The following is a 71758-nucleotide window of genomic DNA, read 5'->3' on the forward strand; positions in this document are numbered from 1 at the left end:
GGCTCTTACAAAGTTTTTAAATGAGAGTGACACATAACCTGTCCTCACACTCACCAACATAATGGTAGTGAAGAGAGACAACACATAACATAGTTAACACTGGTTTATTTTTAATGGCTCATGCTAATGTCTCTGTTTGATTTTGGTACGATGCTTTTAGCACGACAATTTAGCTTATAAATAGTATGCTTACCAAAATCTTGAAATACAAGTCTCTTTTAAAGGTTTTGTTTAATGAAGCTCCAGATTATAAGTTTATGAAAGTGTTTGGGTGTGAATGTTATATATATTTGAGAGTCTATATAAAATATAAGTTGCAATTCAAATTTGATTGTTGTGTTTTCTTGGATTATGCTTCCCAACATAAAGATTATTATTGTCTTGACCCTCAAATCTAAGAATATCGTGTTTGAAGAAAAGGCATTTCCTTTTAAAAATCATCACATCACTTCCCTTCAGCCTAAGTCTTCGAGTTCCTTAAAGGATCTCATGTAGAGCCACCAACTATTCTTCTTTTTGCAATCAATTTATCACCGACAAGCCTTCGTGATCATGAACCTATAATAATTGAGTTTTTAGACCATGAGTCCCGAAGTCATCCTAAGTGGAAAGAGGCCATCAGGTGCAGTCACATTGCGCACTAGTCTCAGCCTTTCCTTCCTCTACAATCTCCTATATTTGGATACCAACATTTTTGGATATGAGATCTTGATTAAAAATCCTGGAGTTATTTTCGTTAAGATCATGATTATCTTTTTCCTTTTTTTGTTAGGCCAACGGAGAACAACTGCAAATTAGCTGGCCTCTGGTTGGTAAAACCCTTGTGGTCCCTTATCTTGCCCATTGGGGAAGACACCCAACTTCAACCTTGCAACAAAAGATGCCCCATTTGGGTTTGAAACTCACGACGTTCCTGTCAACTTGGTGATGTTCACAAGTCACCCCAACCATGAACGGAGCCCTCGTGGGCAAAATCTTTGTATTGCTTGCCTCTTTTATTTCCTTTTGTCCTCTTTAGAGGGTGTTTTCTCACCACCCTTTTTATTTCTATTATGTTTTATTTTGCCTATATATTACTAATTCTTTTGTTATAAAAAATAGATATGGTTGAGATGGTGGGGATGATTGGCAAGGGAGTGGTAGCTGAAGTTGGTGGAAACGAGTCATAAAAGATGAGGTTTTTGTAGTAAGAGGTTCATGTTGTAAATGGCAAAAGAGCAAACACTTACACAATAACCAAATTGACCTGGTGACTCAGTTGAACTCGACTTTAACAAAACTTGGTCGAGTCATGCATATATATATATATATATATATATATATATATATAATATTAAATATAATATAAATATAATGTATATTATATATAAAAATATAATTATATATGTAAATATATTATAAAAAATATCATATAATGTATATTATATATAATATATTGGTAAAATACTATAAAATATAGATAATAATCATAATATATACATATATTTATATATTTTATATACAATATAAAGTTAACATGACCCAGCCGAGTCATGAGTCACTCAAGGACGAGCCTAGTGACAAGTCCTCGGGTTTTAAAACATTGTTTGGGACAGATTTAATCTCCAAGATTAATTTTTTCTGTCATTATATCTTTTTGGACTTTTTTGAACTTTGACCTGGATCCGTTTGGACCATTCTGAATGTCCTTGCATGGGCATTTATGGTCCAGGGGTCACCCTTTGTTTTGATTGTTGATCTTTTGTCTCATTCTTGAACATTCTTAACCTTGTTAGGATCATTTTAGACCTAGACTGTCTTTTTTAGGTGCCCTCCTTAAGCTAGCTGTTTGAGAGCGTTTGGCTGGCCAAAGCCCATACCGTTTAGGCCCCATTTAAGGCTTTTGTGAGCCTTTATGGGGGGGTTGGGGCTTATATAAACCCCAACCCTCTCCCATTCTACTCACCACTAACACACTCCTCTCCTATCTCCTTGTCTCTCTCTCTCTCTCAAAGCTTGCTTGATCACCTCTCTCTTTTGCTCTCTAACTGTAGTCCTGCCTCTAGTAGGCCTAGACCTTGACTTGGTTAAGGTTTCACCTAAGACAAGCTTAGGGTCCTTACTTAATTTACATCTAAGGTCCATACCCAACTTGACCAACCTGTTCAAGAGACAAAATGTATCCAACCAACAACTGACCCTTAACAATTTGATCTTGAACAAAATGAATATCAATTTCAATATGTTAACTTCGACTATGAAAAATTGGGTGAGCAACAAAAATATTAGTTAAACAAGAATATATCAAAATAAAAATGTGCAATGAAAATATTCAAAATTTAAAGGATATGTTTTTTTCTTTAAATTCTGATATGTTCTAAAAAATGTCGCAATCTTTCAGACGGCTCTTTTTTATTTTAGGATAATAATCGCTCTTGAAAGCATTAACGATAAAATCGTGATATGCTGAAAATATAGCTTTCTACTTGTTAGGTAGCAGAAAATTGGTGTGTCCAATATGGAATTAAACTTTTTAGAAATCAGAGTTAATTAATATGCATCAAGTAATGTGCATCATTTTAGGCTAATTAATTGTTGTTTTAATATGATTGGTACTAAATAAATTCGCTGCTTCATTAAGTCAGAGATGGTTTTCCATAAAACAAACGTTGGAAAGACTCATTAACAAAAGAAAAAACGTTCAAAATTCGAAGCCTTGGGAAGTGGAACTTAATTACTTTGATTGAGAGTTTTCAAGTAAAGCCTTTAATATTGTATATAGCTAGGTTTTTTCTTTTTCAATTTCGCCTTATATGTTTTAAGTATTAGTTTAATTACTGCTGCTGGTGATTTTGACTAAAAGAACCTGAGATTAATAAAATTATTCAAAATTCACCAGAAAAACACGTGCAATAATTTCTCGTTTTAAACTTTTGTTACTATGATGTACACCTAAATTTATTTCTAGAATAATTTCAATTTTTTGTTATGATCAAAGTTTAAATTCCAACCCCGTTTATCGAAAGCCTAGCCATATGATTATGGACGAGCCATTGTCTACTTATGATGATTAGGCTTCAAGTGTTTCTTTTCTTCCCAATCGGGTCAGGTGTCCGATCGACCTGAATCCTTTTAATTAGTTTTGGTAGGAAGTTTTGAGATCCGATTCTCGTAAGCAGGTACATCTGTGCTGCATGGGACTTGTCACTTTTTTCCAAACGAGTTCTTGAGAATTGTGGTGAAAAATAAAGGCCGTGATGGGTTTCCAACAATAATAAATTTTCAAACATGGGAATTGGTAACGGGGACATCCATATATGCCATACTTTTTTAATGAAAAAAAAAATCCAGGAAACTGCATGGATAAGGGGGCGCTGCGTATGTTTGAAACGTGTGATAGTTGATATATTTCATTATTTAAAAACAAAAACGTCAAACTATACACTTTTAACGGACATTGATCCGGTCCGATTGTTTTATTCGGATTTTGGGTTGGACTGGAATATCTTTTTTGCCAACTGATCCAGATTCATTAAAAGACTTCCAGGTTCAACTCTGAATTCCAATTCATTTTTTTTCATATAACTGGTTATATAACTGATATCCGATTCAATTGGAAGGTGATAACAGGAGAGAAATAATTCTAGTAGAGAGACATGCCACTGCAAGAAAAGCGTGGATTAGTGACAGACGCTATCCGATGCTAATCCATCGCTAAACAGTTTAGCGACGAATTGGTGATGGGTTAGCATCGGATAGCATTCATCATAATTTTCTGGTTGCTAATTAGCGACAGAAATGATCTGTCGCTACTTTCATCGTTAATTTGCGACGACCATGATTCGTCGTAATTTCGATGCTAAATAAACATGGATTTGGTTTTGCGATAAATACATATCCGTCGCTATTTTAGCGACAGATTAGCAATGAATTATATTTCATCGCAAAGCTAAATATTAGCGACAGATAATATCCGTCGCTAATCCATCACAAAATTTAAAAAAATTGTTTGAAATATAAATATTGAGAAAAAAATTCTTGTTATACAATCTATATAAGTTGTCACCACAACAAAAAACGTAAATTATCAAAAGGTGAATTGAATTTTGGTGAGGCAAATCAGTGTTTATAAACCTAAGCAAGATAACTAAGCATCCAGTACAATATGCATATATGGTGAGCAAAGCCAAGTAAACTCACCAAGAGAATTGGTTTGCTCTTGCTTCTTTGTGGCAAAGCTTAGCATACATATTCCTGATCTAATCTCCTCAAAGTGGTCTTGGGACACATGTACAAGCATATTTGACATTAAAACACAAAACAAAAAGATAGCCTATCAAGGAATGCACTCAAGAGATGTAAAATTGAGATAATCCTAGAAAGACAAAAACAATGGAGTAAAAAAAATGTAATGGAGCACAAACTTAAACCTTTACTTTCTTCCCTCCTTCCATGGTATATGTTTTTTCTATGCCTGTCTGCCCATAAGCGAAAATTGTGCAATTATATCCCTCCAAAACCTCATTTACAATAGGAAAGATGGCTTGATTATACAAATCCTTTTGTTAAGATGTTGGGCTAAAGACTTGGTGTAAGCATAAAAGTTATTAACTGAAAGCATGTCTAATATGGTAGGACCAACAACCTCAAAAGCAATAGGTCTAGAAAGCATCAATGAAATCCAAACTTTGTCAAATGCAAATGCCCGATCAATCTGCTTGTTAGCTATGGTTTGGGAAGCAGAAATTTCTCGTTTATGATCATTACAAGAGATTATTGTTGGGGTCTTCACCCTTAACTCCTCCTCACTTAGAGGCCTAATAAAAAACTAAAGAAAGAATAAATTTTAATCTGAGAAAACATAGCAACAATAGCATTTTCTAAAATTCTCTGTAGAATTGTGGTTATATTAGAAAACTTGCATACGACATATACCATATTGAAAATTCAAAAAATGAAAAAGACAAAAGTATTGAAAATAAAATCTGCAATGCAAGGAACAAATAACTGAAACAAAATCTGCAATACAAGCAACATTTCTAAAAGCTTGAGAAATTAAGAGAAGAAAAAGATAATTTAAAACTGATTTCAAAATTCTCAATTTGTATAAATCCAATAAGAAAAGATAAACAAAGTGAGAAAAAAGGATGCCAATGTATGTGCATGAGCCTTAATTAATAAGCAACTTAAATGACAAAGGAATACAACTATGGAGAAGCAATTCAATATGGACCAAAATCTGACAGCAAAAACAAAGAAAATTGTCAAATTCACAAAACATGTTCCGAATCCAGAAAAAAAAAAAAAACTATAGAAGTGGAAGTAGAAGATCATCATATTTTAGATATTATAGTAAAACAATCAAAGATTGCAGCAAAGATAGTGCATTTCATTACTCAAAATAACATAAATATAAAAATAAAATAAACTCGAATTTAGTAATCAAAATGTATAATAAAAAAAAAGAAATTACAGAAAACCGTAACGAGAAATAGATGGGAAGATCAGAAGCAAAAAATGAAAATGACCTAGATAAATTATTACTGACCAACGAATAATGTATTGATCCAAAGTCTAAGAGTTTCAATCACAAACTACAAGGAAAAAGAAAGCAAATCGCATAAAATAAAAAAAATCTAAATTAACATCCAAAAATCCAGGAAGCAGGGATATTTAAAAACATTTAACTACAAATGCCAAAAATTTCACAACATCATTAGTCAAACAGAAGATTAAAATGAAGGAAAAAACTTGTAGATTCTCAAAATCCAGAAAAACAGAAAAAAAAAATTGCAACAAAAAAAAAAATAAAGTTGTACATTGAAAAGAACTTCAATGATACTTAGTCCAAAATAACAAAGATAATAGAACAAAGGAAGAAGAGTGAACATGAACACCTTTGTGATGATTTAGTACTAGTGTTGATGGTAGAGTAGTAGGATGTCAATGGTGAGAAGCAGAGGACGGCTTGCTGCCATCGTCCTCGTGCTCCTCCTCGCCCTGGATTCGTGCCAAAATCCAGAAATTGACGAACCCGCCAATCACGAATCTGGTGAGCGTTGCCACCTGGGTCTCCGATAAAATTTGGGCACGGACCGAAGGCAAGCTACTGGACTGAAGGGGTCCCCTTTGAACGAACAAGCTGGTGTTCTGGCTGGTCGGCATGGGCATCGACGACAGGAACTACAACAACGAGCTAAGGAATCTGGCAGCGCCGCCACCACCATCCGCAACTGTAGCATTCCAGGAAACCAGCCTCTGGAACCTGCCCAGCTCCGCCTGCTGCTACTCCCAATCCCTAGCAAAGAACATGCCATGCTGCTCGCCGCCAGGAGCAATGTCGCCGAAGAATATCTGGGCATGGAGAGTAGGGTGGTTTTGGCTTTGGTTGCTGTGCTGCTGGTATTGGAAGGATTGGAGCGAGAGAAGGAGCTCTCGAATGATGGACGATTGAGGAATCAGAGGTTGACGTTGTTGTTGGGGGTAATGAGAGAGAGAGGGAGAATTTCGCACCCTGGATGGGTCGGTTTAAATAAAAAATTAATGACGGAATTAGCGATGAAAAATTCCATCGCTAATCTGTGGTTAAGTTGTGACAGAATCTTTCTATAGTGAATTTGTCGCTAATTAAAGACAAAATTTGAGACAAAATTTTTTCATCGCTAATTTCAATTTTACGGACGACTAGTTTTCTCTAGCTAATCCGTCATGAATTTTCGTCGCTAATTAACATTTTTCTTGTAGTGTGCCTAATATGCATTGTCATATAACTGGTTTAGGAAGTTGGAATCGCTAGATTCGTGAAAGTAGAAAATCCATGTTTGCCATTTCCTCATTTTTTTGTACTTTGATTAACATTCAATAGTGACACTACAAGAAAAATATTAATTAGCGATAGAAGTTTGCGACAGAAATAATCCATCGCAAATTTGCGATGAATTAGCTAGAAAAAATGAGTCGCCCCTAAAATTGGATTTAGTCATGGAATTAACGACATAAAATTTTCGTCTCAAACTCTGTCGCTAATTTGCGACGAAAAAATTCTGTCTCAAACTCCGTCGCAACTTTATGACGAATGAGCGATCGAATTTTGTTGTCGCTACTTCGTCGCTAATTGGCGGCGGATTTGAGACATAATTTTTCCGTCGCTAATTTCTCCCATAAAACCCTAATATGAGTCCTCTTCTTTTCCTTTCTGTTTCATCCCTCGCCCGTTGGCCGATTACTCTCCAGCACCTCCTCCTTCTTCCTTGACTCCGTCTCTCTTGTCGTCGTGTGCCACCGCTGACCACTGTCTCTCTCAACACTATGAAAGTTTTTTTACTACCTTAGAACACATATATGCATGATTGAATCACTATGAAAGTTTTTTTACTGCTTTATAACACATATATGCATGATTGTGATACATAACACATTTATTTGACAACCTTATGAACCATATATGCATGCTTGAATCACTATGACATTTTTTTAACAACCTTAGAACACATATTTGCATGATTGAATCACTATGAATTTTTTTGTCAGTCTTATAACACATATATGAATTCTATTAATGTTCTTCACTTTATTGCTAGTCTATATGTCATTGAGATATGTTACTTTGATTTCCTTAGATTAGGTGCATTGCATATAATTTATTTAATTATATTTTGTTTATCAATACTAATATTTTGGTTCTCTTGTAGGATGCTGGAGATGATCGGTGTAGAGGAGCTGATGAAGGCATGGATGAAGGGGCAGATCGAGACAATGAAGAAGATGATGCTTCAAATCTTGGCGATGATTAGATTCATGTATTGAATTTGTTTCACGTACTTGTTATTTCAAATGAAACTCTTTGTATATGTTCACCTGTAACTAATTTGAACTTGACAATGACTATAGTGGGTTGTTAAATTTGTTTCACTTACAAGTTGTACTAAATTTGTTTCACCTGCTTTGTATATGTGTTTTTTATATGTACTTTATTTTTTATACATAAGTTATATAAACTGTATTACGAAATTTTTTTTTTGATATTTATATTTCAAATATTTTTTTTAAAATTTTGCTACGGATTGGCGATGGATATTATCTATCGCTAATATCCATCATGAATGTAGCGACAAATATTAATCTATCTCAAAAACTGAATAAGCGGTTGTTTTGCAACAGAACGTAATCCGCCGTTAAATTGGCAATGAATCTTAGCGGCTGAAACGTATCCATCATGAAATTTTAGTGACGGATTATCGACAAATATGTATCTATTGCAAAACCAAATCAATTCTTATTTAGCAATAAATCATGACATTCATTAATCCATCACGAATTAGCGACAGAAGTAGCGATATATCAGTTTTGTTGCTGATTAGCCACATTCATCGTTAAACGAATTAGCGACGAATTACCGTCGAATAACGTCCATCGCTAATTCACATTTTTCTTATAGTGTGAGGTATTTGCCAAACGAGTGGGCTCTTTGAAAGCAGAAAAATAATGAGAAGAGTAAAAAGCTGGCAAGAAAGAATTACTACTTTTCTATCCTTAAACGAGAGAAAATTTTTGAAAGAAAAAAAAACCCTGAAGATTTATTGTTTTTTTTTTAAAGTCTGGCTCGTGGCTCCTAATAAACGGCGAAACCACTTGTAATAAGACCAGAAGAGGCAACCAGGTACCGACAAAGCAATAAGACGCAGCACCTCTTCACTTGGGCAGCTTTCGATATGGGCATTTGCTAAAACTGCAAGGACTCCACCTCTACCGCCCATGGGTTCCACCATTTCTATGTAGCTTCAGGTGCCTTGGGCGACGGCAATTACGTAGCTTCAGATGCGTTCATGGTCGGCGGGCATGCGTGGGAGGTCCGCTTCTATCCGTTCGGGAAAACCCGCATGTACAATTCAGAAGGCTTTTATATCTACGTCGCCCTCTCTAGCGAGGGAACCAACGTTAAGGCTCTCTGCGGATTGAGCTTCATGGATCAGAGCGGGAAATATGAGCACAAGGCCCACGCCAAGCTCGATAGTAGCTTGGGGGTACACACCTTCAAATGTCGGGGAGAAGCGTCGTATGACTCATTGGCTCTTTAATCTGTTTCTGTTTTTTGCTTATCTGCAAATTCTGAATGGGTTTCTTGATGATGGGTGTCATGAAAGATCTCCTATACGTTTAATTTTTAGTGCTATTATATTTGATTTTATGCTAGTTTTTTCTTTTTCCTTTTTTTGGGTGGAGGGGATTGCCAAACCATGTTTTCAAATAAAACGTGTTTTGTGAAAAGTCTGCTCGAAGCAGATCCAGTTTATCCCGGGGCCGTGAAGGGGGCGCTGCCCTCTCCCTACCCTTTCTGGCCAGTAGATGACCGGAGAATCCCAATTGATTGTTTCTTTTTTTATATGTTTGTCCATTTTAAGGGCCACCCACGGTCGGCTAACTCAGATGATATTATGTCAATTATGTTTAGTCGTTTGCTGGCTGAAAAACAGCTCCACACTGATTCTTTTTAAAAAAAAAATTTCTGACAAATTCTTGGAAAAACTAAATTCTTGGTCAGCCAAACACCTGATTTTAGGCAAGGCATGGTTTCTTAAAAATCATGTTCTGCCCCTTCATCCAAACTGGAATGTATCACACAGTGTCGAGAGTACCACAAAACACCTTATTTTCCATAAGAGTGAGCACAAGAACTTTATGAAACTCTACTACGCTCTCCGTTTTGATTTGTTAATAATTTCCATTTAATGCAAACCTAAGTCTCTCCCATAATGGCTTTGATATCATCTTAATATTGATAGGGTTATGAAGGAGAAAGCATGAGTAACAATGTCTATTTGGGGTTCCTCCAAAAGTATAATCTCTTAAAAAAAGACCTATTAGATGCTAATTTGTGTATTATCATTCAGCAAAATAAATTATGCATGAGTCCTAGCAAATTTGCTATAGCTAACACATCTGTATATGGTTGGGTTTGCAAAAATAGTGGTGAAAATGCCCATATTTCTAGTTCTTGTATTACAGTTTTCATATTTTAGTGTATATGTTCTGAGTAGAAGTAAACCTAGAGATGATGTTCTATATTCCAGAGTGAACACCTTAAACGGTGTTCGCCCTTATAAGAGGGGCAGTACACTGGAATGCCTCTCTTTAATAGCCAACCCCTCCCCTTTTATTGGGGGCCAGCCACGTTGGGCAGAACACGTATACAAGTGTTCTTCCCATAACTCTGAATTTGCTTCCCTCCTATATTATTGAGAAATGTGCCCACTGTTTTCCAAATTTTATTTTAATTGCATGACACATTTGGAGATTACCAATTGGATCAATATATTGCTGCCTTGCTTTGACCATTGGACATGTTCTCATCTTTTTGTTTGTTTGAAGCTGGGTCTTTGTATTTATGACTAAATAGTGTCTCTTACCGATGTGAGATTTATTTCCCTTTAGTTTTTATTATATTTCCTGGATTTTGTTTTTTTATTGCCATTTTTTCTTTTCTTTTGGCAATAAGTGTCTCTTGTTTGTCGGCGAGTTGTTCTTGTTACTGGGGTCTCAGGGAAATTGCTAATTACTTGCTTGTAATATACGTGAAAAAAGATCACATGTTTTTTTTTGTAAAAAAACAGTCATGATGAACATTCTTGTTAGTACAGGTGTATTGCTTGGAGGAAATCTGCTTCAGAATTGTCATTCTACCTAAAAGATGATTCACTTGCAATTTGCTGTAGTATTTGCATTCTCCAATCACACACAGCAGAATCAAAGTTTTGTACCATTTCAGTACCACCTTCTAACATAGGTCACGTTCACCTCTGCCTCCAACCGGGGCGCTCCTCTCAGTCTATCATCATCCATTAGAAAGATTGGGGATAGGGTGGGGCAGAGCAAGGCAGAGATCAGGATGGGGACTAAGAAAAGCGTAAATCCATCTCCGCCTCCATCCTCGCACGGGGATGAATTTAACCTTCATCCCTGCCTCCATCCCCGTTTCATGCTCTTCATCCCTGGTCCAAACAGCGCGAGGTAGGGCAGGCCGGGCCTCGTTTTCCCCCGATCTACTGCCATCCCTGGGAAGAACATAACGCACACTACATGGGGTAGAATTCAAAGCAACAAATAGTTCATTTTGTTCCATTTTAACCATGGCTTGTTTGACAAAGTTCCTCTTAACACAATGTCATATAACGTGTAAAACTATTTTTATTTTTTTCAAATTTGTTTGTCCAACAATTTTTATTTTAGCTTTAATGAACTTTTGTGAACTGGTGTACCCAGTTAGTCACATGCACGCCACAACCAAAAAAATATCACTAAGAGATGTAGGGATGGCAGTGGACCGGGGGAAAGCGGGCCCCGTCTCGCCCCGTTTGGACTGAGCATCGATGAAGGGTATGAAACGGGGATGGAGGCGGGGACAAAGGTTAAAACCCATCCCTGTTTGGGGATGGACGTACACTTTTCCCCGCCCCGCCCCATCCCCGCCACAATCCTCACCTCATCCCCGTCCCTGCGACTTTTCCACGCAATATCCCCGCCTCATCCCCGTTTGAACCGGGGATGGAGGACGTGAAACGGGATGAAGGCAGGGGTGGAGGTTAAAATCCATCCCTGTGCGGGGATGGAGGTTCTAATCTTGAGGCAGGGCGGGGGTGGAGGCCTTGTCCCCCACCCGGCCCCACTGCCATCCCTAAAGAGGTGTGCAGAAAAGAAAAAATCTCTAAAAAAAGATAGAAAACCCCAAATTTGTGAACACTTTTTTTCGACACAATTCTATGAACACTTTAAAATGGTTTTTTTCTTTACGTGCATTGACAGCTAAACCAGTTGTGTTTCCAGCACCAATCTGTAGAACACATGAGCCCAGTTGATGGAACCACATGGTTGACGTATGAATCATAATAAAGCACTAACAAGCCACCCAAGAATGTTCACTTGCACTCGGAGGGATGCTACATAACTCCCTATTTCACAGAAAAGCTCATCTATCCTCCATCTGGTTGCCAAAGGAACAAGGCTCCACAAGGCTCAGTTTGAGGCTGAGTGAGAGAGAGAGAGAGAGAGAGAGAGAGAGAGAGAGAGAGAGAGAGAGAGAGAGAGAGAGAGAGAGAGAGTCATTTAAGAAAGTAAATCCAATATTAAATGCTCAGTTTTTCTTTTAATGAGAATTTTATGGGCATGCAGTTAAGTAGGGTTATCCAAGCATATCCATAGTTTATGGAAGGCTGTATAAGATAGAGGCTAAGGGAATAAGAAAGATGACTTGGTTGAAAGAATCTAGAAGATAGAATCTAAGGCAAGATCTTCCATTTAAAAAAAGTTAGTCTATGAAAATCTAAGATTTTGGCAAGTCATGGGTTTACAAAATCCGTCTCTAATGGTCAATTTGGTTATGGCCAACAGAAATATTAGTTAAACAATAATTTTCAAAATAAAAATGTGCAATCAAAATATTCAAATTTTAAAGGATGTGTTTTTTTGTTTAAATTGTGAAATGTTCTGAAAAATGCCTCAATCTGTTTTTTAGGATAATAAAGGCTCTTTTTTTAAGGATAATAATCTCTTGAAAGCATTAACGATAAAATCGTGATATGCTGAAAATTTAGCTTTCTACTTGTTATGTAGCAGAAAATTGGTGTGTCCAATATGGAAATAAACTTTTTAGAAATCAGAGTTAATTAATATGCATTAAGTAATGTGCATCATTTTAGGCTAATTAATTGTTGGTTTAATATGATTGGTACTAAATAAATTCGTTGCTTCATTAAGCCAGAGATGGTTTTCCATAAAACAAACTTCGGAAAGTAGTAACTCATTAGGAAAAGAAAAAACGTTCAAAATTCGTAGCCTTGGGAAGTGGAACTTAATTACTTTGATTGAGAGTTTTCAAGTAAAGCCTTTAATATTGTATATAGCTAGGTTTTTTCTTTTCCAATTTAGCTTTATATGTTTTAAGTTTTAGTTTAATTACTGCTGCTGGTAATTTTGACTAAAATAACGTGAGATTAAAAAAATTATTCAAAATTCACCAAAAAAAAGTGAAAAACAAGTGCAATAATTTGTCGTTTTAAACTTTTGTCACTATGATGTACACCTAAATTTATTTCTTGATTAATTTTATTTTTTTGTTATGATCAAAGTTTAAATACCAACCTAGTTTATCCAAAGACCTGCCATATGATTACGGATTGGGTTTGGTTCAGACCCATGCCTGATTTGAGATGATTATACCAGGTCTGGATCCGGCTTCAATTGAATTACATGAACCAGACCCCAACCATACCTGGTAAAATATGTTATTATCTTTTTTAGGTTGAAAACTTCGGATCTTAGTTGGAACTCAGGTCGGGCATGGGTTTTAGTATGAAATTTCACAAACGATATCCGGATCCGTATACTAATCTGACCCCTCAGGTCCGACCCAGATTCTAATCGGTCCTTCTCATTTATTACCAAACCCTCATCCTATAGTGTTTGATACGGGTCGGGTCCGAGTAAAACCCGACTCATTGACTGCCCTAACTATAAGTAATAGCAAAAAACTGGAAACCCCTTTTTAATTCTTGTAGAGAAACGTGGGCAGCTTTTTGATATGGACTCCTCACCTACAGTCACCACCTCCACCTCTACCCCCTTTACCGCCTATGGGGTCCACCATTTCAAGTTCAAGGACTACTCCCTCTGCAAGTTCTTGTGCGGAGGCGATTACGTAGCTTCAGATGCGTTCATGGTTGGTGGGCATGCGTTCGAGGTCCGCTTCTATCCGCTCGGGTTATCCCGCAAGCACAATTCAGAAGGTTTCTACGTCGCCCTCGCTAGCGAGGGAACCGACGTTAAGGCTCTCTTCGGATTTAGACTCATGGATCAGAGCGGGAAATATGAGCACACGGACCATGCCAGGTTCGAACTAGGCTTGCCGGTAGCCACCTTCAAATGTCGGGGAGACTTATCGTATGGCTCATTGGATCTTTATTATGTTTCTGTTTCTTGCTTATCTGCAAATTCTGAATGGGTTTCTTTATGATGGATGCCATGAAAGATCTCCTATAAGTTTAATTTTTAGTTCTATTCTATTTGATTTTTATGCTGTTTTTTTCTTTTTTTTGGGTATTGTGGGGGGTTGTGAATACTATTCATAAAGATGGTATAAACCTTTGATAATTCTGAACTCTTGAAATGTTGGCTCAAATACCTTGAAATCTTGTTTCTAAATTAGGGACCGTTTGGATGACACCCAAAACCAGGCATTTAACTCTGGTTTTCGCTGAAAATCCGGTTTTGAAATCAAAACAGTGTTTGGGGACTGTTTGAATGCCAAAATACGGGGGTTGACAAACCATGTTCTCAAAGAACGTGTGTTTTGTGAAAAATCAGATCCAGTTTATCCGGGGGCAGGGAGGGGGGCGTTGCACTCTCCCTACCCTTTCTAGCTACTAGATGGCCGGAGAATCCCAATTGATTGTTTCTTTTTTTATATGTTTGTCCATTTTAATTGCCACCCACTGATGATATGGTGTCAATGTTAAGAAACGCATACCAGAGAATGTGTGCCTACAATGCACGGAGAAGAGGACACCAAATGGGTTCTTGGCATCCTCGTTCCACATTTGGCGTGATGCTTATCGAAAAAGGAAGACTTCCATAGGCAAGAGGATGCTTCACTCCAAATGTGGAACGGCTGCCAAGAACCTGATAAACATCAGTATTAACATTCTCCCCCTCAAGTTGGTGTGCAGATGTCAATCAAACCTAACTTGTGATTAGGGATGGCAGTGGACCGGTGCGGGGGACAAGGTCTCCATCCCCGCCCTGTCTCTAAAATGTAACATAACATGTACGGCGGAATGAAAGACTTTTGTCCACAGATTAATGGGAAGATTACTATCATGGAGCATACTCATGGCACTTTCAACGATGTGCCTGTGTTTTTGCTTAGCAATCTCATTTTGCTGTGGCGTGTGTAGGCAGGACACCCTTCTTCCTATCCCATTATTTTGAAGAAAAGAAATAAAGTCACTAGATGAGAACTCCCCACCTCCATCACATTGAAAGAATTAGATAGACTCAGAGAATTCATTTTTTACTAAGGAAAGGAAATTTTGAAACAAAAGGAAAACTTCTGACTTATTTTTTATGAAATATATCTAGGTGTATCGAGAGTAGCTATCAACAAAGATTAGGTAGTATCTGCTCCCAGACCTAGAGGCAACTGGTGCAGGTCCTCAAACATCAGAACATATCGTCTCAAAAGGCTTTGAAGCTCTCTTATTAATAGAATGGAAAGGCAATGATTGACTTTTGCATAAAGAACAACTGGAACATTTCTGGCTTTTCTCATCCACATTGAGACTTTCTTTCGGAATGAGATTATTAGAAACAAGTTTCTCAATAAAATGACTCCCACAATGTCCTAATCGACTATGCCATAAGAAAGACTTATTACATAAGAAATACTAAAAACATTTGTTGAAGGGAAGAAACACAACTCTAATGAAGACTTCGAATCCAGATGAATAGGGCGGACGGGATGACATGGAGCTTCTTCAAAGACATACATATTGCCTCGTCTTTTTCCTTCAGCAAATGTTTCCCTCTTGCGCAGGTCCTTGACCTGCACAGAGAAGAGAGTGAATTCGACTGAAGCATTATCATCAACAAGCTTGGAAACAGAGACAATATTTTTCTTGATATTTGGAGCATGAAGTACATCCGTAAGTTCAAGAGTAGAGTGTGACATGGGAATGACAGATTTTCCAACATGAGAAACAAGATGATAGGATCCATCTCAAGTGACAATGTTACTTTTGCCAAAATAAGGGATAGGTTTAGAAAGTTTACTTGCATCACCAGTCACGTGAGTTGTTGCCCCTGAGTCGTCAAACCATGTGCCTTGATCGTTCTGTTTTAACTTCAATTCTGAGAGGGCAGATATTAACAGATCTCTAATCTCTCCATTGTCTCTGATATTAGTGGGCTTTGCTTTCTGTTCTGTCTGTGGAGCCTTTCCTTTATTTTCAGGGTTGTGCCAACAATTCGCCTTGATATGCCTCCTTTTCTTGTAGAGGAAGCAAGTGGGGATTGACCTTTGTCCCTGAGTATGAGTTAAGATATTTGGAGTGGGAAGCAATCCACGTCCTCCGTGTCCATTTCGCCCTTGTCCTCCTCGCCCTCGTCCTCGACCATAAGTCACTCCTATGGCAAAGACTTCTTGAGAATTTGTATGAGCATGTGTTTCTTGAAAAAATTCCTTCAGAGTCATCTTATACTGAATCAGTTTGGCTCTCAACTCATCAAATGTAGGAAGAGCAGGCAGACATAATAGTGAAGTAACGATCATATTATAGTCAGGTCTCAATCTACTCAGAGTTTGCTGCACCATATCACTGTCACTCACGACACATCCTATAACTGCAAGTTGGTCTGTGATAGTCTTCATCTTGTTGAGATATTCCATGATGGTCATGGAATCTTTTCTCAGTAGCTGAAATTCCCTCTTGAGAAAAACCATCCTCGCCTGTGAAACTTGTGAATACGTCTGAACCAATTTCTCTCAAAGTTGCAGGGCTGTACAATTATCGGGGATCGCAACAAGAACCTCTTGAGACAAGGTAGAAGTGATGTATGCAACTACTAATTGATCTTTCCTTTTCCGGTTGAGATATTCTGCATTTTTGACATACACAATTGAACTTGCCCCTTTATCATCTTCCATTTCTCTCGTAACAAATTCTAAGGGAACTGGAGTGGTTCCATTCAAGTGACCTAAGAGACCTTGGCTCCTTATGAAAGGTATGATTTGTCTCTTCCAAATCAAGAAGTTTGAGGTGTTTTAACTTTTTGGAAACGAGTTGATTAAGAAAACTTGAAGAGAGACTCTATAGAGAAGAATAAGAATCCATGGAGAAAGGAAAGGTAACAAGAGTGTTCACAAAATGCTCAATCTTGTGCCTGTAAGATTTGTTGATTGGCCTTTTTTTTTGGCTATGTAAACCTTAAAACTGACGATCAAAGACTGACAAGTTTAAAGGGAATCAGAAATAAGTTTATCCTTACACTTTTATAAGATTGGAGATTAACGTAATGTAAGTTGAAAATTTTCACACATGGAACAAAAAATTAATCTGAATGTACTAAGTGTTTTTCAGATAAAAACAATGTGGGTACCACCTGTGATAGTGAGAGAAGACTTATTTTAAAGATGAGACACTTAAAAAGAGAGGTGAGAATCAGATTAAAAACAAACTATTGTCACTCAGCAAATACGAACAACAAAGAGGGTTTAATTTCTCAAATCTGAATACGCAGAGTAGATGCGTAGAGGGGAATGCGCAAGAAGTGAAACAAATCTGGTGCACCAGGTTTGAAAAAAACAGGCGAAAAGAAGAAAGGCTGAATCGTGGGTGAAAAGGTGGGTCGATTCACGTGAACGATTGAATCAACTTCAGCGATTTACGTCGTTACGTGAATCAACTTTAGTAGAATTTTCCTTTTGCGACACTCAGGGTCTGCGTGAACAAGGGTTCATGTGAATATCAGACCCTCGTGGGACGTGAATTTACCAGCAAGAGAATAGAAAGGGGGTGGAAGGGGGTGGAGGAACGAGAAAAAGAACTGAAGAAGAGTACAAGGGAGGAGACAGTGGAGACCTCAAACCTTTCGTCAATCGGTTGCACCTTCGGAAGCCTCTTCAACCCTCGATGGACCTTGGCTTTGATACCATGTTAGAATCTTCACATAAATTGCGTTGAGAAAGAGAAAAGGAATAGAAGAAGAAAGGGGTTGCGGCGGTCACGATTTCAATATGTGAAATCGTGACCTAAAGAGGGTATATTAATATGTTTTGAGTGTACAATATGGGTCCGGGTCTGGTATAATATCTAGACTCAGAATGAAATAAAACATATAAAGTTGTACATAAAGGCTATACATCCAGACCCAAAACACCACTTTATCACATAGTTGATCTTCCAGGCATAAAACCAAATTGATTCTCCGATATCATGACAACCTTCCTCAACCTATACTCAATCACCCTCTCCCAAAGTTTCATAGTATGACTCATGAGTTTTATACCACGATAGTTTGTGCAATCTTGTATATTACCCTTATTCTTATATAGAGACATCAAAGTACTCTTCCTCCACTCATTAGGCATCTTATTTGTCCGCCAAATCTTGTTAAAAAGATTTGTCAACCATTCTAAACTTTTCTCTCCCAAGTATTTCCAAGCCTTGATAGGTATACCATCTGAGCCAACTGTCCTTGATTTCATTTCCTTCAAAGCCTCTGCAATTTCTTTCTTTTGAATCTTGCGCATGAAGTCACAATTCATCTCATGAAAAGGAATGGAGAAGTTTCCAAGATCCTGAGCATGACTTCCATTAAAAAGCTTATCAAAATAATCTTTCCATCTCTCCTTAATCTCCTCATTTTTTGACTAAAACCCTTTGCGTTTCATCTTTGATACATCTAACCATACCCAGATCCCCCGATTTTCTATCTCTCATCTTTGCAAGCCTATAAATATCTTTCTTGCCCTCTTTGGTATCCAACTTGTCATAAACCTCCTTATATACCTTATCCCTCGCGTTTCGAACTATTTTTTTTAGCTTCCTTCTTTGCTATCGTATACTTCTCCAAATTCTCGTTATCACGACTCTTACTTAGATTTCTATAACACTCTCTTTTAACCTTAATAGCTAATTTGACATCCTCGTTCCACCATGATGTATCCTTACCTAGCGGTGCACCGCCTTTAGACTCACCCAATATCTCCTTAGCCACCTTTTTCATGCCACCCGCTATCTTATTCCACATTGATTCTGAATCCTCTTCGAGACACCAATCAACTTCCTTAACTACTTGCTCTACAAACTTTCCTTGTTTAGCTCCTTTCAGTGCCCACCACTTAATTCTAGGATCTATCCTATGTCTATCCCTTTTGCGGCATTGTCTAATTCTAAGATCTAAAATTAAGACTCTATGTTTTGTAGCTACGCTTTCTCCCGGTATAACCTTACAATCGATGCAACAACCCCTATCTCTCTTTCTAAGTAGGAAAAAATTTATCTGACTTGTATTAACGAAACTTTTAAATGTTACTAGGTGAGACTCTTTCTTCCTAAACCAAGTGTTTGCTAAGATCATATCATAGGACAAACCAAAATCTAAAATCCTTTCTTCACTTTTGTTTCTTTCTCCTATACCATAGCCTCCATAGATACTCTCAGATCCATCCCTTACTAATGCCTACATGACCATTAAGGTCACCGTTGATGAAAAACTTTTCTCCATAAGATATCTCTTGTACTACTCCATCTAAATCTTCCCAAAATTGACGCTTAATGGAATCATCTAAACCTATGTCACAGGGATTCGGCTAGCAGGGTGCCGCACCCGCGTCGACGCGACTCGACGCGGGTGCGGTCAACCAGCTGTATATAAAATGAAATTTGAAAAACCCGCCCCTCGACCCCTTATATATATATATATTTACATTTTTGCCCCTGCCGCACCCCCGCACCTGGGTTTTTTGGAAGTGCCGAATCCCCGCACCCGCACCCGCGCCCGCACCCGCACCCGCACCCATGTGACATAGATCTAAACCTACTTGAGGTGCATAAACATTAATAATATTAATAATAGTTGTACCTAATACTAATTTAATAAGTAAAATCTTATCACCCTTCCTATGGACCTCAACTACATTTTCTATAAATTCACGACTCATAAGAATCCCTACTTCATTCCTATTCCTATTTATTCTTGTATATCAAATCTTATATCCCAAAGGTTCTATCACTTTTGCTTTGTCACGTACCCATTTGGTCTCTTGTAGACATAAAATATCAATCTTTCTCCTACACATAACATCTACTAATTCTACCAACTTACCAGTTAAAGACCCTATGTTCCAAGAGGCTAACCTAATTTTATGGTCTTGGACTAACTTCTTTACCCCCACCCGTCCAACAAAGTGAGGGAACCCTTGCCTATTTGATACCACACCTGGGCACCGATGTGACGCGTCGCTTCTGGGCGACGACCTAGCAACCCTTGCCCATTTATCATTGCCTTCGGGCCTATAGAGTACAACGCGTCGCTCAGTAGGGAACGCCCCAACGAAATTCTCATATTGGTTCATATTCATAGGGTATGACTGAGTTTTTATGCTGGCTGTCACTAGCCTACCGCAACCCTCATCCTTTATTCGGGCTTGAGACCGGCAGTGTATAACTAAACAATTATACACAGGCGGAGTTGAATTAAAAAAATTCTACAACAACAACAACAACAACTACGCCTTCATCCCAAAACAATTGGGGTCAGCGATTGTTTTGGGATGAAGGCGTAGTTGTTGTTGTTGTTGTTGTAGAATTTTTTTAATTCAACTCCGCTTGTGTGAATTAAAAAAATTCTATTTAATAAAAATAACGAAAAACACAGGGCCGAATCGAAAAATATGATTTTTCTCAAAAATTCAATTTTGAAGTGGATTATAAAAAAAAACAATAAATATGGATTTTTAATGCGATTTTGTCATGGATCATGCATAAATTTGGATGAATAAATATGGAAAACGTATGCATGATCACTAATATGACTACTTTCTTGAACAAGGTTGGGCATAAATGTAGGCTGATTTGGATTGTGACTAGACTTAGGATCAACACCTAATGGATTAGTCTTAGGGTCAATAACAAAAGGACTTGCTTCAGGGGCAGGAGTGTTAACTTGAAAAAATGGTTCCGGATATTCAAAAATAGGTAAAATGGGACTTGGACCTGGACTTGGTATAGGTAAAATGGGACCTAGACCTAGTATAGGCTCAACCTAATTCTCCCCTTGAAAGTAAGATTCATTTTCAAAAAATCTCACATCTCTTGATACATAGAGTTTCTTTCCAATAGGATCAAAACATTTGAAACCCTTTTTTGAAGATGAATATCCAATGAAAACACACTTGACGACTCTTTTTTCAAGCTTGTTTCGAAAGTTGGTTTGAATATGCATAAAGCATTTGTAACTCTTTTTTCAAGCTTGTTTCAAATGCTGAATTGACACTTTATGACCCTTTAACTTTTCCATTGGAATACTGTTTTCCAAACTCTAACTTGGAATGCGATTTATGATGTAACATGCAGTGGCTACGATATCTGCCCAATATGGTTGAGTCAGTTCATATGAAACATGAGAGAACAAGAAATATTGAGAAAGTGTTTGTTCTTCCTTTTAGTGACCCCGTTTTGTTGGGGAGTCCCCTGTACACGTGTTTTAGGGCATTATGCCACGTTTCTTCAAAAAATCATCAAAGACTTATCGGACCTCAGGTTTTTGATCTTGTGTTTATTTTGCGTGAGCACAAGGTTATAAAAGGTTTTAAAAACCGTGGCCACTTTTTTCTGTTTCAGAAAATACACCCAAGTAGTTTGAGATTTATTTTCAATAAAAGTAACATAATATTTAAGGCCAAAACATGAGTCTACGGGGGTTGGACCCCACATATTATAATGCACTAATTTAAACAAATTGTTACTTCTAGTTAACGATTTTGAAAAGTCTAGAGGTCTTAGCAAATTCACAAGCATCACAAGCCAAGTTGTGATTCCTTACTTTTGGCAACAACGTCTTGATGATTTTGGCCGTGTCTTGTCTGAGACGATAGTGCCCAAAGGCTATAGGCATTATTTGATTGAGAGCAACTGAACAAGGCCTGCAAAGGTTGACTAAAAATGTATAATCCATCATGTTCTATGCCTCTACCAATCATATTCTTCATTTCATGTCCTGAAACTTCACACCCTTTGAAGAGAAAACAGTCATAAGTTTTGGTGATCTTACTTATGGATATGAGATTAGCACTAAACTTAGGAACAACGAGAACTTCAGAATCGTGATCTTGATTAATGAGATTCATATTTTTTATGCTCGATTGTGACTAGACTCAGGATCAACACCAAATGGATTAGTCTCAGGGTCGATAACAAAAGGACTTGCTTCAGGGGTAGGAGTGTTATCTTGAAAAAATTGTTCCGGATCTTCAAAAATAGGTAAAATGGGACCTAAGTCTCACCCATAGTGTCTCTGATATCATCTTAATATTGATAGAGTTATGAAGGAGAAAGCATGAGTAACAATGTCTATTTTTGTTTCCTCCAAAAGTATAATCTCCTAAAAAATGCCCATATTTCTAGTTCTTGTATTACAGTTGGGCAGAACACGTATACAAGTGTTCTTCCCAGAACACTGAATTTGCTTCCCTCCTATATTATTGAGAACTGTGCCCACTGTTTTCCTAGTGAATTTGTATTTGCATGCCACGTTTGTTTGAAGCTGGGTCTTTGTATTTATGACTAAAGTGATGTGAGATTTATTTCCTTTTAGTTTTTGTTATATTTCCTGGATTTTGTTTTTTTGTTGCCATTTTTTTTCTGGCAATAGGTGTTTATTGTTTGTTGGCGAGTTCTTGTTACTGGTGTCTCAGGGAAATTGCTAATCACTTGCTTGTAATATACCTGAAAAAAGCTCACATATTTTTTTGTAAACAACCAGTCATGATGAGCATTCTTGTTAATACAGGTTCTATGTTTGGAGGCAATCTACTTCAGAAATGTCATATTACGTAAAAGATGATTCACTTGCAATTTGCTGTAGTATTGCCATTTTCCAATCACACACAGAAACGAAGTTTTGTACCGCTTCAGTACCACCTTCTAACATACGTCAACATTTTGGACAACTCATGGAGAGCGGAAAAGGTGCAGATGTAAGCTTTGTGGTTGAGGGACAGACATTCCCTGCACACAAGTTGATACTTGCTGCACGTTCACCTGTATTTCAAGCTCAGTTTTTTGGACCAATGAAAGATCATAATACAAGTAATATACAGGTTGAAGACATGCAAGCTTCAATTTTCAAGGTTTGCTATTGTCGTTTTGGAATCATATTTTTTATGCTTTTACTAGTCAGGCAGCCACAAATATGGCAAATATTCTGAAAATAGCTGAATATTTACAAGCAACTCTGGGTAGCCAGTATTAAAGGGAAAATATCGGCCATAATATACGTCACATTTTTTTCTTTATATTTTCATCTTACTAAATTGTTAACACAATTTTTATTCGTTTGCTTTTAAAATATTTATAAAACATTTGTGGATTTTCCATGCCAAACCAAAAAAGCCTTTATGGAAACACCTCATCGAGGTATATATCAAGAGATGACAATATCATCTACATATAACTGGGTATTGGATTGAGTTATTCATGAAAAGCTGTTCAAATTCTTCTCTTTGATTGGCTAGAATGGTAATTCTTCTCGGTAGAAAATTGTCATGAGATAATTTAAGAAATCATATTCATGTTAACATTTGGAGAGGTTGATATGTAGTATCTTTATCAATTATGACGTGTAGATATATAAATCTTGGAGTATTCAAAACTGTAGTGATATAAGTTCTTTTTATTTTTTTCTTTTTGGTTTATTTTGCAGGCTTTACTCCACTTCATATACTGGGATTCGCTTCCTGATACGCAAGAGCCAGTGGCTGTAGATTCCAAATGTGCTTCATCTTTAACTACACATCTGCTAGTAGCAGCGGACCGCTATGACATAGAGAGGCTAAGGTTGCTTTGTGAATTTAAGCTCTGTGAGGAGCTCAGCATAAACACTGTTGCAACAACTTTATCTCTAGCGGAGCAGCACCACTGTGTTGGGCTTAAAACAGCTTGTTTGAAATTTATTGAGATACCAGCAAATCTGAGAGGTAACTAGTCTCCTAACTCATTTTCTATGTTTGATTTTGTGCTCGTTGAACAGTCTGGTGCGAGGTCTCACAACTAGGTTTGTCATGGAAATGTTGTGAATCAGTTTATTTTGCTATGAGTTTAGGTTACTTAGCTGAATCAGTTGGTGAAGGATTCACCATTTAAAATTTCTTTAAAAATGAGATGTTGACTCCAACAAAACTATAAAAGAAAGCCCACAAAGAGTAGTTCTAGATCCAGACTGGTGTAATATCCACGCTATTAACATGGTTTCTGTCATAATGTTGCAGCTTTTATGCAGACTGAGGGTTATGAGTATCTGAGGAAGAATTGCCCATCTGTTATGTTCGAACTGTCTAAGCATGTATCTAAGTGAGGATTCGAATGAAGCCCTGGATAGGAACGATAGCAATCTAAGAAGGTGAAGCAACGGACATCTATTGGCACACTATCTGCAAAACTATTTATTTGCTTCTTGTTTTTTGGCTTTCAGTTGTGGATATTCTGGTTTTGTGGTTGGGTTTTGGCGTCAGATATCCGAGCTTTAGCAACGCCTTTCATTCTAGATACATCAAAAAACTGATGTTTTTACTTCTTTGAAAACATGGTTTACCAAACCCCCCATTCTGGCATCAATACAGTGCCTAAACCATGTTTTGATTTCTAAATTTGGTTTTTAGCCAAAACCTGAGGTAAACACCTGGTTTTGGGGGTAATCCAAACGGTCGCTGAGAAAAATTATATTAGAAACAAGAGTTCCGAATTTGTATAGGTGTTTTTCATCTATTTTCAGAAAAATAAGACCAAGGAAAGAGATGTTCCTTCCCATCATATCGTTATGAATAGCATCCACAACGCCCCCCCAACCCCAACACACGCCCAAAAAATCTAAGCAAAAACCCGCATTGATCAAATATAGTAGCACTAGAGATTAAACTAATAGATCTTTCACGGCATCCATTATCAAAAAACCCAATCAGAATTTGCAGAAATGCAAATTTTGGCATCAATGAACCATGGAGAAATGCAATTTTGGCATCAAAGTTGTAGGATCTGCCAAGTGCCATCCCTCGCTAATGGTGAAGGCACAATGGTGGGTTTCACCACATAGATAAACATATCAAAATAATCAAAGCCTTTTTATTAGGTGTTGCCCTTGGCCACGAGACTAACTTTATACCCTTCCAACCTGCCATCAACTTTCCTCTTAATTTTATATTTACATTTGCTACCAAATGCCAAGTACTAATTGCCAAATACCATTATGAACAAGAACGCCATAGCCGAACATCAATAAAGCTTACTGGCTTCAGTGAGATGGGTAGGTTTTTGGTCTTGGGTATATTCAGCTAAGAAGGCCAAGGGAATGGGATAGCGGCTACTACAAAAGGTTTTATGATATAAATGAGCTTGTTCAGATCAACTTGCAGCTTGGCTCGGTCTGGCTCGCCCCAGCTTGTTCATATTCCTCAAATGCGGTCGAAGAGTCGAGTTGCGATGAACTTGTATGATATAAATGAGCTTAGTACGAGCAGTGGCAACTCGTCCCGTCCAAACTCAAAGAAAGGGAATATACACAGTATCAAAAGAGTACCTTTGGATAAGTTAGGATGTATGCTGCGATGTTCTCCGTGTTTTGAGCACGAATAGTACATTGTCCAATGCCTTCTCAAACTGGGCGTGAGCCTTGTGCTCATCTTTCCCACCCTGATCCATGAAGCACAATCTGAACAGGGCCATAACATTGGTCCCCTAATGGGGAAGGGCGATGCAGAGAGATGTCCTCTGAATTGCTCTCAGGCAACTCCCCATTCAATTAGAAATGAACCTCAAACAAGTGTGCATCGACCATGAACTTACCTGTGGCTACGTACTTGCGCACACACATGCCTTTGGAGAGGGAATAGCCCTTGATCTCGAAGTGGTGTTGGTGAGAGAGGTGGAGTGAGCAGGGATCCAGGGAGCGGCTATGTGCCATGTCACATGACGACATTTCATGTGGGGCCTGCACTCCTTAATTGTGGGCTCCATGCAATGCTGTCATGTGATTGGCTGACACTTAGCCATGTCACTTAACCACTCCTTTGATCCGAATTCGAGGTGGAGGAGGAAGGCTTCGTGGGGTACCCGAATAGAAAATTCCCCACATGGGATCATTTGAGGGAGGGAGGGCGGTGTTTCTTTTTCTTCCTTCTGTGTGTTTGGCTGTTTTTTTTTTCAAGTTTTTATTCTATTTATTGTAACTAACAAAGATAGAGTTAATCTTTAATATATATGTAAAGATTTATTATCTTGAGGCCAGCCAATGAGAGAACGGTGATGGAGGGTTACCCAAAAAAGACTTTGTTGAAAATTGCCGTGTCCAACGTTCGTTTTCAGTGAGATTTCCGTCTAAATCACCCTGTAATGTTAAAATTCTCTCTTACCCAATGTTAAAAATTCTCACGAGAACTTGGTAGGTGAAAATTAATTTTCTGTTTCTCAACTAATTTTTTTTTATAATATGCTAAAATATATGATGCCACAGATAAGACAAACTAATTACCATAACTAATTGTATCCATTATTTTGTGATATCGATCCTATTTGTTGACCAGAAGCCTGCCCAGCTTCTCAAAAACAATGTCAAGAATGTAAAAACTTAAACTGGCACTCGCCGAAACAATAATAGAAAATAGAGCAAAACTCCTCGTATACTAAACATGAGGAATAAAGATTTGCACACGGGGCCAATGTGAGGGAAAAAAAGAAGGTACATGTGCTTATCCACACTAAACTAGGGAATAATAGCTTGTTCTTCATATTTGTTTTTTAGCATAAAGAGTTGAATATGCTTGGTGTCGTCGGCTGCAGGGAGCAAGTTCTCAGTTCTCAGTTCCCAGTTAGCTATATTAGGGGTGTCAACGGGTCAGGTTTGGTTCGAACTCAGTTAAAACCAGAACTTGCCCTAATTTTTAGGTATGGCAATCACACCCACTGTAAGAGAATTCATACCTAGACCCCATAAGAACCACATGAATCAGACCAGGCCATACCCAGTAAAATAATATTTTTTTATCATTTTTACTTTAAAAAAATTGCGGGTCTTAATCAGAACTCGGGTTGGGCCCGAGTCTAGTATAAAATTTTACAAACTATACCTAGCTCCATGTATTAATTGGACCTTTGGGTCCTAACCTAGGTCTTAATCTGATCTTATTTATCACCATACCCGAACCCTATAGTGTTTGGTTCAGGTTGGGTCTGGGTAAACCCGACCCGTTGACACCCCTAATCTATATATGTCACAGATATCGTGTTTCTGGTGAAACAAGTGGGAGCTCCAATGTAATTGTTGTACCAACTATGCTCGGACACATGGCCACAAACATTGACAAATAGGAGTAATATTTTAATATTATTTTATTATTTTTAATGCTTTAAAGTTTTTTAATAATAATATACTTTTAAAATTAAGATATCAAAAAAATCTTGGGGAGGCCTCCACTACCTGCGAGGAGTGGTGCAAATCAGCCTGAGATCTCCTCTTCGACCAAAGACACCACAGCTTGTGGAAGACGACGACTATAGGAAGGGAGGTGGAGAGAGTGGGTGGGAACGATCTTGCCCTACAAGTGTGACCCAACAGGAACGAGGTGGAGAGAAGGATTTCTCTCCCATCTCACATCTCTCTATTCGCCTTTTGTGAAGGGATTAACAAAAAGGAAAGAGATATCCATGTATGAAGAGAGAGAGCCATTTAAGAAAGTAAACCCAATATTAAATTCTCAGTTTCTCTTTTAACTAGAATTTTATGGGCATGCAAGCATGCATATTTAAATATTTAAAGTGCAACACAACTATATTTTTTATCCAATGACTAATAAAAGAAAGTAAGTATTTCGAGAGCACCGTATCATTACTAATATATAGATTAAAGTGAGTTGGATTTGAGTCCAATGAGACCCAAGCGAGATTCACGAAAAGTGAAGTTCGTAGTGTTTTTCAAGATTTATGTGCCGAAAAGTAAAGTTCTTAGATTTCTAACTGTTGGAGGGGCTCCAACGTCTAGTAGGAGCCCCTCATTTTGGTCTCCTCTTGTATTATAAATAGGGGTGTATTCCCTGCTATTAGATTCATTCTTTTGGGAGCCTTTGTGCTTACCTTTGGTCAATAGATTCAATCTTTTGCATTTCAAGTGTTCTCTTTGTACCTTTGTGTAAGTGTTCTTGGTGTGTCTTTGTACAAATATCTTTTTGTGGTGTTTGTGCTTGTAGTGCACATCTTTGAAGATATTTTTATATAGTATCAGAGAAAGGTTAGGAGAAAAGAAGATTGTGTATTTTGTTCTCTCTATTGGGTACCTCGAAAAGCATGCCATCAAGTTATGGTGATTGGAGTGAAAAGTAGTTTCTTCATTCAATATTTTAGAAGCATCCTACGTTGAGTAGGACCTTATTTCTCTTTGTGGTACGCATTTTTTCTCTTTTTTCTTTTCTCTAATGGGCGAAAAGAACTCTCACTTCTCTCTTGGCTTTAAATTAAATGGATCTAATTATCATGTATGGGCCGGGAATATGGAGGCCCATATCAAAGGTAAGGGTCTTTGGGGATATGTTCAAGGAACTATTTATGAACCCAAACCTAAAATCACTATTATTAAGAAAGGGGAGATTAAGGTTCTTGACGGCGAAGAAAGAGAAAAAACATTTGAGGAATACAATAAAAGACATGAAGAATGAGAGATAAAAAACTACATAATCCTTTCGTGTTTTTTCTTATCGGTGGAAACAAAGATTAATGCTAATATATTGAAATTCAAGAAAGCATATCAAGTATGGGAGTATCTTGAACAAATGTATACGTCAATAAACTTGTCCCATAAGTATTACCTTCAAAAGAAGGCTTTGAATCTTCAACATGAAGAGATGTCGGTTAGAGAATACTTTGGAGAATTATCGGCTATTTGGGATGAACTTGCTTTCCTTGAACTTAAATGGCGTGGAGAAGCAATCAATTAAGGTCAAAACAACTTGGAGAGGATCACTTTTTCAATTTTTTAAATGGGCTTAGACCCGAGTTTGAACAATCTACATCCTCTCTTTTATCATCTTTTTCGTCTTCACCTTTAGAAGATGTTCTTACCAAATTAAGTGGAGAAGAAACTAGATTGAGAATAAATAAAACCAATCAAAATATGTTGGTCGTCCCCTCTAAAATCGAAGATGAGGGAACTTACGTTGTATCTAGATTAGGGAGCAATGTAAAACCTTATAAACCTCTCCACTTCAACAAAAATCAAAGAGGAAGAGAAAATAATGGACAATATGAAAGAAGAGACTCCAATAAAATAGTGTGTCATTATTGTAAAGAACTGACACATATAAAACCCGTGTGTCCCAAATGGAAAATGATGGTGACAATATCGACAACCTTCCAAGAAGAGGCGCCGTCTTCCTCCAACAATGTCAATCTATCTCTAAATCAAATTATTAAAGCTCTTCAACCACTCCTCAAAGGATCCATCTTTGGAGCCACTGCATCCTCTTTTTCTCCTCTAGGAAAGATTCTTTGGTTATTAGACTCGGGTGCATCTTTTCATATGACTCCAAATGCTTTTACACTGACAAATTATTCTAAAAACATCTCACCATCCTTTGTTTCTACTGCGGATGGGGTTTCTCTTGAAATTAAAGGAATTGAAGATTTTGAAAAACAAGATTTTTTTATTCCTAAAGTTAAATTTATTCCAAAATTAAATTTAAACTTGCTTTCCGTCTCTCAACTTTCGGATCATGGATGTGATATGAAATTTTCACCACATAAATGTTGGATACAGGATCACCAGACATGATCTCATTACATAAATGCCTTCATTATAAAATTATCATCACATAAATGCTTTGACCATTGGACATGATCTCATCTTTATGTTTGTTTGAAGCGGGGTCTTTGTATTTATGACTATATAGTCTCTTACCGATGTGAGATTTATTTCCCTTTAGTTTTTGTTATATTTCCTGGATTTTGTTTTTTTATTGCCATTTTTTCTTTTCTTGTGGCAATAGGAGTCTATTGTTTGTTGGCCAGTTATTCTCAGGGAAATTGCTAATTACTTGCTTGTAATATACGTGAAAAAAGATCACACATTCTTGTTAATACAGTCATGATGAGCATTTTGTGAACAACCAGTCATGATGAGCATTCATGATGAATGCTTTAGAAATGTTATACTGCAGAATAAATGATTCACCTGCAATTTGCTGTAGTATTGCCATTCTCCAATCACACACATCAGAATCAAAATTTTGTACCATTTCAGTACCTCCTTCTAACATAGGTCAACATTTTGGACAACTCATAGAGAGCGGAAAAGGTGCAGATGTAAGCTTTGTGGTTGAGGGACAGACATTCGCTGCACACAAGTTGATTCTTGCTGCACGTTCACCTGTATTTCAAGCTCAGTTTTTGGGACCAATGAAAGATCATAATACAAGTAATATACAGGTTGAAGACATGCAAGCTTCAATTTTCAAGGTTTGTCTATCGTCCATTTGGAATCATATTTTTTATGCTTTTACTAGACAGGCAGCCACAAATATGGCAAATATTCTGAAAATATCTGAATATTTACAACAACTCTGGGTAGCCACTATTAAAAGGAAAATATCGCCGATAATATGTGTCACATTTTTTTCTTTATATTTTCATCAAACTATATTCTTAAAACATATTATTTTTTATTCGTTTGCTTTTAAAATATTTTTAAAACATTTGTGGATTTTCCCTGCCAAACCACCAATTTAAAAAGGCCTTTAAGGAAACACCTCATCGATATATATATATATATATATATATATATATATATATATATATATATATATATATATATCAAGAGATGACAATATCATCTACATATAACTGGGTATTGGATTGTATTATTCATGAAAAGCTGTTAAAATTCTTCTCTTTGATTGGCTACAATGGTAATTCTTCTCTGTAGAGAAGGGCTTGCAACCCTTTCGGAAATTGTCATGAGATAATTTAAGTAATCATATTCATGTTAACATTTGAAGAGGTTGATATGTAGTACCTTTATCAAGTATGACGTGTAGATATATAAATCTTGGAGTATTCAACACTGTAGTGATATAAGTTCTTTTTCTTTTTTCCTTTTGGTTTATTTTGCGGGCTTTACTCCACTTCATATACTGGGATTCGCTTCCTGATATGCAAGAGCCTGTGGCTGAAGAGTAAAAATGTGCTTCGTCTTTAATTACACATCTGCTAGTGGCTGCTGACCGCTATGGCATAGAGAGGCTAGGTCTGCTTTGTGGAGCTAAGCTCTGTCAAAATGTGCTTCGTCTTTAATTACCGGAGCTCAGCATAAACACGGTTGCCACAACTTTATCCCTAGCGGAGCAGCACCACTGTGTTCAGCTTAAAACAGCTTGTTTCAAATTTATTAAGATATCAGCAAGTCTGAGAGGTAACTAGACTCCTGACTCATTTTCTCTGAGTTTGATTTTGTGCTCGTTGAACAGTCTGGCGCGAGGTCTCACAATTGGTTTGTCATGGAAATGTTGTGAATCAGTTTATTTCGCGAGTTTAGGTTACTTTGCTGAATCGGTAGGTGAAGGATTCACCATCTATTTTTTTTTTTTTTAAAATGAGATGTTGACATGCTATTAACATGGTTTGTCATAATGTTGCAGCTTTTATGCAAACTGAGGGTTATGAGTATCTGAAGAAGAATTGCCCATCTGTTTTGATCGAACTGTTTGAGCATGCTACCTAAGTGAGGATTCGAATGAAGCCCTGGATAGGAACGATAGCAATCGAAGAAGGTGTAGTAACGCACACTGTCTGCAAAACTGTTTATTTGCTTGATATTGCTTTATTTTTTCTATGCTTTTTTTGTTTGTTTTTCAGTTGAGGATATTCTGGTTTTGTGGTTGGGTTTTGGCGTCAGATATCCGAGTTTTTTATCAACTCCTTTCATTCTAGGTACATCATCAAAAAGCTAATGTTTTTACTTATTTAATTGAATGTACTCATCATTTTGCATTCTGTCAAGTCATCCATGTTATTACGATAGTCATTTTTAAAAACTGTGGCAGAACATTTGCGGAAACGATAACGTGGAAATCAAAATCCTTAACGAAACCAAAATCCTTAGGGTGCATTCACTTTCCTAGACAAATTTTCCATAGATATATGACACCATTTGAGTGACGAAAAAATCCTGGGCAAATTGTTGGACTTCTAAGTGGTCCCACTATTTATACCTTTTCTAGGACAAAGTGTCTCAAAAAGTACGGATCATGCAAATGTGTATCTTGGTACCCAACCACCATATATTTTTCATATATATATATATATATATATATATATATATATATATATATATATATATGAGAACTGAAATATGAGAACTAATGTGAACTACTATTTTCATGAATTTTTTGTTATTCTCTTCAATCTAACCATACATATTTGATTTGCATGTCTGGTTTTATAAGAACCTGTTCTTGAATCATCGGATTTTGATGTATAAGCTAGGTGTTTGGCTGGGTAAGAGCTTACTTTTTCAAAGATATTATCAGAAGAAAAGGTGTTTGGCTGGGATGGAGGCGGGGATGGCAGTGGGGTGGGGCAGGGCGGGGCGGGGGACAAGGTCTCCACCCCCGCCCCGCCTCAAGATTTTATCCTCCACCCCCGCCTCCATCCCTGGGGGGGATGGATTTTATCCTCCATCCCCGTTTCATGTCCTCCATCCCCGGTTCAAATGGGGATGAGGCGGGGCGGGGCGGGGATATTGCGGGGAAAAGTGGTTGGGTCGGGGTTGGGGCGGGGATGAGGTGGGGATCATGGCGGGGGCGGGGAAAAGTGCACGTCCATCCCCGCCTCTACCCCCAGACGGGGATGGATTTTAACCTTCGTCCCTGCCTCCATCCCCGTTTCATACCCTTCATCGCCGGTCCAAACGGGGCGAGGTGGGGCGGGGCCCCGCTTTCCCCCGGTCCACTGCCATCCCTACTTTTCAGTCACCCATCGCCTAAAAATGATTGTCATATCATCTGCCCAGCATCGCAGTTATGCGGTTGTGGGTGGCCAAAAATGGCCAAACATATAAAAAAATAAAAAATATACTGGCATTTTCCGGCCATCTATTACCCGGAAAACCGGCTGGCATAAAAAAAACAAAAAAAAAAACGGCAGGAAATGGCCTGGGTGTTTTTGCGAAAAAATGAAAAACAAAATGCCCGCCAGAAATAGCCGGGAAAGGTAGGGAGAGGGTAGCGCCCCCTCCCTTTCCCCGGATAAACTGGGTTGTAAAATCTGCTTGTATCAGATTTTTCATAAACCACGTCTTCTTTGAAAATAAGGTTTGCCAAACCCCGCATCTTGGCATCAATACAGTGCCTAAATCCTGTTTTGATTTCTAAACTGGTTTTTTTGCGAAAACCAGAGTTAAAACACCTGGTTTTGGGTGTCATCCAAAGGGTTGCTAAGAGAAAATATTTTAGAAACAAGAGTTCCGAATTTTTATAGGTGTCTTTCATCTATTTTCAGAAAAATAAGACGCCAAGGAATGAGTTGTTCCTTCCCATCATATTGTTCACCCCCACCAACCCCCAACCCAAACACCCCAAAAAAGTAAAGAAATAACCAGCATAGGTCAAATATAATATCACTAAAAATTAAACTTATAGGAGATCTTTCACGGCACCTATTATCAAGAAACCCAATCAGAATTTGTAGATAAGCAAGAAACGCAAACAGACCAAAGGGCCAATTAGTCATACTAAGTCTTCTCGAGATTTGAAGGTGCATTGCCCCCATGCTCCTGTAAAGCTGGGTGCGGACTGTCTTTGTAAAGTAAAAATCATGAGTGGAAAGAGAATGGTATTTTCTGATCTCTCTTTACAGATGTACACGATAATATATACACAGCCGATTGTGTAACTGATACAAGATAAAATACAAAAGTAAATTATAACGTCATAAATTGTTGCTTGATATGCCATATCCTTTGGATTCTTGGATTGACCTTATCCCTTTCATATCGTGGTTTTCTTGCGTAGCATATGGGATATACTTTTACATTCTCCCTCAAGTTGGCTTTTTTATACTTAGCCGGTCCAACTTGTTAACAAAATGCCTAAAGCTTGGTAAGTATACCTGCCTTTTGATTTTTACTTGGAACATACTTGGTAGAAATGACACTCGCCTCTATTTTTTATGAAAGAAATAACAATCCAAGTCTATATGTTTTGTTCGTTCGTGGAACACCGGATTAGCCGCTATACGCACCGTGGCTTGATTGTCACAATATAAAATTGACGGCCTTTCTTGTTTACACCCAAGATCTTCAAGGAGATATGTCAACCATACAACTTCACAAGTACCCGTCGTCGTGCTTCTAAATTCGGCTTCTGCCAAAGATCTAGAAATAATTGACCGTTTTTTGTTTTTCATGATATGATATTATCACGTAGAAATGTGCAATATTCTGATGTAGATCTTCTTGATATTGGATAGCTCACCCAGTCAAAGTCTACATAACAACTTAATTTGAGATTGTTATCTGCTTTCAACATGATGCCTTGTCCAGGTGTTTTCTTTTGATATCTCAATAACTTTGTAGCAGCTTTTCAATGTTATTCTCGTGGCTCATGCATGAATTGACTGAGTATATGCACGATGTATATATGTGATGTCAGTCCTTATAGTGGTCAAAATAATAAGCCAACCAATTAATCTCCTAAAATTGACTGCATTTGTGACTAGATTTCCACTATGATCAAACTTCTTTTGTGGTTCCATGGGTATTTCTGATGGTTTTGCTCCAAAAAAAATTGCTTCTTTTAACAAGTCAAAAACATATTTTCTTTAATTGAGGAATATGCCCTGTCTTGATCGTGGCAGCTCTATGCCAAGAAAATATCTTAATTTCCCCAGATTTTTGATGTGAAAAGTTTTATCAAGAAGTTTGTTCAACTTTTCAATGGCCACATCATCACTTCATATTATAATAGCATCATCTACATAGACCAAAATAAATATTTCATGTTCGACATGTTTCTTGTAAAACAATGAATAATCTGCTCGAGATTGTATAAAACCAAACTTGATAAGTGTTTGAGAACTTTGCAAACCATTGTTTGGATGCTTGTTTCAGGCCATATAAGGTTTTATTTAGTTGACATACTCAAATTTTCTCTTGTTGATGATATTTGGGTGACAAATTTATGTAGATTTCTTTATCAAAATCTTCATGCAAAAATGCATTGTTAACATCTAATTGATGAAGAGACCTATGTCGTTTGACGACAATGGATAACAAGCATCTCATAGTAACTAATTTGGCAACATGAGCAAAGGTGTTATGATAATTCAAACCTTCTTATTGTGTATAGGCTTGCACCACTAAATGAGTCTTGTATCACTCTATACTCCCATCAGACTTGTATTTAATTTTACACACCCATTTTTATCCAATAGCATGCTTCCCGGGTGGTAAGAGCATAAGAGTCCACATGTTATTTGCTTTAAGGGCCTGCAGCTCAGCGTCCATGCCAACCTTTTATCCTGCATAGCAGTGAGATAGTCCTTAGGTTCTTCATTGGCAAAAATGGAAGCTAAAAAAATATAGTAGAAGTTAGAGAGTTTGGAAAAGTAGGAAAGAAGATATGGGATGAACAATGAAATCTTTGGATTTAGACAACAAATGGACATAAAGAAGAGCTTAGTTACATTTATTATCTGATAGATAGGTGGGTTTGGATCGGGTCTGTGCAGACTGTCGAAGCTCCAAATTAGTGGTAAGATCTAGATGACTGTGGTCACTAGTGTTTGGGCATAAGCTTGGATATGGAAAATCATTTTCAAGAGGACAATTTGAATGGAACATGTCCTCAACTGGGTTCGGTAAAATGATGTCATCAAATTATTTAAAAAAGTTTTCTCAAAAATGTGGTTCCCTAAAAGAAAAAATAGTTTCATGAAATACTACATTTTGACTAATAAAAAAATTATTAGCTTTCAAATCGAATACCTTATACCCTTTTTGTCTAAAAGGATTTCCTACACAAATACATTTCTTGTCTCGAGTATCAAATTTATTTTCAAAACTATGACGTGCAAAACATAAACAATAAAAAAATTTGAGATGATCATATTTCGCCTTGGTGCCATAAAGAAGTTCATGAGGTACATGGTTGTGGGATGAACTTAGTTGATTAAATATACAACGTTTAAAATACATTCACCCCAAAATTTTGTCAGCATATTAGATTGAAAATGTTCTAACAATTGACGATGCTTTCGTTCTACAATGTTGTTTTGTTGGGGAGTTCCAACAAAAAAATGTCGATGCAAAATCCTTTTTTTCACGCAAAAATTTTTGAGTTTCATGTAAAAAAAAATCTGCTCCATTGTCAGATCGAATTTGTTTCGCATGCTTGTAAAATTGGACTTATACCATTTTAATGAAATCTCTCAAAATTTCTTGCGTTTCAAATTTGTATCTCAATAAATAAACCCATGTTGCTTTGCTAAAATCTTCGACGATAGTTAAAAAAAATTGTGCGCCTGTGAAAGATGACACATTATAAGCTCCCCAGATATCGAAGTGGAGAAGTTAAAAAATGTCTTGTGAATGACTTTCACTAATGGGAAAGGGCAGACGCGTGAACGTGGTAAGAGGGCAAATTTCACACACAACTTGTTTATTTTGCATCAAATCACAGTTTTTAAATAAAGATTTTAAACGTAAATTGAAAACACGACCCAAATGCTTGTGCCATAGATTCATACGATCTTTATTCACTAAAGTGACAACTACTATACTTTTACCATCATCAAGAATATAAAGTCCCAAGCATTCTCTACTCGATCCAATTGTCTCCTTCTTCGGGTCATGTATTTTGTATAAGGAAGAAGAAAAAATTACATTAAAATTATAAAATTGACAAAGTTTAAATATGGATATGAGATTTAGCTTAAAGGACAAAACAAATAACATGTTATGAAGGATAAGTTTTGGGGGCAAAATAACTTGACCAATATGGGACACTGAAGTAGTGGTTTCATTTGAAAGTTTGATAAGCTTGATACCAGTGTACATTTTAGCATTAGTCATCAGAGGCAAAGAGCAACACATATGATTGGTGGCTTCAGTATCCAAAATCCAACTCGTAGAATAAAGGGATGAGAAACAATAGATGTCATTACCTGTCATGTTCACTGTTAGACTATCTTTACCTGCCGTAAGAAGAGATAAAAGTTGGTTGTACTGATCTATGGTTAACTGAGGAGCAATAGGCATGGATTTGTTTGAGACAGAACCAATATGGGATTTATTGGCAACAATCTGAGTGTTAAGGCATGGTGGAAATCCATGCAAATTGTAACATTTTTGAAAACTATGGCAGAACATTTGTGGAAACGATAACGTCCACTTTTCCTATCTCGAAAACAAAATCCTTAACGAAACCAAAATCCTTACGGTGCATTCACTTTCCTAGACAATTTTTCCATAGATAAATGACACCATTTGAGTGACTAAAAAATCCTGGGCAAATTGTTGGACTTCTAAGTGGTCCCACTATTTATACCTTTACTAGGACAAAGTGTCTCAAAAAGTACGGATCATTCAAATGTGTATCTTGGTACCCAACCACCATATATATATATATATATATATATATATATATATATATATGAGAACTGAAAATATGAGAACTAATGTGAACCACTATTTTTATGATTTTTTTGTTATTCTCTTGAATCTAACCATACATATTTGATTTGCATGTCTGGTTTTATAAGTTCTTGAATCATCCGATTTTGATGTATAAGCTAGGTATTTGGCTGGGCAAGAACTTACTTTTTCAAACATATTATCAGAAAAAACACCTGGTTTTGGGTGTCATCCAAAGGGTTGCTAAGAGAAAATATTTTAGAAACAAGAGTTCCGAATTTTTATAGGTGTCTTTCATCTATTTTCAGAAAAATAAGACGCCAAGGAATGAGTTGTTCCTTCCCATCATATTGTTCACCCCCACCAACCCCCAACCCAAACACCCAAAAAAGTAAAGAAATAACCAGCATAGGTCAAATATAATATCACTAAAAATTAAACTTATAGGAGATCTTTCACGGCACCTATTATCAAGAAACCCAATCAGAATTTGCAGATAAGCAAGAAACGCAAACAGACCAAAGGGCCAATTAGTTATACTAAGTCTTCCCGAGATTTGAAGGTAAAATGCCCCCATGCTTCTGTAAAGCTGGGTGCGGACCGTCTTTGTAAAGTAAAAATCATGAGTGGAAAGAGAATGATATTTTCTGATCTCTCTTTACAGATGTACACGATAATATATACACAGCCGATTGTGTAACTGATACAGGATAAATATAAAATGCAAAAGTAAATTATAACGTCATAAATTGTTGCTTGATATCCCATATCCTTTGGATTCTTGGATTGACCCTATCCCTTGCGTATCGTGGTTTTCTTGTGTAGCATATCGGATATACTTTTACATTCTCCCTCAAGTTGGCTTTTTTATACTTAGCCGGTCCAACTTGTTAACAAAATGCCTAAAGCTTTCTTTACTTAGCATCTTGGTAAGTATGTGGCTTGATTGTCACAATATAAAATTACCGGCCTTTTTTGTTTACACCCAAGATCTTCAAGGAGATATGTCAACCATACAACTTCACAAGTACCGGTCATCGTGCTTCTAAATTCGGCTTCTGCCAAAGATCTAGAAACAATTGACCATTTTTTGTTTTTCATGATATGATATTATTACCTAGAAATGTGCAATATTCTGATGTAGATCTTCTTGATATTGGATAGCTCACCCAATCAAACTCTACATAACAACTCAATTTGAGATTGTTATCTACTTTCAACATGATGCCTTGTCCAGGTGTTTTCTTTAGATATCTCAATAACATTGTAGCAGCTTTTCAATGTTGTTTTCGTGGCTCATGCATGAATTGATTGAGTATATGCACGATGTATATATGTGATGTTAGGCCTTATAATGGTTAGATAAATAAGCCAACCAATTAATCTCCTAAAATTGACTGCATTTGTGACTAGATTTCCACTATGATCAAACTTCTTTTGTGGTTCCATGGGTATTTCTGATGGTTTTGCTCCCAAAAAACCTGCTTCTTTTAACAAGTCAAGAACATATTTTCCTTTATGTTATAATAGCATCATCTACATAGACCAAAATAAATATTTCATGTTCGACATGTTTCTTGTAAAACAATGAATAATCTGCTTGAGATTGTATAAAACCAAACTTGATAAGAGTGTTTGAGAACTTTGCAAACCATTGTTTGGATGCTTGTTTCAGGCCATATAAGGTTTTATTTAGTTGACATACTCGAATTTCCTCTTGTTGACGATATTTGGGTGACAACTTTATGTAGATTTCTTTATCAAAATCCTCATGCAAAAATGCATTGTTAACATCTAATTGATGAAACGACCTATGTCGTTTGACGACAATGGATAACAAGCATCTCATAGTAACTAATTTGGCAACATGAGCAAAGGTGTCATGATAATTCAAACCTTCTTATTATGTATAGCTTTGCACCACTAAATGAGTCTTGTATCACTCTATACTCCCATCAGACTTGTATTTAATTTTATACACCCATTTTGATCCAATAGCATGCTTCCCAGGTGGTAAGGGCATAAGAGTCCACATGTTATTTGCTTTAAGGGCCTGCAACTCAGCGTCCATGCCAACCTTCCACCTTTTATCCCGCATAGCAGTGAGATAGTCCTTAGGTTCTTCATTGGCAAAAATGAAAGCTAAAAAAATACAGTAGAAGTTAGAGAGTTTAGAAAAGTCTAGGAAAGAAGATATGGGATGAACAATGAAATCTTTGAATTTAGACAACAAATGGACATAAAGAAGAGCTTGGTTACATTTATTATCTGATAGATAGGTGGGTTTGGATCTGGTCTGTGCAGACTATCGAAGCTCTAAATCAGTGGTAAGATCTAGATGACTGTGGTCACTAGTGTTTGGGCATGAGCTTGGATATGGAAAATCATTTTCAAGAGGACAATTTGAATGGAACATGTCCTCAACTGGGTTCGGTAAAATGATGTCATCAAATTGTTTAAAAAAGTTTTCTCAGAAATGTGGTACTCTAAAAGAAAAAATAGTTTCAATTAATACTACATATTGACTAACAAAAAAATTATTAGCTTTCAAATCGAATACTTTATACCCTTTTTGTCTAAAAGGGTATCCTACACAAATACATTTCTTGTCTCGAGTATCAAATTTATTTTCAAAACTATGACGTGCAAAACATAAATGAACAAAAAAATTGAGATGATCATATTTCGCCTTGGTGCCATAAAGAAGTTCATGAGGTACATTGTTGTGGGATGATGCAGTGGTGGGAACTTAGTTGATTAAATATACAACGTTTAGAATACATTCACTTCAAAATTTTGTCGGCATATTAGATTGAAATTTAATGGCATGGGAAATTTCTAACAATTGACGATGCTTTTGTTCTACAATGTTGTTTTGTTGGGGAGTTCCAACAAAAAAATGTCGATGCAAAATCCTTTTTTTCACGCAAAAAATTTTGAGTTTCATGTAAAAAAAATTCTGCTCCATTGTCAGATCGAATTTGTTTCGGATGCTTGTTAAATTGGACTTCTACCATTTTAATGAAATCTATCAAAATTTCTTGCGTTTCAAATTTGTATCTCAATAAATAAACCCATGTTGCTTTGCTAAAATCATCGACGATAGTTAAAAAAAAATTGTGCGCCTATGAAAGATGGGACATTATAAGCTCTCCAAATCTCAAAGTGGAGAAGTTCAAAAATGTCTTGTGAACGACTTTCACTAATGGGAATGGGCAGCCGCGTGAATTTGGCAAGAGGGCAAATTTCACACACAACTTGTTTATTTTGCATCAAATCACAATTTTTAAATAAAGATTTTAAACGTAAATTGAAAACAAAACCCAAATGCTTGTGCCATAGATTCATACGATCTTTATTCACTAAAGTGGCAACTACTATACTTTTACCATCATCAAGAATATAAAGTCCCAAGCATTCTCTACTCGATCCAATTGTCTCCTTCTTCGGGTCATGTATTTTGTATAAGGAAGAAGAAAAAATTACATTAAAATTATAAAATTGACAAAGTTTAAATATGGATATGAGATTTAGCTTAAAGGACAAAACAAATAACACGTTATGAAGGATAAGTTTTGGGGGCAAAATAACTTGACCAATATGGGACACTGAAGTAGTGGTTTCATTTGAAAGTTTGATAAGCTTGATACCAGTGTACATTTTAACATTAGTCATCAGAGGCAAAGAGCAACACATATGATTGGTGGCTTCAGTATCCAAAATCCAACTCGTAGAATAAAGGGATGAGAAACAATAGATGTCATTACCTGTCATGTTCACCGTTAGACTATCTTTACCTGCCGTATGAAGAGATAAAAGTTGGTTGTACTGATCTATGGTTAACTGAGGAGCAATGGGCATGGATTCGTTTGAGACAGAACCAATATGGGATTTATTGGCAACAATCTGAGTGTTAAGGCATGGTGGAAATCCATGCAAATTGTAACATTTTTCTTTCACGTGACCTACTTTCTCATAATCATCACATTTAGGCCTCTCCTTTCCTCTGAATCGTCTCTCATGTTGATTTTTTTGAAATCTAATATTTTTTTCAGCAATCACAACCGTATTTCCTTTCATGAGTGAAGGAATATGAGCATCTCTTTGATGCTCTTCTTGAAGATCTAGATTATAGGCTCTGTTGATAGTCGGTAGGGGATCCATAACAAGGATATTGCTTCTAATCTCTGCATATGATTCATTTAAGCAACATGAGAATTTTGGATCCAGTCTTGAGCAGGTGAAATGAGGGAAGCCTCCCGAGTCAGTCTGTCGGCAACCCAAAGGGTAAAGAACCCATGTATCATGGCCTACACCCCATAGAGTCCCATCATGAGCAGGTCAACTCTGTTATGTCCCTTCAGAGTGGGAAGGCATTCTACCTACTCAGGAGTTGACTGACAAGCCCATTGTCATTCCTACTGACCAGTCGATATCCTCCACCAGGCCTATGGAGAACGAGCATATGTCTTCTTTGTATATTTCATGAGCCCCTGTTCCGCAGGCCTTAGAAAAACTCATTGATTTCAACAAGCCTCCCATGTTTGATATTGCTTATATTAATAACAGATTGATTCTTGGCTCTCCACCATTCGAGAATAGTCCCCATATGGCAACTAAACTTTTGCCATCCAGTCTAGAGAGTCATAGTAGGGTCCATAGGGATAGATGACACTCTTTTTCTTAGTCCCTGATAGAGCATGACTTCACGTTCATTGATCTCATGGACGACGAAGGGTTTCTAGAGATCCGTCTGGCTGAGGACGTAAAACTTAGCGCTTTATGGGAGGCAACCCATATATATGATGTACCATTAATAGTCTTAGTAGTTTTTTTTTATTTTCAGTAGTTTTCTTGTTTCATGCATTTGATGCCAAGTCATGTATGCATTGTATTTTGTGTAGTCGTAGGACTTGCATTCATATATCATATCAGGTAGCTTCTACACATTTCTCTCATTTATTATGTTCTCATATGCATTCACTTGGTCTCATTCAAGCATAGGGGAGTGTCACTGAGGACAGTGTCATTCAAGTATGGGGGAGGGTGTAGTTGTACACCTTGATGTTTCTGTCTACGTACTTACACTTTTTATACATCAACTCACAAAAATTAACCTTTTAAAGAAAGAATTTGAACTTATATGAATGTTTTGTAAGATCGAATATCTTTAGAGGATTTTTTAAGCCCCAAAAAAAAACTTTTTGACATGGATCTAGAAAATCGTGGTTGTTTATGTGGATTTCAAGGAAATGACGATAGATGCATGTAGAATTTAGTTTGAATCACAAATATGGATATGCATAGTGTTATTTTTGAAAACTAAGCAAATGAACTAAATCGTAAGTATGAGCTCAAAAGTAAAAAAGAGCTTGTGTTTAGTTGTTTGGATGTGTTTCACAATCCCCAGTAGCTGGGCTCAGACACTAGTTGAAGTATTTGAGTTTCATGTCAAGAAGGAGAGCGGAAATCTTCATAATCCCTAGTAACTGGGTTTAGACATAAGTTGAAGTGTTTGACTCATATGTCAAAAAGGAGATTGGAGGAAATCACTTTTGTATCTTAGTTGATATATGTGGCCTATATTGTTCGAGCAAGTAGAGCCACCAACCTCAAAGATCGTTACATGGACCTTATAGAAAGCCTAAGAGATATTGACATTGCATAGGACAGAAAAACAGACTATACATAAGATATAAAAATGAGATAGTGCACAACAAAAGAAAGAAGAAAGAAAAAAAGTGTGAAAAGTTGAAAATCAAAAAAATGAAAAGAGTATAAAAAAAAAGTTCACAGCTTAGAAGCAAGATTGAGAAAACCTGTGCAGAAAACATATGAGTGAGGATTAATAAATAATGTGTTTATTTGACTTTTCGAGAATAAAGCATAAATAATTATGATATTTAGAAAAGTGAAAGAAATGTTTTATTCTGTGGTGGTCTGTAAAAGACTGTAATTATGTTTTGATTATGCAATGACAGGAAATATTCGCGAAAATGAAATCTTTAATTGCCTATTACTCATGATGTTGAGTATTTTTATGTATGCATGAAAAAGATGTTTGTGGGTAGCATAACTGCAAACCCTTATGAGACCTTACTCGTCCACTGGGGTAACCTAAGGGTTGAAAGGGCTTGTTGCATACGCTAAATGCAATCGTGATTCCTACGAAAGTGACTTAGCATTTGTCTTGAGTAACTTAGTATTCTTTTACTTTTTGCTTTAGTTTGCCCGAGGACTAGCAAATGATAAGCATGAGGGTATTTGATCATGCATACATTTTACACGTTTATTCATCTTATTATATGCATGATCCAATAGAAAATCGATTTAAAGATCCAGATTTATCATTAGTTTCGAGAAATCGCATTGAAATGAAAATTATCAAAAAATCATGTTTTTCAAAGTTTTTTCTATGTTTTTAGTGTTTTTATTAGATTTAGATTTTCTTAATTGTAGTTCAGTTAGTTTAGGTTCGTATGAGCTAAATTTTAATTAGTTTAGTAAGTTTTGATTTTAGAAAAAACATGTTTTTTATAAAAGACCTTGTTTTGGAAATTAGCAAAAATCTTCAGACCCTTTTTAAAAAACATGTTTTAACCTAATTAGATCATTATAAAGACATCTTTTCTAGACATGAAGGCTGTCTTCCCTTCTTGAAAAAACATGCCCCCCTCCCTTGCCTCTTGCCTCCATCTTCTCTTCTCTCTCTTTTCTTTTTTCGATCTTGGCCGATTTCTTCTCGCAATCTATTTCTTCTCTTCTTTCTCTTCTTATTCTCCATCTCATCAATCTTCTAAACCTATTCTTCATTGGTCTTTCTTGCCTACATCATCGGGGAGGAGTTTGATTTTTAGTCAGGAAGCACCACAACCCATCGTTGGAGCAAACTGCACGGTTTGTTCTTCTCTACCCTCTTTTCTCTATTTCTTTTTACGTATTGCATTTCATTGCATCACATCATATCATATTTTATTTTTTTATGTCACTGCATCATGCATTTAGATCTGCCTAGCATAACATATCATTCTATTATCTGAAAACAAAAATAAAAAGTGGAAAAAAAATGTGTCATGTTCTATTGGTTAGCCGAATTTCCTTTCAGCTTTTTTCTAGATTAATCGGTAGTTTAAGGTAAGTTTAAATTTTGTTCTTAATGTTTGATCAGTTTTAGATTAGGTTTAGATTAGATTTGTCTTAGATTAATCTGTAGCACGTTTATTTATTTTTTGTTTTTATCCTTTTTAGATCATATAAATAGAATTGTTTTTTTTGCTGATTATTTCTTACCGTTTTCTTTTTTTTTCTGAAATTTGGCTTTGACGTTAAGTAGTTGTTTATTTCCAATACCAGTTTAGCTCTTTCTTAATTCAATTGTATTATCCTACTGTCAGCATATTAGATTAGTTTTGTTAATTTCCATTACCATTAAATAGCTATTAGATGAAATGGATTAAATCGATAGAATATAGCTTAGTTTGTTTTATGTCAATCAAATAATGTTGATTTAATTCTTGTTCTCTATTGAATTTCCAAAGTTTTATTTCCAGCCTTAATTAGAAATTAGTCATATTTATTACTTAGAAATCATACATATTTAGTCTTTTTTTACCAAATTTGATGAACCTTGTAAATTACGGGTTTGCTTAATATTCAGTCTTGTTCATTTTTATACATTATTTATGACTGTAGCTTAGGATAGTTTATACCTAGTTAGTTTACAGTATATTGAATTGCTTTAGAGTTATAATTTTGGCATGTATATTTAGTTTATTTAGGATAGCCGATTTGTTTCTTATTGTTTCAATTGAGTTTTAACATAGTTTTAAGTTAATCTTATTTTTGTAGATCTAATTATTAGTTTACATTCATAAACCGTACAATGTTCAGTTCATGTTTATTTAGTTTAATTGGTTATAAATTGCTCTCTTGAATTAGTTAGTATAGTTCATGTGTTTCTTTCATGTTTTTTGTAATTTTTTGTTATATTTCCTTTTGATTTTCTCATAAATGTCTTGTTTCTGTTGTGTGTTTTGTGTTTTGGTTTTGCAGAAAAGTATTTGGACGTGCGAGAAAAACTATTTTGAGCCTCCTAAAGAACACTCTGAGGTCCCTAAAAGGTCCTCTCAAGGGACCTCCAGACCCTCAGAAGTGCCATTCAGAGAGTCTCTCAAGGGCTTTTATGAGGAAGAACATAAATAAGATTCAAGCAAGGGACAAAATGGGACAACAAAAGCCTCAAGCAGTGAAGTCTCTTACTTTTCTTTTTAGACTAGGCTTTTATTTTATTTAATTCAATTCATTGGGGTTGTAATAAGGGATTTTATTTATTTTGTTTAAGCCCTCTGCGTAGGGTCGTACTTTCGTTGTTACTTAATTATTTAATTTTTTTTTTTGACAATAAAGAATAGTATAGATTGTGTGATTGAATACAAGTATCCCCCCTTCTCTAAGATTGACCTGGATTCCATCACTCATGCAAGCTAATTTTTATATTTTTGGTGTTTGACATTCACTAGATTTTTATATAAAATATCATTTTTAAAACCGTTTTCCAAAACTTACACCAGTTCATATATAAATCAATTGTGGTTATTGTGAGTGAACTAAATGGGATTGGAGAAAAAGGGTTCAAGCAAAAAATGGATTTTTGGTCGGGCTCATTTTAGGAGCAGATTATAAAAAACCCGCTAAGATCAGGTTAAACCATTTTAGTTTATATATATATATTACTTTTATTTGTTTTATAATATAATATCTGACATAAATATTACCTATCTAGAGCCAGGCCATATGAAAGGGCTTATCATTCTAGTAACAAATAATGGCAATATTTTAGTATGTTGTTAATCTGTCATAATTCTTTCAAAAGTCATTATTATTTTGAAATATTGTGGCAGTTCCAAAATATCATTTATTTTTTTATGACGTAGGAAAACCCTCGCCAAGAACTAGGTCACTTAATAGGCCCACCCCCAGCGAGGTAAAACTCTGGGTTGAGGATACAACCACCTTGCCTTAAGTGCCCCAACCATGGAAATATGGGCATTTTCAACACTTTTGCAAATCCAACTATGTGGATATGCTTGGTATATATGATGAATTTGCTAGGAATCAACCATTGTATCATGTATTTTTTATAAAAAATATGATTTTTGAATGCTTGAATATTTATGAAGAATACGAACCATTGATTTTATAGCTTTAAAAAAATCTCATTTATGCATCAAAATGGGATGATTCAAGAGTGTGTTCTTATAAAACCAAACATGTAGACCCAAAGGCGTAGCTAGGGGGGGCAGGACCTGCCTCCTGAAACAGTTAATTTTTTTTTTTTAAAGCCCAGTCCTAGCCCAGCCCTGATTCCATATGAAATAGATTTTTATCCATTTTTTAGCCCAGCCCTGACTGCAGCAAATAGTTTGATTTGTCCATATGAAATAGATTTTTATTAATAATTGTAGCCATTTTTTATTTTATATCAAAAAAAAAATTGGGGGCGCTGCCTTTGAACCCCCGACTTTTTTTTTTCTACACCCCTGTTTGCCCCTCCCCCCCCCCCCTCGCATGAATCCTAGCTACGCCCCTATGTAGACCACATCCTTATGGTCATAATCAAGTGAAAAAAATAAAAAAATCATGAAAAGTGCGGTTCCAGCTATCATATTCTAGTGACTCCAGCATTAACTAAGGATGCAATCAGGGAATGCAATAAGACCGTTGGTCTTCTATAAAAACTCTTTTGTAAAGTCTCCCTCTTAGTTTTCTGAACTCTCTCTCTCTCTTGTCGATCTCAAAATTTCATTTTATATTTTCTGCCCATCTGTTCTTATGTCTTTCCAAGGCTTAGTTGAGAACCAATACCTGTTTTTGTGTCACTTTCTCAGCTAGAGTAGAGTGTCACTGAGGTTTTATCAAATTTTTACTGTAGGTCATATAACCCAATAGCTAATTATATCCTTTGCTAGAAAACCATACTTGATTTGATATGAGATATTACTAGATCATTGTAGAAAGATGATCAATTGGCAGATCATGTGATCATATATGCTCATCCATCAACATGTAGAAGGATGATGCTTGGATCAAACGACTAGCCTTTGGTTTGGAAGAACTAGTGATGACAATATACCGGGGCAGAGGCGGAGGGATAAGGTCTCCACCCTTACCCATTTCCAAATCCGAACCTCCATTTCTGCACGGGGATGGATTTTGACCTCCACCCCCGCCTCCATCCTTGTTTTACATAGTCTATCTCCGGTCCAAACGGTGTTGAGGCGGCCATTTCCTCTCATACTATTGTCATCCCTTAGAAGGATTGGGGATGCAACAAGGTGGAGATCGGGATGGGGACGAGGCAGGGCAGGAGAAAGAGTAAGTCCATCTCCGCCTCCATCCCTGTTTCATGCTCTTCATCCTCGGTACCTGTTTTCCCCAGTCCACTGCCATCCCTAGGAAGAACATAATGTGCACTACATGATTATGGATTGAGATAAAGACCAATATTATACAAATGTTATTATCCTTCTATGGCTTGAATAACAAAGACCCCTATCATCACCTCAACGAGTTTCTCGAGATCTGTTTTACGGTGCAGATCAACAATTTTGGGGATGATGCATTTAGGTTAACATTGTTCTCGTTCTTCCTCAAGAACAAATTCAAGCATTGGCTGAAGGCCCTCAGTACGGTTCAAATTACCACTTGAGAAGGCATGTAGTGTGAGTTTTTTAAAAAGTACTTCTCAATTGGTAAGACAAATCAGTTTCGTAAAGTCATTATCAGTTTCTCTCAACTTGAGGAAGAAAAGTTCCATGAGACCTGGGTGATGATGAAAGATCTTCAGAAGCGCCCTCACCACCAGCTGCCTCGTTGGCAACTGGTGTAGTACTTTTACAATGGCCTGACCGAGAAGGATAGGCAAATGGTTTATTCTTTGTGTGAAGGCATGTTCATGCTCAAGAGTGAAGACGAGGCATGATCCCTATTTGACACACTGAGCAAAAATGCCATGCACCATGCTCTGTCCTCGCAGCTTGATAGAATTACACATATTCCTAGTGGTCCTAAGAAGGGAGGGATTTATGAAGTTGAGTTCGAGCATGAGTTGAAAATCAAAGTGGACGAATTGACCAGGAAATTAGATCAATTATTGGCCAACCCAACTTCGATAAATCCAGTAGGAAAAGTGTGTAAGCTATGCGCTAGCGCTGCACACTTTGTTTTTGAGTGTCCGACAACACCACTCTATCTTGAATTCGTTCAGGAGTAAGTGAATGTTGTTGAAGGGTTCGCAGACCGGTGCACGATCTTTATGCACCCACCTATAACTCGGGATGGCGAAATCATCCAAACTTTGCATAAAGAGATCCACACGATCCACCCCATCTGCCCTCTCAGACACAATACAAACAGAGTAACCTTCAGCAAGGTTACTCGCGTCCCACATTGCCACCGACCCACCCTACGCTTAGCTTGCCTTCCCCACAAGAGCCCACATTGAGCTCATCTTTTCAGGAGAAGTTGTTAGAGGCCTTTTCTAACATTAAGGCCACCTTTTGTTCCCACATGCAGTCAATAGCGAAGCTAGAGACACAGATGAGATAGTTGGCTAAGGCCTTAAGCAAGCAAAATGAGGGAAGTCTCCTGAGTTAGTCTGTCGGCAACCTGAAAGGTAAAGAACTTATGTATTATGGCCTACACCCCATAGAGTCCCATCATTAGCATGTCAACTTTGTTATGTCCCTTCGGAGTGGGAAGACATTCTACCCTACTCAGGAGTCGACTGACGAGCCCATTGTCATACCCACTGACCAGTCAATATCCTCCACCAGGCCCAAGGAGAACGCACAGAGCCCACAACCTGTGTCTTCTTTGTATATTCCTCGAGCCCCTGTTCCACAAGCCTTAGAAAAGTCGATTGATTTCAGCAAGCCTCTCATGTTTGATATTGCTTATATTGATAACAGATCGGTTCTTGGCTCTCCACCATTCGAGAATAGTCCCCATATGGCGACTAAACTCCTGTCATCCAGTCTAGAGAGTCATAGTAGGGTCCATAGGGGTAGAGTTGAAGGAAACTTAGTGTGAAGTGTCACAGATGACACTCTTTTTCTCAGAGTTCCTAATTGAGCATGACTTCACATTCATTGATCTCATGGATGATGAAGGGTTTCTAGAGATCTATCTATCTGAGGACGTAAAACTTAGCACTTTATGGAAGGCAGACCATATGTATGATGCACCATTAATAGTCTTAATAGTTTTTTTGGTTTTCAGTAGTTTTCTTGTTTCATGAGTTTGATGCCAAGTCATGTATGCATTACATTTTGTGTAGTCGTAGGACTTGCATTCATATGTCAAATCAGGTAGCTTCTACACATTTCTCTCATTTATTGTGTTCTCATATGCATTCACTTAGTCTTTTTCAAGCATGGGGGAGTGTCACTGAGGACAATATCATTCAAGCGTGGGAGAGGGTTTAGTTGCACACCTTGATGTTTCTGTCTACGTACTTACACTTTTTATACGTCAACTCACAAAAATTAGGCTTTTAAAGAAAGAATTTGAAATTATATGAATGTTTTATAAAATCTAATGTTTTTAGAGGTTTTTTTAAGCCCCACAAAAAACTTTTTTGACATGAATCTAGAAAATCGTGGTTGTTTATGTGGATTTCAAAGAAATGACGATAGATGCATGTAGAATTTAGTTTGAATCACAAATATGGATATGCATAGTGTGATTTTTGAAAAATAAGCAAACAAACTAAATCGTAAGTATGAGCTCAAAAGTAAAAAAGAGCATGCGTTTAGTTGTTTGGATGTGTTTTGCAATCTCCAGTAGTTGGGCTCAGACATAAGTTGAAGTGTTTGAGTTCTATGTAAAAAAGGAGAGTGAAAATCTTTGTAATCCCCAGTAATTGGGTTCAGACATAAGTTAAAGTGTTTGACTCTCATGTCAAAAAGAAGATTAGAGGAAATCACTTTTGTGTCCTAGTTGATATCTGTGGCCTATATTGTTCGAGCAAGTAGAGACACCAGCCTGAAAGCTTGTTACATGAACATTTTAGAAAGCCTAAGAGATATTGGCATTGCACATGACAGAAAAGCAGACTATCCATAAGCTATAAAAATGAGATAGTGCACAACAAAAGAAAGAAGAAAGAAAAAAAGTGTGAAAAGTTAAAAATCAAGAAAATGAAAAGAGCATAAAAAAAAAGTTCACTGCTTAGAAGCAAAATTGAGAAAACCTGTGCAGAAAATATATGGGTGAGGGTTAATAAATAATAACGTGTTTATTTGACTTTTTGAGAATAAATCATAAATAATTATGATATTTAGAAAAGTGAAAAAAATGTTTTATTCTGTGGTGGCCTGCAAAAGACTCTAATTATGTTTTGATTATGCAATGACAGAAAATATTTGCGAAAATGAAATCTTTAATTGCCTATTGCTCGTGATGAGTATTTTTATGCATACATGGCAAAGATGTTTATGGGTAGCATCACTGCAAACCCTCGCAGGACCTTACTCATCCATTAAGGTAACCCAAGGGTTCAAAGGGCATGCTGCATACGCTAAATGCAATCGTGATTCCTACGAAAGTGAGTTAACATTTGTTTTGAGTAGCTTAGTATTCTTTTACTTTTTGCTTCAGTTTGCCCGAGGACTAGTAAACAATTAGCATGAGGGTATTTGATCATGCATATATTTTACATATTTATTCATCTTATTATATGCATAATTCAGTAGAAAATTGATTTAAAAACCCAGATTTATTGTTAGTTTTGAGAAACTGCATTGAAATAAAAATTATCAAAAAATCATGTTTTTCAAAGCTTTTCCTGTGTTTTTAGTGTTTTTATTAGATTTAAATTTTCTTAATTGTAGTTCAGTTAGTTTAGGTTCGTACTAGCTAAATTTTAATTAGTTTAGTAAGTTTTGAATTTAGAAAAACATATTTTTCATAAGAGACCTTGTTTTGAAAATTAGCAAAAATCTTAAGACCCTTTTTAAAAAATCTGTTTTAACCTAATTAGATTATTATAAATACATCTTTTCCAGCCATGGAGGTTGTCTTTTCTTCTTGAAAAAATATGCCCCCTCCCTTGCCTCTTGCCTCCATCTTCTCTTCTCCCTCTTTTCTTTTTTCGATCTTGGCTGATTTCTTCTCGCAATCTATTTCTCCTCTTCTTATTCTCCATCTCATCAATCTTGTAAACCTATTCTTCATCGGTCTTTCTTGCCTACATCATCGAGGAGTAGTTTGATTTTAGCCGGGAAGCACCACATCCCATTGTCAGAGCAAAGCACATGGTTTGTTCTTCTCTATCCTCTTTTCTCTATTTCTTTTTACGTATTGCATTCCATTGCATCACATCATATCATATTTTATTGTTTTATGTCATTGTATTGTGCATTTAGATCGGCCTAGCATAGCATATCATTCTATTATCTGAAAACAAAAAGGAAAAGTGAAAAATAAAAAGAAAAGAATGTGTCATGTTCTATAGGTTAGCCGAATTTCCTTTCAGCATTTTTCTAGATTAATTGGTAGTTTAAGGTAAGTTTAAATTTTGTTCTTAATGTTTGATCAGTTTTAGATTAGGTTTAGATTAGATTTGTCTTAGATTAATCTGTAGCACGTTTATTTATTTATTTTTTTATCCTATTTAAATCACATAAATAGAATTGTTTTTATTTTTTGCCAATTATTTCTTACCGTTTTTTTTTTTTTGAAATTTGGTTTTGACGTTAATAGTTGTTGTTTATTTCCTATACCACTTTAGCTCTTTCTTAATTCAATTGTATTCTCGTACTCTCAGCATATTAGATTAGTTTTGTTAATTTCCATTACCATTAAATAGCTATTAGATGAAATGGATTAAATCGATAGAATATAGCTTAGTTTGTTTTATGTCAATCAAATAATGTTGATTTACTTCTTGTTCTCTATTGAATTTCTAAAGTTTGATTTTCAGCCTTAATTAGAAATTAGTCATATTCATTAGTTAGAAATCATGCATATTTAGTTTTTTTTTACCGAATTTAATCAACCTTGTAAATTGCGGGTTTGCTTAATATTTAGTCTTGTTCATTTTTGTACATTATTTATGGCTGTAGCTTAAGATAGTTTATACCAAGTTAGTTTACAGTACATTGAATTGCTATGAATTGCTTTAGAGTTATAATTTTGGCATGTATATTTAGCCGATTTGTTTCTTATTGTTTCAATTGAGTTTTAGCATAGTTTTAAGTTAATCTTATGTTTGTAGATCTATTTATTAGTTTACATTCATAAATTGTACAATGTTCAGCTCATGTTTATTTAGTTTAATTGGTTATAAATTGCTCTCTTGAATTAGTTAGTTCATGTCTTTCTTTCACGTTTTTATAATTTTTTGTTATATTTTCTTTTGATTTTTTCGTAGATTTCTTGTTTCTGCAGTGTGCTTTGTGTTTTTGTTTTGCAGAAAAGTATTTGAACATGCAAGAAAAACTATTTCGAGCTCCTAAAGAACACTCTGAGGTCCTTAAAAAGTTCCCTCAAGGGACCCCTCGACCATCAGAAGTGCCTTTCGGAGATCCTCTCAAGAGCTCTTCTGAGAAAGAACATAAATAAGATTCAAGCAAGGGACAAAAAGGGACCACAAAAGCCTCAAGCAGTGAAGTCTCTTGCTTTTCTTTTTTAGACTAGTCTTTTATTTTATTTAATTCAATTCATTGGAGTTGTAATAAGGCCTTTTATTTATTTTGTTTAAGCCCTCTGCGTAGGGCCGTACTCTCGGAGTTACTTAATTATTTAATTAATTTTTTTATTTTAGCAATAAAAAGTAGTATAGATTGTGTGATTGAATACACGTATCTCTCATTCTCTAAGATTGACCCGGACTCCACCACTTGTGCAAGCCGATTTTTATATTTTTAGTGTTTGACATTCACTAGATTTTTATAGAAAATATTATTTTCCAAAACTTACACTAGTTGTGGTTATTGTGAGTGAACTAAATGGGATTGGAGAAAATGGGTTCAAGCAAAAATTTGGTTTTTGGTCGGGCTCATTTTAAGAGCAGATTATAAAAAATCGCTAAGATCAGGTTAAACCATTTTAGTGTGTATATATATATATATTACTTTTATTTGTTTTATAATATAATATTTGACATAAATATTACCTATCTAGACCCAGGCCATATGAACCAGCTTATCATTCTAGTAACAAATAATGTCAATATTTTAGTATGTTGTCAATCTGTCATAATTCTTTCAAAATTCATTATTATTTTGAAATATTGTGGCAGTTCCAAAATATCACTTATTTTTTATGACGTTGGGAAACCCTCACTGAGAACTAAGTCACTTAATAGGCCCACACCCAGCCAGCCAGGTAAAACTCTCGGTTGAGGATACAACCACCTAGCCTTAAGTGCCCCAACCATGAAACATCACTTATCACAACTTAAAAATACTTGTCCTGAGAATCACTAGAATATGAGAACTGGAAATATGGGCATTTTCAACACTTTTGCAAATTCAACTATGTGGATATGCTTGGTATGATGAATTTGCTAGGAATCAACCATTGTATCGTGTATTTTTTATAAAAAAAATATGATTTTTGAATGCTTGAATATTTGTAAAGAATAAGAGCCATTGATTTTATAGCCTTAAAAAATCTCATTTATGCATCAAAATCGGATGATTCAAGAGCGTGTTTTTATAAAACCAAACATGTAGACCACATCCTTATGGTCACATTCAAGTGAAAAAAATAAAAAATTCATGAAAAGTGCTGTTCTAGCTCTCATATTCTAGTGACTCCAGCATTAACTAAGGATGCAATCAGGGAATGAAGACCTTTGGTCTTCTAAAAAAAACTTTCTTTTGTAAAGTCAACCTCTTAGTTTTCTAAAACTCTCTCTCTCTTTCTCTTGTCGATCTTAAAATTTCATTTTATATGTACTGCCCATCTGTTCTTATGTCTTTCCAAGACTTAGTTGAGAACCAATACCTGTTTTCGTGTCACTTTCTCAGCTAGATCAGAGTGTCACCGAGGTTTTATTAAATTTTTACTGTAGGTCATATAACCCAATAGCTAATTATATCCTTTGCTAGAAAACTATACTTGATATGAGATATTACTAGATCATCGTAGAAAGATGATCTCATATATGCTCATCCATCAACATGTAGAAGGATGATGCTTGGATGAAACGACTAGCCTTTGGTTTGAAAGAACTAGGGATGACAAGATACCGGGGCAAAGGCGGGGGGATAAGGTCTCCACCCCCTACCCATCTCCAAATCCGAACCTTCATCACGAGGATGGATTTTAACCTCCACCCCCGCCTCCAACCTTGTTTCATGTACTCCATCTCCGGTCCAAACGTGGGCGAGGTGAGGCAGAGCCCCATTTCCTCTCAGTCTATTGTCATCCCTTAGAAGGATTGGGGATGGGGCAAGGCGGAGATCGGGATGGGGATGAGGCAGGGCGGGAGAAAGTGTAAGTCCATCTCCGCCTCCATCCCTCCATGGGGATGAATTTTAATCTAATCCTAGCCTCCAACCCCCTTTCATGCTCTTCATCCCCGGTCCACTGCCATCCCTAGGAAGAACATAATGCGCACTACATGAGGTAGAATTCAAAGCAACAAATAGTTCATTTTGTTCCATTTTAACCATGGCTTCTTTGACGACGTTCCTCTTAACATGACAGTCATATAAAGCGAAAAGCTATTTTTATTTTTTACAAATTTGTTTGTCCAATAATTTTTTTTTAATGAACTTTTGTGAACTGGTGTAGGGTGTACCCAATTCGCCACATGCACGCAACAACCAAACAACATCACTAAGAGATGGGCGTAGAAAAGAAAAAATCTCTAAAAAAAGATTGAAAACCATAATTTTGTAAACACATTTTTTCCACACACAATTCTATGAACACTTTAAAATGATTTTTTTCCTTTACATTCATTGGCAGTCAAACCAATTTGGTTTCAGCACAACAGTTGTGTTTCCAGCACCAATCGGTAGAACCATAGGCAGAGCTAGAGGGGGGGGGGGGGGTGGCAGTTGAAAAAAAAAAATTAAAAGCCCAGCCCTGATTCCATATGAAATAAATTTTTATCCATTTTTGTAGCCCAGCCCTGACTGCAGCAAATAGTTTGATTTGTCCATATGAAATAGATTTTTATTAATAATTGTAGCCATTTTTTATTTTATCTCAAAAAAAAATTTGGGGGGGTGCTGCCCCGAACCCCAGACTATCACACCAATTTTCTTTTTCCTACAACCATGTTTGCCCCCCCCCCCCTGGGTAGAACACATGAGCCCAATTGATGGAACCACATGGTGGACCTATGAATCATAATAGAGCACTAACCAGACACCCAAGAATGTTCACTTGCACTATGAGGCTTATTATATAACTCCCTATTTCACAGAAAATGTGAGCTACGGGACTAAATGCCAAGAAAAATGGTAGTCAGAGGCATAATGCAGATAACCAGAGAATCTAGAAGATAGGGGCTATGAAAAGCTTATCCATAGTTTATGGAAGGTTGTATAAGATGGGGGCTAAGAGAATAAGAAAAATGTTTAGGTTCAAAGAATGTAGAAGATAGAATCTAAGGCTAGATCTTCGATTTAAAAAAAAAAAGTTAGTCTATTAAAATCTAGGATTTTGGCAAGTCATGTGATCCACAAAATCCTTCTCTAATGGTCAATTTGGTTATGGCCAACAGAAATATTAGTTAAACAAGAATTTTGAAAATAAAAATGTGCAATGAAAATATTCAAATTTTAAAGGATGTGTTCTTTTCTTCAAATTGCGATATTTTTTTGAAAAATGCTACAATCTTTCAGGATAATAACCGCTCTTTTATTTTTTAGGATAATAAAGGCTCTTGAAAGCATTGAGGATAAAATATCGCGATATGCTGAAAATATCGCTTTCTGCTTGTTATGTAGCAGAAAATTGTTGTGTCCAATATGGAATTAAACTTTTTAGAAATCAGAGTTTAATTAATATGCATTAAGTAATGTGCAGCATTTTAGGCTAATTAATTGTTGTTTTAATATGATTGGTACTAAATAAATTCGTCGCTTCATTAAGCCAGAGATGGTTTTCCATAAAACAAACTTAAGAAAAGAAAAAACGTTCAAAATTCGTAGCCTTGGAAAGTGAAACTTAATTACTTTGATTGAGAGTTTTCAAGTAAAGCCTTTAATATTGTATATAGCTACGTTTTTTCTTTTCCAATTTAGGCTTGTATGTTTTAATTATTAGTTTAATTAATTACTGCTGCTGGTGATTTTGACTAAAAAAATGTGAGATTAATAAAATAATTCAAAAATCACCAGAAAAAACTCGGAAGTTCATCCCGCTTTTCGCCCTCCATCCCCGGTCCATTGTCATCCCTTAGAAGGACCGGGGACGGGGCAGGGCGGGAGAAACGTAAGTCCATCCCCACACGGGTTTCAATTTTAACCTTCATCCTCGCCTCTGGTCCAAACGGGGCGAGGCGTGGCAGAGCCCCATTTCTTCCCGGGTCCATTGCCATCCCTAAGAAAAACACGTGCAATAATTTCTCGTTTTAAACTTTTGTCACTATGATGTACACCTAAACTTATTTCTCGATTAATTTTAATTTTTTGTTATGATCAAACTTTAAATTCCAACCTAGTTTAACCAAAGCTCAGCCATATGATTATGGAAGAAGAGCCATTGTCTACTATAAGTAGGGGTGTCAACGGGTTGAGTTTGGTTCAGACCCAGGCCTGATTTGAGATGATTATACCAGGTCTAGATCTGGAATCAATTGAATTACATGAACTAGACCGGAACCATACACCGTAAAATAATATGTTTTATCTCTTTTAAGTTAAAAATTTCGGATCTTAGTCGGAACTCAGGTCGGACCTGTGTTTAGTATGAAATTTTTTACAAACGATGTCCGGATCCGTATACTAATCGGTCCTTCTCATTTATTACCAAACCCGGACCCTTACGGGTCGGGTCCGAGTCAAACTCGACCCATTGACAACCCTAACTATAAGTAATTATCAAAAAACTGAAAAATCCTTGATGTGATGTCCAATGTCAAACAGGCAGAGATAATGAATCAATTTCACTATTGACTATTCAATTCATGTCAGCCAAATTTTGATCAATGAGAGGCTTGAAGTGTTTCTTTTCTTCCCAATCGGGTCAGGTGTCCGATCGACCTGAATCCTTTAAATTAGTTTTGGTGGAAAGTTTCAGATCCGATTCTCTGAAGCAGGTTCTGTTCTGCATGGGACTCGTCACTATTTTCCAAACAAGTTCTTGAGAATTGTGGTGTAAAATAAAGGCCATAATGGGTATCCAAAAATAATAAATTTCAAAACATGGGAATTTGAAACGAGGGCATCCATATATTTTTTAATAAAAAAAAAAAAAATCGGAAGCTGCATGGATAAGGGGGGCGCTGCATATGTTTGAAACGTGTGATAGTTGATATATTTAATTATTTAAACGGCGAAACCACTTGTATTAAAGGACCGGAAGAAGCAACCGAGTGCCCACAAAGCAATAGGAAGCTCTACCAAGTGGCCATCTTTCGATATGGGCATTTCCGGAAACTACGAGGACTCCTCACCTACAGTCACCACCTCCTCCTCTACCGCCCTCAGAGCCCATGGGTTCCACCATTTCAAGATCAAGGACTACTCCGTTTGCAATGCCTTGGGCAGAGACAATTACGTAGCTTCAGACGCGTTCATGGTCGGCGGGCACGCGTGGGAGGTCCGCTTCTATCCATGTGGGATTTTCAGCAATTATAATTCAGAAAGCTACCCTCTCTACGTTGCCCTCGTCAGCGAGGCCACCAACGTTAAGGCTATCTTTGCATTGAGCATCATGGATCAGAGCGGGAAAGATGAGCACAAGGTCCACGCCATGCTCGATAGTAGCATGGGGGGTACACACCTTCAAATGTCGGGGAGACATGCCGTATAGCTCATTGGCTCTTTCAACTGTTTCTGTTTCTTGCTTATCTGCAAATTCTGAATGTATTTCTTGTTGATGGGTGTCTTGAAAGATCGCCTATAAGTTTAATTTTTAGTCCTATCATGTTTGATTTTTATGCTGTTTTTTTCTTTTTTGGGGTAGGTTGACAAACTATGTTTTTAAAGAAAACGCGTTTTGTAAAAAATCTGCTCGAATTAGATCCAGTTTATCCAGTGGCCTGGAGGGGGGCGCTGCTCTCTCTCTCTCTCTCTACCCTTTCTGGTTAGTATATGGCCGGAGAATCCCAATTGATTACTTCTTTTTTATATGGTTGTCCATATTAAGGTCCTCCCACGGCCGGATAACTCAGATGATATGATGTCAATTATGTATAGTCGTTAGCTGATTGAAAAACAGATTCTCACTGATTCTTTTTATTTTATTTTTCCAACAAAATCATGGAAAAAGAAAATTCCTGGTCAGCCAAACACCTGATTTTTCTCAAAGCATGGTTTCTTAAAAATCCGGTTTTGCCCCTTTATCCAAACTGGGATGTATGACACATGGTTGAGAGTGCCACAAATTAACTCAACATATTTTCCATAATAGCGAGCACAAGAACTTTATGAAATTCAACTACGCTCTCCCTTTTGATTTGTCAATAATTTCCATTTGATTCAAACCTAAGTCTCTCCCACAGTGTATCTGATATCATCTTAATATTGATAGGGGTATGAATGAGAAAGCAGGAGTAACAATGACTATTTGGATTTCCTCCAAAAGTATAATCGCCTAAAAAAGGCCTATTTGATGCTAATTTGTGTATTTTCACTCAGTGAAATAAATTTTGCATGAGTTCCCTTACATTACAACATTGAGACGAAGATAAAAATACCCATACTGGCTTAAGTTAAAGGTGAGTCCCCTCACATGGCATATGTTTTATTCAACATACCGGTTGGGAATCAGATAAAGCATAGTTTGCTACATTGATTAGTGTTTGTTATGCATGCAACATGTTAACTCATTTAATACTAATTGTATGATATGTTGTGGGAAATATTAAAAGCTAGATATGTATTACAAAAATAAAAAATGCGATGTACTTGATAACCTTCTCATGCAGCATTTCATATATCACACGTTTCATAGCGAAAATTAAAATACATAGGCATAGCTGATCAACTAGCCCAATTAGAAGTTTCGCATAAAAGCATGGTCTGCTATTTAATCAACTTGTGGTCTTGAGACAATGCAAACTAGGGAAAGTGGAATATGAGATCTGAAAATTATTTGTACCCACTGTTTTCCTAATGAGTTTGTAATTGCATGCCACATTTGGAGAGCATCAATTGGATCAATTTTTTGACTTTCTTGCTTTGACCGTTGGAGATGATCTCATCTATATGTTTTTTTGAATCAGGGTCTTTGTATTTATGACTGAATAGTGTCTTTTACCGGTGTGAGATTTATTTTCCTTTAGTTTTTGTTATATTTCCTGGATTTTCCTTTTTAATGCCATTTTTTTTGTCTGGCAATAACAGTGTCTATTGTTTGTTGGCGAGTTGTGCTTGTTATACGTGAAAAAAGCTCACATGTTGTTTTGTCAACAATCAGCCATGATGAGCATTCTTGTTAATACAGGAGCTATTATCCTTTAGCGAGAACATCTATTACAAATAATCCACGCTGTGTAAAGGATGATTCAATTGCAATTTGCTGTAGTGTTGGCATTCTCCAATCACACACAGAAACGAGGTTTTGTACCATTTCAGTACCACCTTCTAACATCGGTCAACATTTTGGACAACTCATTGAGAGCGGTAAAGGTGCAGATGTAACCTTTGTGGTTGATGGACAGACATTCGCTGCACACAAGTCGATACTTGCTGCACGTTCTCCTGTATTTCAAGCTCAGTTTTTTGGACCAATGAAAGATCATAATACAAGTAATATACATGTTGAAGACATGCAAGCTTCAGTTTTCAAGGTTTGTCTTTTGTCCTTTTGAAATCATACGTTTTGTGTTTTTACTAGACAGGCAGCCATAAATATGGCAAATATTCTGAAGATAGCTGAATATTGGCGATATTATATTACGCTTTTTCTTTATATTTTCATCAAACTGTATTGTTAAAACATTTTTTTTTATTTGTTTGCTTTTAAAGTATTTTTAAAACATTTGCGGATTTTCCACGCCATACCACCAATTTAAAATAGTCTTTAAAGAAACACCTCATCGATATATATATGTCAATTGATGACAATATTATCTACATATAACTGGATGTTGGATTGAGTTATTCACGAAATGCTGTTCAAATTCTTCTCTCTAGATAAGGGCTTGCAATCCTTTAGGAAATTGTGGTGACTGGTGAGATAATTTAAAAATTCATATTCATGTTAACATTTGAAGAGGTTGATATGTAGTATGTTTATCAAGTATGACGTGTAGATATATAAATCTAGGAGTATTCTTAATTGTAGTTTATAAGTTCTTTAAGTCTTTTTTTTTCGGTTTATGTTCAGGCTTTACTCCACTTCATATACTGTGATTCGCTTCCTGATATGCAAGAGCCAATGGCTGAAGAGTCAAAGTGTGCTTCGTCTTTAACTACACATCTGCTAGTAGCAGCTGACCGCTTTGACATAGAGAGGCTAAGGTTGCTTTGTGAAGTTATGCTCTGTGAGGAGCTCAGCATAAACACGGTTGCAACAACTTTATCTCTAGCGGAGCAGCACAACTATGTTCAGCTTAAAATAGCTTGTTTCAAATATATTGTGCTATCAGCAAGTCTGAGAGGTAACTAGACTCCTTACTCATTTTCTCTGTGTTTGATTTTGTGGTCGTTGAACAGTCCGGGGCGATCTCACAGCTAGGTTTGTCATGGAAATAATGTGATTCAGTTTATTTCTCTATGAGCTTAGGTTACTTAGCTGAATCAGTAGGTGAAGGATTCACCATTTAGAATTTCATAAAAAACAAGTTGTTGACACCAACAAAACTATAAATGAAAGCCCAAAAAAAGAGTTGTTCTATATCCAGACTGTGTAACATGGTTTCTGTGATAATGTTACAGCTTTTATGCAAGCTGAGGGTTATGAGCATCTGAAGAAGAATTGTCCGTCTGTTTTGTTCGAACTGATTGAGTATGTTACCTATGTGAGGATTCGAATGATGCCCTGCATGGGAACGATAGCAATCGAAGATGGCGAAGCAACGGGATCTGTTGGCACACTATCTGCAGAATTGTTTATTTTTTTTATATTGCTTTATGTTTTCTATGCTTGTTTTTGGCTTTCAGATGTGGATAATCTGGTTGTGGTTGGGTTTTGGCGTCAGATATCCGAGCTTTAACAACGTTTTTCATTCTAGATACATCAAAAAACTTAATGTGATTCGCATGTTTGGTTTTATAAAAACCTGCTCTTGAATTGTCCTGCTTTGATGTATGAGTGTGGTTTTTGCCTAAAATAAGGCGTTTGGCTGAGCAAGAACTTAGTTTTTCAATGATATTTTCAGAAAAAATTTAAAAAAAGAGTTTAGCATTGTCTGCATATTTTAAAATGATTAAATTTTAAACATGTACAAAAAGTAAATAGATTGGCATTTTCCTGCCAGCTATTGTCCGTTAAACCTGAAGGCATAAAAAAACAAAATAAAAACATGGCTGGCCATATTACCCGGCCAGTAGGTGGTCAAGAAATGGCATGAGTGATTTTGTGTTAAAAACAAAAGACAGGTCAGTTTTCTGGCAGAAATGGGAAGGTGGTTCCTCTTCTCCCTTGAATACAAATTCGCTTGTTTCAGTGTGTAGGGGGAATATCTTGGGACCCACAATAATTCATATGCTAAAGTTACGCACAATGAATTTATAATAGAATAACATATAAAAAGGTGGAAATTTCCTCCTTTTTGTAAGATAAATACCTTTTCACATTGTAGCGTGTCTAGGTTTTGGCGTTGGCTTTTAGCTTGTGTTTCAACACATTGCCTTGTGTTACTAAACATTTTGTGGTTCATTCCTACCTCATGCAGATTGGTTCGATTTTGGTTGGTGTCTTAGTAGGGGTGGCAATTAGGTCGGGTTGGCGGGTTGGTTGGTCAACATTCCTCAAAACGAACCTGACCCATTTATTAAACTGGTTGGATGTGGCAAACACGAACCTGACCCATTTATTAAACGGGTATCCCGACATGTCATGGTTAACCCGTTTAATAAATGGGTCGGGTCGACACAACCCGATTAATTGGGTTTCGGGTTGCGAGTTGACCTACCAACTCCATGGCACCGCCGCCTGCCCCCAACTCTCCCTCTCCCTTTCCTCCTTCCTCCTTGTCCGCAATTAAATCCCCTCTCCGCCGGCCCAAATCCAGGTTGACCAAGTCCTCCGACGGGACCGACCATACTCTGCGGACAGGATGGACGCCCTTAGCCAGGCAGAGTTCAAGGCCCTTGCAACGCACATTCCGGTCGGGTTGGTCGTGATCAGTGCGGCGTTCTTTGTATCAGAGTAGATCCCTAGCAGCAGTGCGTTTCAGATGGAGCCTCGTCAGAAAGGCGGCCAGAATCTACGCCTTGGGCATCGTCGACACGGTTTATCTCAGCCTCTCAGGCTAGTGGCTGGGGCTTCCTTTGCCCTTTCTATGAAGTGGAAGGGCGTCTTTGCCCCTACCTATTTTTGTGTAAGACGCTATTGTCTTGCATATTTTAAAATGATTAAATTTCAAAAAAAATATATTTTAAACGAGTTCGTGTAAACAGGTTAACGGGTTGACCCTCTCGACTAACCCGTTTATTAAACGGGTCAAATGGGTCTATTGTTTGCATACCTCTAACACGAACCCAGCCCATTTAATAAACGGGTTAGGTGGGTCGACCCGTTCACCACACGAGCCCTTCTAAGAAGCGAGTTGGTGGGTCGTGTCAGATTTTGCCACCCATATGTCTTAGGGGTATTTGTCGGCTATCTTTTTTTGAAATCTTTTATTCATCATTTTCGTTAAGCAGTATGGAAAAATCAATGACGCAGAAACATTCTAACAAGTGTCATTAAGTTATCATGAGTATTATGCTATGTTATCATGATCTTTGGTTGATGCCATTAAGCCGTTTTGTTATTGTAGGTACACGTTGTCCATTCGATGGTTGAAAAATTGGTGATATTTGTAATGTGTTAGTATTTGTTATTTAGAATCCTTTGTTACAGGTACATGGTAGGGCCTCTACCTCATCAGGGTCTTTTCACTCAATATATTTTAATTTGTGAGTTATTGTTTTGTTTGTTAATATCCATTTGTAAGCCATTATACTGAGTTACTATATCGATTTGTAATATATTATGTGATATGTATATCAATTTGTAGTATGATTTTAACAACATTTACTATGATTCACAAAATTAAAGCCTATGTATGTATGAGCAAAGTGTGAAGAAGCCTTTCGTTACCAACAACTGTGTAGGTCACTTATGCATGTTACATATTTGACATAAAAAAATGAAGAAGCCTATGTATGCATAATTAAATGTGCAGTCAATTCACCATCAGCCCGTTGCAGCTCTTCAAGATTAGACTAAGAAAATGAGATCCAACAACTAAGGTGAATATCATGCTTCCTTTGACTTGCGTGAGAAGTTCTGCCATAGCGTAAACATCTTTTTCAATAACTCTGAATTCAACGTTGTAGCTTATGATGAAAACATTTAGCTAGCGAAGGATATCAAAAGGAAACTTGTCTCTGATCGCAGTCGTCATAGGACAAATGGTACACTGGAATTGGTTTGCAAAAAAAGGTCTAAGTAACAACCAACCCCTAAAGCAAGAGCAACCAAGACCTTTGCAAGAATAGGTATGCAATACATTATATTGCTTCTAATGTAAATTGCATTATGTACAGTTTATCAATATCTAACTTGTGTAATTTTCAACATGCAACAATACCCTACAAACTTGCACTACAATGTTGAAATTTTCAATCTCCCCGACTAGTTTGAGTTGAAATCTTCTACACCATGTCTTTTGGTATGTATTCAATGTTGGGAGGATGTTTGCATTTCTTGTTGAATTTAACATAGTGTTTGATATTATTTTGTTTCATGACAGATCCAGTTTAATTCAAAAGTAGCAATGGAACACATGAATCATGTATGAACTACCAATAAGATATTACAAATCGTAAGCATGCATCAGCTAGAATAGTGTTTCTTCCACCAACCTTTGTTAATATTGATTTGTAAGCTATTATCATAAATCTTCGTATCGATTTGTAAGCTAATATCATAAATTTTTGTATTGATTTGATGCACATTATGCTATTCAATTTGTTGCACATGACTTATCGATTTATTAATATCAATTTGCTGCATATTATGTAACTCGATTTATGTATCATGAGTGAAATATCGATTTGATGCACATGACCTGATCTGCTTTCGTTGTCGCCTACCGAATTGAAGCAGTTAGTGCAATGTCACTTGACGTGTGATGTTATTGTTTCAACCCGCAAGACACATTAATACAGTTGTTGTGGTTCTGCTTAAGTAAAAAAAAAGATAATAGGTCGGTTGGGTCTGCTGACGCTCAGTCGTCTGCCATCATGGGTACCACAAGTTGCTACTACTTTGTTGAACACATTGCAATCAATCTATTGTGTTGAACAATTGGCAGTATTTGCTACACCCACATCAGGCTAGAGTTTGCCAACCCTAGCTCTTCTTGCTTGGACTCAGATGACCAGTAGGGCGTGTCACTCTGCTGGTGTGCCACAACCTTGATGGCAGCGAGCTAGAGGCTTGCCTCAAGCTTACAACCCGACTGTAGTCCTATAAAAAAAAAGGAGGAAACAAATGCTCCTTAGTTGTATATGGTTGGTGAATGCTTTAATTCACAAACATCAGTTAAATATACCCATATAAGATATATGTTTTTGACGACAATCCAATGAAAAATATAATTTTGATAATTTTTCCCATCATTTCATGCGAAATAGTGTATACGGGAGCATTTTCACAAAAAAATTATAATGTTACTTTTTTATGCCAAAATGAATAATTTATTACTTTGATAATTTTTGCAAAATACATAAATTGACAAATACGATACTTATTTTATCTGCAAATGAGATGCTTCACATTGGAATGACATGACTAGGTCTCGTTCATGGACCATATTTCATTAAATGTATGATTTCTATGAATCACACTACCATGATTTATTGCAGGGTTATGTTAATGCATAAGTTCAGATATGAGCATGAGGTTCTAGAGAACCCTTGTGGTGCCACATGAGCACTTTTAACATTCGGTATTGTGACTTACGAACTTAGTATTGTGATTCAATGGTGTATTGAATGCACTTGTGTGATTGACTCTAAATTGGGTTATGGTCGAAAGTGACCTATGAAGTACCATGTATATACCCAAAGACGTCTAAATTAATAAACCATCTAGTTACCGATTGGTCTGATTGGGTAAAAAGTGTGTCAATTTGGTGAGTCTGTCGACAATCGCCCATACCACATTGTGCTGACATCAGATCCTCTGTAACCCTACCAAGAAATCTATTATGATGTTTTCTCACTTTCACTGTGAGGACTCTATCTGCTGTATCATATCATCAGGTTTTTTATGTTCAATTTTGACATATTATTTTGACATAGTATCACCATGAAGATATATGTTGTCCACTTTCACTTTAACACCAATAAAGTAGTTTACAACCTTAAAATACATCTCTATATGAAGTTTTCAAGGTCCTTGGCACTTTGTGTGACATTGAACTCCTTTGGTTCAAGGACCTTAACCTTTCCTTGTTCACTTCCAATATTGTGCTCCCAATTCGCCCAACCAATTATTGGTTTTGAGCCCCGAGGTCATTCGCTTGAGTCATGACAAGGTTGAGGCTTTCCACGATAGCGACTCGATCTCGCAGTTCTAACATTTTCATCTTGGCAACTGAATCTTGCGGTCACACAAGCAACTTTTTCACACTTCAAGTATGCATTGCATGCAACTTAACTTAGCCCACCCTAGAGAAGCTAGCAACCTTGCTCACGAATAAAGGATTTCAAATGGACACACAAACAAGTGTCCACCTAGCTGGTTTGCCTAAGTTAGACACACACACACACACACACACATGTTGCACAAATAAATGTGCAACATGTGCACAACTTTAAAGTAGATTTCTTGTAATTCGGTCCAATCTGCGTCTGCATATCCTATCACATTGAATTGACCATTTCTTTTCATAAGAATTCCTTCTCCTTGACTTCTTTTTAGGTTCCGAAGAATTCTGTGAGCGGCTTCAACATGGGTGGATCTTGGACAATGCATATACTAACTTATCACACTTACTGTATAAGCTATATCAGGTCGAGTAATGGTTAAGTAAATCAACTTTCATACTAACCTTTTTAAGCTCTCAATGTTTGCTATCAGGTTTTCATCCTCCCTGTTTAGCTTGGTCTTTGCATCAATAGGAGTTTTGGCAGGTTTGGCTCCGAGCATTGCAGTATCTTTAAGTAGATCAAGGGCATACTTCCTTTGACACAAGAAGACTCCATCACTTGAATGAGCCACTTTAATCCCTAGGAAGTATCTTAATTTCCCAAGATCTTTATTCTTGAACTTTGCATGGAGAAGGATTTTTATATCTTGCATCACTTTTTTTTGTTCCCAGTCATTATGATATCATCTACATAGACCAATAAAATTACAACTCCTTGAACACTATTAGAGACAAACATAGTATAATCTGCATTACCTTGTGTGAAACCAAAGTCAAGTAAGGTTTTACTTAATTTTGAGAACCAGGCACAAGGAGACTACTTTAACCCATAGATAGATTTTTTCAATTTGCACACCAACTCTGGTTTGTGACTGTATCCTTGAGGTGGGCTCATATAAACTTCTTCTTCTAGTTCACCATGCAGAAAGGCATTTTTTACGTCTAGTTGACCAATTTCATAGTTTTTGTTTGCGGCTACTGATATCAGTATACGAACTGAACTCATTTTTGCTATAGGAACAAACGTTTCAGAAAAGTCGATTCCCTCCTTTTGCGACGAGTCTAGCTTTATACCTCTCTATTGATCCATCACTATTATGCTTAATCTTATAGGTCCATTGACATCCAACCGTAGTTTTTTCGGGTGGAAGATGCACCATGATCCATGTTTGATTCTTAAGAAGAACCTCTAATTCATCTTTCTTGGCAGCCTGCCATTGAGGTATTTTTGATGCTTCATCAAAGGAGGTCGGTTCTTGATCAGAATACACCTTGCTGAGATAGATTAGATAAGTACATGATAATTTTGAGATATCAAATTGATTTTCTTTCGAGTGGGCTTTGGGATTCTGACTAGAGCAATAGAAGTAATAATCTCTCAACTTTACCGGGGGACAGGTCACCCGTGTAGATCTCCTCACCGGTATGACATCATAGATCTCATTGGATTGTTCCTTAAGAATAGTAACCTGGTTTGTATTAGCAGTGGTGTGATTATCTGTCATGCTGGGTAAATCATCAAGATTATCATTGTACCCATTATCTTCAAACTGATAATTAGGAATCAACAAGATAGTACTCACTTTCTTGGATTGATTTTGATGACATGTTTCAAGGAAATAAGTTTTTTTTTTCAAAAAACTTTACATCACGGAAAACATAGAGTTTTATTGTGATAGGATCAAAACACTCTAACAGTGTATCCAACAAATACACACTTCACGACTTGTCGTTCAAGTTTGTTTCTAATTTTTTCTTGAAGATGCATAATGCATTTACAACAAAAAACTTTCAAGTGGTTGATAAATTTTTTTGTTTCTCAATATCTCCCTAGGAATTTGGTTTTCTAAACTCGAACTGTGAATTCGATTAATCATGTAACATGCAACAAATATAGCTTCAACCCAAAAACCAGTTGGAATGTTCATGTGAGACATAAGAGACCATGGAACATTTAGAAGGTGTCAGTTTTTTCTTTCAGCAATTTTGTTTTGTTGAGGTGTGCCAACACACGTATTTTGAGGTAAGATCCCATGTTCTTCAAAAAATGTTGCTAAACACTCATTTATGTACTCGCCCCCATTATCAGAATGAAGTTGCTTAATCTTAGAATTGTATTGAGTAATCATCGTGTTATAAAAGACTCTGAATACTCTAGCTACTTCACTTTTGTGCTTTAAAAAATATATCCAAGTAACACAAGACTTATCTTCAATGAACATGCCATAATATTTGTACCCAAATAAAGATTCGACAGGGGCTAGTCCCCATAAATTGGAATGAACTAATTCAAATAGTTCATCTCTTCTAGTGGGATAACTTTGAAAAGGGGTTCTAGTGGACTTAGAAAATTCACATGTGTCACATGAAGCATTATTTTATGATAAGTTAGGTAGCATAAACTTAAGAATCTTTTACGGGGCATGACCCAGGCGAGAATTTTAAAAAATGTCTTCTTCAAACCTTTTTTGATTGATAGCAATGTCTCCGATGGGCGGACGATATTGCAACAATTCATCCCATATCCCTCGTAGAGTCCCAACATACGAGTTAAAGGACTTATCATCTCTAGTAAATTTAGATATCTCCATTTGCAGCTCATAAGCTTGAGCAAGATTAAATTCCTCACCATAGATTTTAGTTACAACATTCTATATTTCATGGGTTGTATTCAAAAAAAAAAAACTTTTTGCAATTTCAGGTTTCATCAAATTGAGTAACCAACACATGACAATATTGTTTTCTGATTCCCACTTATCATATGTAGGATCAGATGAATCTGGTTTTTAATTTTTCCAGTAATATAGCCAAGTCTAGATCTACCACTCAGGGAGAGTTTTACCAATTTTGACCAACTTATGTAGTCCTTGTCTGAGATTAATGGTGTGGTGGTGATTCTGTGTAAGTGATTTTGATAAGGATATCCAGACTTTGGTTCTGCCATGGCTGCACTTGACGAACTTGCAATGGTGGGAGTTGAAGATGATTAATCGGGTCAGTCATGACAAATCAATAGTACCCAAACTAGTTGTCGTCTGGGACTACCTGCTTTGATACCATGTACCAGAAAAATAAAAGACAAGAAACACAAATCACACAACAAGGGTTTACGTGGTTTGACTGAAATACCTACATCGACAAAGAGAAAATACTATCTCATATTCACTACATTGATTTTCATACATGCCAGTACAAACTATTTATAAGGAGGAGGCCATGATCCAAAGAGGGATAAGCCTCTATCGTTAAGATAGACTCCCCTTAACCACCCAATAATCTTGCCTACAACAAACTTGCCAAAAAATAGAGATATCAATCCTAACAGATCCACTACCAAACTTAACAGATCCACACAATCCAAAAAAATGGGAAAGAGGGAAGAAGATACAAATCTCCTACGCTTGACTGCCTATTCTGGTCCACTTGTTAAACAATAAAGCTTTCAGGTTCAGATCAGGTTTGGGACTTACATCAATGACAAGTTCTCAGTATTAGAAATGGAATCTAAATTAGAAATTGAATCTAAATCTAACAATGAAACTTGGTAATATTTCTATTGAAATTGGGGAAGTAGAGAAATTGTATTTGCAATGAAATTTATTTATTTCTATTAATTATTACTATTTACAAATGGATTTGGTTTGGGCAAGGTTGTACTTGGCCTGCTTCACATTGGCCCAGGTTATGGGCTGCTCTTCAAACTCAAGCCTGTTAAAAATTGAGTCATCTCTGGGTCGGGCCACACTTAAAGCTTGAGGGACCGAGCTCTAAATGTGCTCGGTTCAGGTCAACCTAATGCCCACCCTTAGAAGTAGGTTCAATCCCGACTTGAGGAAAACGATGATCGGTCTGAACCTGCCCCATTTTGGGCGGGAACGGAGGACATGAAATGAGGAATGAATCGAGGATAGAGGTGAAAATCAAAACCCGTACAAGAATGGAGGTAGGGGTGGACTTATTCTTACCCCCACATTGCCTTCAGTCCTTGTTATTAAAATTACTACTATATACATAATATTTTATAAAATAAAATTTAAATCCCTTATATATAGTTGATTCCAAACCTCAAGTTTCACGACCCCTTTATCTTCACTCTCCTTCATCTCCTTCCTCTAATGAGCCTAATCTAGTGGCAAAGGAATGGCAATGACTTAGGGGGAAATGAGGACTTGTTCGAACCCATCGCACTTTGGGGCGAGGATAGAGGACATTAAACAGGGGAAATGCTACATTCTTTCAGGATAATAAAAGGCTCTTTTTTTTAGGATAATAAAGGCTCTTGAAAGCATGGACGATAAAATCGTGATATGCTGAAAGTATGGCTTTCTGCTTGTTATGTAGCAGAAAATTGTTGTGTCCAATATGGAATTAAACTTTTTAGAAATCAGAGTTTAATTAATATGCATTAAGTAATGTGCATCATTTTAGGCTAATTAATTGTTGTTTTAATATGATTGGTACTAAATAAATTCGTCGCTTCATTAAGCCAGATATGGTTTTCCATAAAGCAAACTTTGGAAAGTAGTAACTCATTAATAAAAGAAAAAATTCGTAGCCTTGGGTAGTGGAACTTAATTGCTTTGATGTAGAGTTTTCAAGTAAAGCCTTTAATATGGTTTTTCTTTTCCAATTTCGCCTTTTATGTTTTAAGAATTTGTTTAATTACTGTATGTAGGGGTGTCAACGGGATGGGTTTGGTTCAGACCCAGGCCTGATTTGAGATTATTATACGAGTTCTGGATCCGGGTTTAATTGAATTACATGAACCAGACCGGAACCATACCCGGTAAAATAATATGCTTTAAATGTCTTTTACATTGAAAATTTCGGATCTTAGTCGGAACTCAGGTCGGGCCTGGGTTTAGTATGAAATTTCACAAACGATATCCGGATCCGTATATTAATCGGACCCCTCAGGTCCGACCTAGATTCTAATGGGTCCTTCTCATTTATTACCAAACTGGCAGAGATAATGAATCAATTGCACTATTGACTATTCAATTCATGTCAGCCAAATTTTAACCAACGAGAGGCTTTAAGTGTTTTCTTTATTCCCAATCGGGTCAGGTATCCGATCGTCCTGAATCCATTTAATTAGTTTTGGTAAAAAGTTTCAGATCGGATTCTCCTCAGCAGGTGCATATGTGCTGCATGGGATTTGTCACTTTTTCCAAACTAGTTCTTGAGAATTGTGGTGGAAAATAAAGGCCGTGAAAGGTTTCCAACAATAATAAATTTCAAAACATGGGAATTTGAAACGGGGCATCCCTTATATGTCATACTTTTTAAATGAAAAAAAAAAAACAGGAAACTGCATGGATAAGGGGGCGCTGCAAATGTTTG

General features: G+C 36.6%; 2 protein-coding genes and 1 pseudogene across 2 annotated transcripts; all 3 read left to right on the forward strand.

The window, feature by feature from the left end:
* The first annotated feature begins 5919 nt into the window (after positions 1–5919).
* Positions 5920–24206, forward strand: LOC149831251 (BTB/POZ and MATH domain-containing protein 1-like). The gene is made up of 7 exons (XM_090012967.1): positions 5920–6031; positions 6122–6462; positions 8715–8991; positions 13530–13860; positions 22540–22879; positions 23452–23725; positions 24017–24206. Exons 1-7 carry the CDS (start codon positions 5920–5922, stop codon positions 24100–24102), a joined length of 1761 nt encoding a protein of 586 aa, XP_089869093.1. The 3' UTR covers positions 24103–24206.
* Positions 24207–29930: 5724 nt separating this feature from the next.
* LOC149831252 (BTB/POZ and MATH domain-containing protein 2 pseudogene) lies at positions 29931–31744 on the forward strand (annotated as a pseudogene).
* Positions 31745–58020: 26276 nt separating this feature from the next.
* On the forward strand, positions 58021–61719 carry LOC149831253 (BTB/POZ and MATH domain-containing protein 1-like). The gene is made up of 5 exons (XM_090012969.1): positions 58021–58375; positions 60066–60394; positions 60934–61207; positions 61485–61554; positions 61710–61719. The coding sequence occupies exons 1-5, from the start codon at positions 58021–58023 to the stop codon at positions 61717–61719; spliced, it is 1038 nt and encodes a 345-aa protein (XP_089869095.1).
* The last annotated feature ends 10039 nt before the right edge of the window (positions 61720–71758 follow it).

This window comes from Nuphar pumila, chromosome 7, assembly GCF_984573655.1.
Source record: "Nuphar pumila chromosome 7, dmNupPumi1.hap1.1, whole genome shotgun sequence".
Lineage (NCBI taxonomy): Eukaryota > Viridiplantae > Streptophyta > Magnoliopsida > Nymphaeales > Nymphaeaceae > Nuphar > Nuphar pumila.

Excerpts from the sequence above, each read along its gene's own strand:
- LOC149831253 (XM_090012969.1), top strand. The coding sequence starts at position 58,021 with ATGGGCATTTCCGGAAACTACGAGGACTCCTCACCTACAGTCACCACC. Across the intron at positions 58,376-60,065 it reads GCTCGATAGTAGCATGGGGG|CGAGAACATCTATTACAAAT; the intron begins GTACACACCTTC and ends ATTATCCTTTAG. Across the intron at positions 61,208-61,484 it reads GCTATCAGCAAGTCTGAGAG|CTTTTATGCAAGCTGAGGGT; the intron begins GTAACTAGACTC and ends ATAATGTTACAG.
- LOC149831251 (XM_090012967.1), top strand. The coding sequence starts at position 5,920 with ATGTCAATGGTGAGAAGCAGAGGACGGCTTGCTGCCATCGTCCTCGTG. Across the intron at positions 13,861-22,539 it reads GAGCACACGGACCATGCCAG|GTTCTATGTTTGGAGGCAAT; the intron begins GTTCGAACTAGG and ends TTGTTAATACAG. Across the intron at positions 22,880-23,451 it reads TGCAAGCTTCAATTTTCAAG|GCTTTACTCCACTTCATATA; the intron begins GTTTGCTATTGT and ends TTTATTTTGCAG.